Source organism: Andrographis paniculata, unplaced genomic scaffold (genome assembly GCF_009805555.1).
Source record: "Andrographis paniculata isolate CXL003 unplaced genomic scaffold, ASM980555v1 Contig86END, whole genome shotgun sequence".
Lineage (NCBI taxonomy): Eukaryota > Viridiplantae > Streptophyta > Magnoliopsida > Lamiales > Acanthaceae > Andrographis > Andrographis paniculata.
In genome coordinates, this window is record NW_026137624.1 from 794171 (window position 1) to 866259 (window position 72089).

General features: G+C 36.2%; 2 protein-coding genes and 1 long non-coding RNA gene across 4 annotated transcripts; 1 reads left to right on the top strand and 2 right to left on the bottom strand.

The window, feature by feature from the left end:
• Window positions 1-1090: 1090 nt before the first annotated feature.
• On the bottom strand, window positions 1091-6776 carry LOC127242315 (ankyrin repeat domain-containing protein, chloroplastic). Of its 2 annotated transcripts, none has more exons than XM_051261804.1 (7): window positions 5995-6776; window positions 5101-5177; window positions 4400-4498; window positions 4125-4223; window positions 3076-3174; window positions 2896-2994; window positions 1091-1581 (listed from the first exon to the last, which is right to left on the bottom strand). In XM_051261804.1, exons 1-7 carry the CDS (start codon window positions 6737-6739, stop codon window positions 1486-1488), a joined length of 1314 nt encoding a protein of 437 aa, XP_051117761.1. In that variant the 5' UTR covers window positions 6740-6776; the 3' UTR covers window positions 1091-1485. The 2 variants fall into 2 exon arrangements, with proteins under 2 accessions (XP_051117761.1, XP_051117760.1); XM_051261803.1 differs by having other exon boundaries at window positions 5101-5180.
• Window positions 6777-39749: 32973 nt separating this feature from the next.
• On the bottom strand, window positions 39750-42422 carry LOC127242297 (uncharacterized). The gene is made up of 3 exons (XR_007836764.1): window positions 42251-42422; window positions 40463-41468; window positions 39750-40105 (listed from the first exon to the last, which is right to left on the bottom strand). It is a non-coding gene; the product is annotated as an uncharacterized LOC127242297 (long non-coding RNA).
• Window positions 42423-64998: 22576 nt separating this feature from the next.
• Window positions 64999-66765, top strand: LOC127242468 (phosphoserine aminotransferase 2, chloroplastic-like). The gene has a single exon (XM_051262021.1). It carries the CDS (start codon window positions 65132-65134, stop codon window positions 66428-66430), a length of 1299 nt encoding a protein of 432 aa, XP_051117978.1. The 5' UTR covers window positions 64999-65131; the 3' UTR covers window positions 66431-66765.
• Window positions 66766-72089: the final 5324 nt, after the last annotated feature.

Genomic DNA, 72089 nt, shown 5'->3' on the forward strand with positions numbered 1-72089 from the left:
CCCATGTCGCTTTTATTTTTTGGAAAATAATTACACTATTTTTAAATTTAATTTTTTAATTTTAATTAAAATAATGAGTTATCTTAATCTTAATTTATAATTATTTATATTATATGATAATTATTTTTACTAATACATTCTTAATTATCTACTAATTATACTTATCCTAAATTCTCGTGGAAAAGAAGAGTATTATTTTAAAATATTATTTTGAATAATAAATTTAATTTATAATTTATAGAAATAATTAATTTAAAATAATACTTTAAAATTTTTACTATAAATTTTTAAAAATATATATATTAATATATTATTTTTTAATATATTTTTAAATATTAAAAATTGATTATTTTTTATATTATGAAATAATTGTAAAAAATATTTTTGTTAAATTATAAATATATATATCAAATAATTTTAACCAATAATTAAATAATAATAAATATGACCTACAATATGATTATATTGAAAACAGTGAACATAGCTGAGAACGTTGATAACATGGACAGTAACATGGCTGTGTTCAGAACACGGGCAAGAACACGACCGTGTTCAAAAGTGCAAGGTAATCAACACGGCCATATTAGCTGTCTGGGACGTCCAGTCACCTTCTGAGTGATCCAATACGGCCGTGTTCAGTCCAGTCAACCATCTTGAACTAAAATTTATAAATTTTCATTTGAGTAGAATCAAAATTTGATAATTATTTTTTTAATGGGACCAAAATTGATAATTATGATATTGAACGAGACCAAAAATGAAAATTTCCTCTCGTTGTCACGCGGCAACATGCTCGATTGAGCTCCTTAAGCAAATCTTATTTTATTAAAACCTACATTCAGTTAATTAATTAATTAAAATATTGTTATTCATTCTATTACTACATTTTGTATATAAATTAGAATAGAGTATAATATTATAAATAAATATATAATTTATATATATATATATATAAAGTTTAAATTTTAACATATACTATTATTAGATTAAAAATTTAACAAATACTATCAAATTAAAGCTTAAGTTCGTTCATGCATATTTTTTGGTTCATTTAGCTTAGCTAACAAACTTTTAATAAATTCAAACAAACTTTTAATAAATTCAAACAAGCCAAATTGAGTCAAGTTTGCGTGCTATGCTGTCTAGATATGTATACAAGAATATGCCAATACCAGGCAAGAGCCACTTATGCTGTCTATGTACAAGAATGCATATAACCAGAGAAGATCAAATAGAGAGTAATCTTAACACTAACCAAACCCCTGAACCTACTGCACTTAAATTTGGTGCCATACTTCATTTTCAGAATAAGTAGGCACCCAGTCTGTATCCAAGTTCTTAGCGCAATTATGTATAAATGAAGCATACCTTGAGCTGAATTCAAGAAATGCAGTTGATAATAGGCTACAGCGGAACAAGGCAGCAGCAGCAGCATTGCACGATTTGTCACCCATTGGATATCTCTCAACATTAGAGGATTAGTTTCTAAGTCTGGGGAATTCGCTTTAGTAGCTTGATAAGTTCATAGGTTCTTATGTCCCGACCAGCATATAGGCAAAGATCTAGTGCTGTCAATCCATCCTGGGGAGAATAAGGGTCAGAAAAATTCAGAAATTCTTAATTGGGGAGGGATTTACCTAGAATGTCTAAGCAATAACAAGCAATGATCATATGCAAGTTTTGATCAACCAGCAAAAATTTATTAGTGAAGAAGAAACCAAATTTTGCATATGATTCGGCATCTTGTTTGAACTAAGATGTAAATGTTACACCCACATCATTTAGTTTGTAAAATTTCAAACTACAATATTGTTGAACAAGAGAACAACTAATCTGTTAAGTACAAATGCACATTCCATGACAACAGCTACAAGACTCTTTGAGTAACAGTTTAAAAAAAGTCCCAAAGCACCGTTCGGCATCTGTGAAATTATAATTATTGATAACACTGAAGCAAGGACATAGAAAATGAAATAAACATAAAATGGTTTGGACATTCAGATAAATCATGGTTATGCTCTCTTTATTTTACATTACTAAATGCTTATAGAAAAATAAATATGAGAAGAATTATTCACAATAACAAATTAAAAAAATAACACGTAAGTTTCTAATCTAACAGAGAATCAACTCCAAATTTTCAGGATGCCACCCAGATTTCATAAAATGTAGAAATCTAAAGTTGGACCATTTTGACTTGGAAATCCAAACCAAAACCCAGACAAATTCCATAGTTGCCACAAAGTCAATAAAAATGTAATAATACAAAGTCAAGCTTTCTCTGTGAAGAAAAAATTAACAGGAATGTATGGAAGTACTTTGAAGTCATCTTAGAGTAACAATAAGATCAATAAAAGCCAATGGTTTGATGCTATAGTTGCATATATGATAAATTCAATTCACATATAATAGTTTTATCTATACAACATAGGGCAAAGTAAAATAGAATGAAAGTTGAATCTCCAGTAAAGTAGAGGCGAAGCAGAAAGATAAAAAATCGTGCAATATTAAAATTTATAAATCTTAGAATTTACATAGGGAATCAAGAAACAAGAAATAAGGGCAGGACAAAACGACTATTTATTCAAAAGTACATGAAAGATATATATATATATATATATATACATATATTCAATTACTTATTAGACAAAACATTATTGTATAAAAAAATACAGTAATGAATTAACTCTTAATTTTTAAAAATAGCAATCAACACATTATTTATGTGCATGCTTTGCTATTGTTAAAGCACCACGTGAAACAATCAATCTTTATAGATGAAATGGGAACTAAAATAATGAATGCCAGCTAAGACCTTGGAGATTTAAACAACTAAGTTCACGAAGCATTAAGACAAATATATATAGGCTTGCAAGCATATTTGCGACAATTTACCCGGTTCTTTAGATTCTTGTCAGCTCCCTTGATCAACAAAAGCCTCACTATATCTGTTCTACGGGATTGCACAGCCAAATGCAATGGAGTCCACCCATCCTATGGGTGATATGAAAAAGAGCCAAATCAATGTTAGATCTAAGAAAAGTATGAAGATTATAGTCCAGATTTAAAGCTTACCTTATCTTGGAGATTTATGTCTACATTATACAGTAACAGAATTTTTATCATCTGACTTGAAGCAGTTAACACAGCATAGTGCATTAAGGTAGCTCCACCCTGATATAGAAGAATACAAACATAAACATAATGAGATATAGCAAGCCAATTACAATATAGGAAAAATACATGTGCTTTAACAAAATGGAGAGTCACGATGGTCATTGTAGTTATAAAGGTGCCACATTGATCACACTATATCACTTACATCCAACCAATATTCATAAATTTTAAAAATGACCGATAGTAAAAAATGTAATATATTAGAATTTTCAAATTAAATTTATTAAATGTCTGTATTTTTACATATAGTTAGTTAATGATATAAAAAAGATTTTGCCATATTTTTATTTTGCAAAAAAAATAAAAATAAAAATAAAAATGGGCTTGTTTGCTTGTGATTTTTACTCACTTATATTTAACCTACCACTTTCCCTTCAAAAACATCCTATCTAACACCAAATTTTGATTCAAAATATTACATTCAACATTATTTCACCTCAAAAATATCAAAAGGCTCTGTTTACTTGAAGTTTTTGGTTTCAAATTTATCTCAGAATTGATTTACAAAAATATTGGCCGAGTTTTTCAATCTCACCAGTTCTTCAGAGTTGACTTATACTGGCAGAGTTAGATCGTTAGATAAACAAAACAGTTAAAACTTTTATTAGTCTCAGGATCATATTGGCCACTGCCTTTTCAACTACAATTAACCAAGACTATTTGGAATCAGATGATATGACAAACCATGAGGGGCACCACCCATAAAGAGCTATTCAATAGAGCAAATAATAGAAGTAGTTCCAGAGTCCATAGGAAGAAAATGGTAAAAGAATTATGAATTTTCATGGTTGATAATTTTCATGATTAAGTTTCATTTTCTTACTTACAAGTATGTTATGACATATAGAACTGTAACAAGATACATTGCAATAAAATAACATAATGGACAAGATCTGCAGTCAAATTCACGCATGCAAGAAGCATCAAGAGATTTGGGATTAACATACCGTATCACGTGTAAAAGGATTTGCAGACTCTCTCAAAAGAAAGTTAAATACAGCCTGCTTTTTGGCAAGTATTGCTTTGTGGATTGCTGCCAATCCATCCTGTAGGAAAATCACAAATTTCCAAAACAGAATCAGTTACAAAAATTAAATAACTTCTTCAGGAAATGGCCGAAATGCATTGATTCAGGTGAAGAAGTATATTTTCAACATACTTGTATAGCAAAAAATGGAATTCACAAGTAACAAATAAATAGGAGAATACTATTATCATTTACCTTATCAGGGGCATTGATATCAATACACTGCTTTAATAAAGAATTCACTAGGTAAAACTCCCCAGAGGCAGCAAGAGTATGTAGAGGATGCCATTTCCCCTGAGAAGATGTTTGATTCCCCGGATTAGCATTATTAATCAATTGAGAAGAAAAAGATAAGAGGAAAGCACAATATAACCTTACAAAACAAACTCTGCTTAAAATGCCATTGAAATTGTGAATTGGACAAATAAAGTAGGTTGAATAGAGTTACAAGATTATAGACGCTGTAATTTGGTACATATCAGAAATTCAAAATGAGATCCGAAAATACTAACTATTTCAAGTTAGTATGGATAGAAATAAGGAATGTTAAACAGGATAATGAAAGCAACAATTTTACTATTTCTTCCTATAGCCCCAAAATACTTCAGGATGTTAGCTCAGAGTTACCTCAAAAGAATATAGATTTATTGGTTCTTCATTACATAAAGGCACCAAAATTTTTAAATCAGAGATATATGTGTTATCTAACTACTCTTCTATAGAATTTGGATTCTGGTGATGTATTGGGTGGCAGAAGTATATGCTTCTCCCCAGGTCTTAAAAAGACTCCTATTCGTCTTTACCACCTAATAAAATCAAAAGTTCACATGGAGCCGATAAGTAGTCAAGCAGCAGACAGAAAACAAAAGATCAAAATTAGATGTCAAGGTACTGACCGACGTGGAAACACCAAGATCAGGAACCCGCCTATTCATCAATGCCCTTTCTTCCTTTGAGAATAACCTGCGACTGCCTGCTGAACAAGAAATATCATAAATTGTTAAACTAACCAGCACACAGTGAAATGGATATACATACCAGAAACATTAAAAAATAGCCAGTAGACCATCTTTAATCTAGCATACAATTTTCTTCCCTTTCCTTCATCTCGGGCAGGGCAATATTTCTTACTTGGGAGTTGCATACTGATGTAATTTTAAAAAATGCATTTCAATTTTCACCTGGGCGTGCTAAACAAACAACAGTAGTTTTACTATGTGAGACTGTCACACTTACTTAAAACATCAGTATTCATGAACCATTAGGCAATTTCTTCTAAAATGTTTGCGTGTGTGTATGCAAATTGGACGAGTACCAAAATATATCAATTAAAATGACTTAAAACATTTATAGAACCTCTAAAAAGTCCACAAAATTCTAGCAGAAAGTCATGCATAACCATCGAAGTTTTAATCCCAACTCATTTCTCAATAACATCTGCGAAGTCTGGAATGCTGGAGATGTTAATGCATAAGCAAATATACACGTCTTAAAGTTTTATAGAATGTGGTTACTTAACATGGAACAGATTTGTGAAAAAAGATTTCTCATGTGCAAAGGCTTCTCTCTTTGCTTGCTATAAAGGAGGTGTGATTGATGACTTAAACTTTCAGATGAAGTTTAAGCACTCGATTAAAATCCATTACGAATCAAAGGCAAGCATGAAAGACCATTTAAGAACAAACACAGTCCTGGAGAAGTCTCATCAGATGCTATCATGGATTAAAAATTGGACCAAAAAAGGGCAACCATTAGCATAAGACCTAACAAATCAATGGCAGCAAACATACCTTGTGGTTTATCAGCTGTACCAGGGGCATAGCTGCCACTAGTGAAAAATGCGGAGATGTCGTCCAAACCTCCCCCGTACACAGCCAATCTCGGATTCCTGGGCGCCACTCTTTCTGCAACCACTTGTCTATCCCCATCCTCGTGCTTCTTACTCTCCTCCGCATAATCCAGCTTCGGATTGTCGAGAACCACGGGCTTCAGCTGTTTAAGCTTTTCGAGCTTAATGGCCTCATACTCGACGGGATTGATAGGCCTCAACGCTTGCCTTTTCTTCTCCACCCTCCTGCCGTACTCCAGCTGCCGCGACAGGATTCTCTTTTCCTTTTTCGTCATGTTCAGCTCCCTCTGAACATCCAGCCACTTCTCGGGAATCAAATTTTCCGGCGAGATAGCGGCATCTTTGCCCCTCTCCTTCGTTCGTCTGCTGACTCGGTGGCCGTCGTTACTAGACTCCCTTGGCGTTTGAAGAAATGGGTCGTCGAAAACACCTTCTTCGAAGACTAGGCAATCGCCAATTGCGGTATCCTCTTCATCCTCCTCCTCTGGGCGCGCTTGTGAAGCGGCGCCGTATAGACGCGGGAAAGAGGAACGACGATACTTGCGGGATCCGACGATGACAACTAGGGGCTGCGGAGGAAAATGAAGAAAGGTGGAGGTGGAGGTGGAGGTGGACGGAAGAGAGAAGATTGGCAGAGTTTGGGTTTTGCGGAGAATTGTCGAAGGTGAAAATGCAGCAGAGGTCATTTCTGAGCTCTAACCTTTTCTATTTCGATTTTGGAATTGGACATGTTTATACTTGACACCAAAATTCGATCCCTACGGGATCAGGATATTTCACAACCTTGCTGAATAACTAAAATTTATAAATTCTAATTAATTCATGTTTAGTTCACGGATTTGACCGTATTTAATGTTGTTACAAAATAAATAATAAAATTTAAAATGTTGGAAATTTTGAAAGAGGATCTAAAATCTTGAAGGACTTTTTTAATAATTGGATATTTGTCTTACTTCAAAATCTCATTCTAATTGAATTTTAATTTTTACTTTTATATACTCTTTTATCCAATAAAAAAAACTCTATTCATTTTTCATTTTAGCGTCGAATTCTTTTTTTTTTTTTTTTTCATTGTGCCTCTCACCGCTATTTCGCTTCTCCGGACAAAGAACTTCTGACTATATTTATAAATTCATTATCTTATCTCTATTTCTCTTTTTTGTTACATTTACATGACCTTTTTTTTTTTTTTTTTTCGCGGCCAGTAATACATTTCTTTTGTATTTTTTTCTCTATTTCAATCGACGCGTTTTTTTCTTGGATTTAATCGGTGCCACAACAAGTATGAATGTTGAATGTTAGAATCTATTCTTATTTCAATTTTGCAGGTTTGTTTTTTTTAAACTGTATTTTCTTCTTTTGCTTGATTGTCCATATTAAAAAATATATGTTTTCCTTGCAACTAACAATTGCTTCAATCTACAGACAATACTTTTTTGTAATTTTTTTGGTACATTTTTGTGGTATCTTATTATATATATTTTTATTTTTATTACAAGATATAACTCGACTAAATTTAAGCACACGCTAATGTAAAGAGAAAAGAATAAAAGATTACATGAAATCATGTTATGCAGTTTTCATAATTGTAGTATCCTTCATTTTATCGAGTTGGGTATTAATAGTTTGAAGGAAAAAAATATAAATTTAGAATTAGAAACCCTCCTCGAAAGATTGATCGGTATGCGACATTGCATAGGCTTGTTTATGAGAGCGATACACTAGCCAGAGATTAAAATGAACCGGAGGTGCTTTTCAAAATTATGTGGGATGCTAGAAGCATTGGAAAGGTTACGAGAAAGTAGGAATGTTAGTATTGATGAACTTGTTGCTATTTTTCTTCATATTATTGTGTTGGAAAGTATGGGTATTGCGAGAATAAACGTGAAATCGAGCGAGGATGGATCCTCTTTCCGAAAATTAGATACGCCTCGGTAGTGCCTCCGGTGGATGATGTTCTAACCCATAGATGAAACGGTTTCCGTCTCCAATGAGAGTGACACCTCTAATCGTTGGAGCTCCGACGAACAAAAATGAGAGAGGAACTGAGCTGGGGAGGCTGCCGGAAAGCTAGAAGAGAGGAGAGAAGGACGAGAGGATTGTTTGTTATTGGTGATTAGAATGAAGAGAGAGGCACTTTATATAGGCGTCTCCACTCCGCCAAAATGGCAGGGGATCAATTACGATCATAATTACGACCTTAATTATCGATGTAATTAATTATAAATTCAAACCTTCCGTTTCAAGCAGTCGTAATTGATTCTAATTACAAACCTTCCGTTTGTGACGATCGTAATTTATTCTAATTTCAAATCTTCCGTTTGAAACGATTGTAATTTATTCTAATTTCAAACCTTCCGTTTGAGATTATAATAAATTTATCCAACAGATAATATTTTATCCAAATAATATTGCGACTTAGGCCATATACCCGATTTTAATTTGGGGTTGCACAATTTGGTTTGTCTCGAGACAGGCAAAATAGCCAAAATATTAACCAAACCCCATACACAATAAATAAATAATATTTATTTATTTCTTCCAAATTAATTATATTAATTTGGTACACCGGTCCATCGCATTTTCACTCACAAAATAATCGATTGCAAAATAACCGATTATCCAACAATCCCCCACATGAGTGGAAATGCCCATAAAGGACAGAAACCCAGCTCAATCCCTGTGAGACATTGACACATCAGGACAGGTAGTTTTTGGCTTTGAACCTTCCATAGTCAACATTACAGAGTGTACTAGTGGCCCAGTTGACGTGATGCATTGAACTGTTCCGCCTCCGCGTGCACTTAGTCAATAATATTGACATGTCGCTGTCTCAATCTCAACTTTGTTCTCACGTTTTGATCCATTTCAGCCATGGATCTCGTCTTTGGATTCATAAGTGTTTCATTTGAAGCGGTCCACACTTCACACTTATATAGGTAATCCTATGTCAAGGTATCTAACTCACACCTTTAGGATCATTAAGAGTCATTGACTCAACCTCACCACTTTTGCACATTATAACACTCATTGCTTTTCAGGGAATTGTATTGAGTGTTCGTGCCGGACTCTTACAGTTTAGTTTTCCCATTGAACAAGGGCTTGGGATTTTCAAGTGATTTGGTTGGGTTATCACTGTAATTGTCTCTATCTTATAGATTTCAAACCCTTTCTGTTTAGCAGTTTGTACATTTGATCTCTCTGCAACCCTTTGGTTAGCGGATTCGCTAGGTTTTCTATTGACTTTACATATTCAATAGTCAAAACCCCACTGGTGATCAAATGTCTTACAGTGTTATGTCTACGTCGGATATATCGGTATTTACCGTTGTAAATTCCATCTTAGCCCTTGCTATTGCAACTTGGCTATCGCAGTGAATCATTACTGGAGGTACTGGTTTAGTCCAGTATGGAATATCGTCCATGAAGTTCCTCAGCCATTCGGCTTCTTCGCTAGCTTTGTCCAAGGTGATGAACTCTGATTCCATTGTGGACCATGCAATGCATGTCAGTTTTGTGGATTTCCACGAGACAGCTCCTCCTCCAATTGTAAATACATATCCACTTGTAGACAATGAGTCTTTTGCATCGGATATCCAATTGTCATCGCAGTACCCTTCGAGTTTGTCTGTAGCCTTTTACTACGAGACGGGCTTTGTATTTGTTAATAAACCCATCAGCCTTGAGTTTCTTTTTCAAAACCCATTTACACCCTAGTGGTTTGCAACCTTCGGGTAGGTCAGATAACACCCAAGTGTTATTTTGCATTATTGAGTCTATTTCACTATCCATTGCTTCCTACCAAAAGGAGCATCATGACTAGATAGTGGTTCCTTGATCGTTGTTGGATCATTGTCTAACATATATGTAACAAAATCCGGACCAAAGGTTTTCTCGACCCTTGTCCTTTTGCTACGCCTAAGCTTTGAAGTCTCTTGATCAGGGCTATTGGTCATTTGTCTATATACGCCCCGTAGTTCTTCATCTACGGATTTTGGGTTTGACTGCATCCGTTCCTTACAAGGGTAGATATTTTCAAAGAATGTGGTATTCCTTGATTCCATCGTAGTTTCCTCGGTCATCCCAGAGATTTTCGATTTGTGAACTATGAAATGATACGCACTACTGTTTAGTGCATATCCGATAAATATACAGTCTACCATTTTTGGGCCGATAGCGACTTGCTTTGGAGGCGGAACTTCCACTTTTGCTAGGCAACCCCCACACTTTGAAGTATTTGTATGTGGGTTTCTTGCATATCCATAGTTCGTAAGGGGTGGCATCCTTACCCTTAAGTGAAATCTTGTTCAGGATATAATTTGCAGTCAGTACCGCCTCCCCCCACAGGTTTTGGGGAAGTCCTGAACTTATCAACAAGGCATTCATCATTTCCTTAAGTGTTCGATTTTTGCGTTCTGCAACGCCGTTCGATTGAGGTGAATATGGAGCCGTTGTCTGATGAATTATGCCACTTTTGTTACATTATTCTTCAAACGGGGCCACATATTTGCCACCTCTATCACTTCGAGCTGTCTTGATTTTACAGTCAAGTTGATTTTCTGTCTCGGTTTTGAAGTTCTTGAAGGCCTCGATTTTTTTGCTTTTTTCCCTTAATAGGTAAATATAGGAATACTTTGTGCAGTCATCGATAAAGGTGATGAAATATTTCTTTCCACCTCTAGTTTGCACAAATTTTAAATCACATACATCAGTGTGAATTAACTCTAATGGCTTAGTCTTCCTTTCGACAGACGGGAAAGGTAATTTTGCCATTTTGGCCTCCACGCAAACTTCACATTTGTTTTGAGTGTTCACCTCTTTTATATTTAGTAAGTTCATATTTACTAATCATTTTATAGCATTTAGGTTTACATGACCTAGTCTGCAATGCCATAAATCAGAACACTCAATCAAGTACGAAGAAGAAACAACATTTTTATTATCAGTAGGTGGTGCTCGGCGCACGGCCATTACATTCAATTTGAACAACTCATTTGTAAGATAACCCCTAGTTAGGAACATCTGGTTTTTCGAAAATATAAATTTATCTGCTACAAAGACAAGTTTAAAACCATGCCTAACTAGTAGCGATCCTGAGACGAGATTTTTCCGAATGTCTGGCACATGCAGGACATCTTTCAGGGTTAGTTCTTTACCAGAGGTCATCTTTAGCACCACATTCCTTACGCCTTGGACCTCAGAAGTTGCATGATTTCCCATGTGCAGCTTCCTCCCTTCGGTCTCCTTGTAGGTCGAGAAGTTGGTTTTGTTGGAGCAAACATGGCAGGTTGCTCCGGTGTCAATATACCAAGCTCTCGGACTATCCACATTATTTGTTTCGTACACAACAACGACAAGGTCGTCACTATTGAGATCACGATCAGTCCGGTGGCTCGTCTCGACCAGTTGGGAACTCGACTTCTTCTTTTTCAGTGTCTTGCAGTCCTTAACCTGGTGTCCTCTTTTACCACAGTTAAAACAATTACCTATAAATTTGGACTGTTTGGCTTTGCCCTTGTCCGTTTGAGTTGGGCGTGCACGTTTTTTGGCGGGATCTCCGACCAAGTTGACTTTAGCAATATCTCCACTTTTAGTCTTGTGCTGCTTTCTGTTGTCTTCCTCTATCCAGATTCGGACAATCAGATCTTCAAGCCCCACTTGCTTTAGCTCATACTTCAGCCCGTGCTTGAAGTTGCTCCAACTCCGGGGTAATTTCTCGATCATCACACTCGTGATGAACTTTTTTGGCCGTGGCATTTCCTCGTCGATAATGAAGTGAACAATATGTTGAAATTCTTCCACTTGTTCGACAACATACTTGCCATCTACCATCTTATAGTCCATAAACCGGGCCACAACAAACATTTTAGACCCGGCATTCTCGGACTTATATTTTTTCACAAGGGCATCCCACAACCCTTTCGCACTCTTTATTTTGCAATATACATTATAAAGAGAGTTAGAGACACTACCTAATATAGTATTTCCTGTCATATAGTCTCCGTGTGCCCACGATGCATAATTCGCATGCGTCTGCTGATCCGCACCGGGCTCTGGGGTGATTGGGCCATCGTGCAACACGAACATGGCAAACCCAATCACAGTCAAGTAGAAGAGCATCTTCTTCTACCACCTTTTAAAGTCCACTCTCGTGAATGGTTGTGGAACTTGTACATGGGGCATCATCCATGGGCCAAGCCCAGGACCAACAGTTTGGGCTGCGAATGAAGCAGAGGGTGCGGCCACAAACCCAGGAAATCCCCCATATCCCTCAGGGGCAAATCCATAAAACAAAGGGCTGCCCATAAAGGGAACTGGCCCAAGTGAAGGAGCGACTACCTTGTCTGCGGTTCCGGCGACTTCTCCGGAGATTCCTCCGGTGGCAGCTCCGGTGACTCCTTTGGCGACTTTTCCGGCGACATCTCCGGTAGCAATTCCGGCAGAGGCTCCGGCGGAGATTCTGGCAACTTTCTGGCGACTTTTCCGGCGACACCTCCGGTGGAGGCTCCGGCGACTCCTCCGGCGAATTTCCGGTGGAGATTCCGGCGCAGATTCCGGAAACTCCTCCGACAACTTTTCCAGCAACACCTCCGGTGGCGGCTCCGGCGGAGATTCCGGCAAATTTTCCGGCTGCGGCTCTGGCGACTTCTTCGGCGGCGGTTCCGGCAGGGGTTGACATTCTCGCAAAGTACTATCTAATTTTCGATTGTTGGAAAGTATGGGTATTGCGAGAATAAACGTGAAATCGAGTCGAGGATGGATCCTCTTTCCGAAAATTAGATACGCCTCGGTAGTGCCTCCGGTGGATGACTTTTAACCCAAAGATGAAACGGTTTCCGTCTCCAATGAGAGTGACACCTCTAATCGTTGGAGCTCCGACGAACAAAAACGAGAGAGTAATTGAGCTGGGGAGGCTGCTGGAAAGCTAGAAGAGATGAGAGAAGGACGAGAGGATTGTTTGTTGTTGGTGATTAGAATGAAGGGGGAGGCCCTTTATATAGGCGTCTCCACTCCGCCAAAATGGTAGGGGATCAATTACGATCATAATTACGACCTTAATTATCGATGTAATTAATTATAAATTCAAACCTTCCGTTGGAAGCAGTCGTAATTGATTCTAATTACAAACCTTCCGTTTGTGACGATCGTAATTTATTCTAATTTCAAACCTTCCGTTTGAAACAATTGTAATTTATTCTAATTTCAAACATTCCGTTTGAGATTATAATAAAGTTATCCAACGGATAATATTTTATCCAAATAACATTGCGACTTAGGCCATATACCCGGGTTTAATTTGGAGTTGCACAATTTGGTTTGTCTCGAGACAGGAAAAATAGCCAAAATATTAACCAAACCCCATATACAATAAATAAATAATATTTATTTATTTCTTCCGAATCAATTATATTAATTTGGTACACCGGCCCGTCGCATTTTCACTTACAAAATAATCGATTATCCAACATATTGCACATAATGTGAATAACCAAAAAATAATTAGTTGTTTCTATTGTTCCGGTGAAACAATTAGGAGGTACTCTACTCGTATTTGTAACGCGCTGTTACGATTACATTCACATTTTCTTTAAACAAATAATAAAATAAACAAGCATATGTAAGAAATTCTCGTCAATGTATGTATCTATCAATTTGTTCATTCTAAAGCAACTCTGATTTCTTCTTATTTATTAGTATATTGCTCTACTGTCTTATCCCAAGGCCCTACCAAAATGAACAAAGCTTGCCTTATGGTTTATTGTTATATGTCGCTAACTAAGATAAGAACGTTCAAATTAAAACCACTACAAGAATATGCAAAGGCATATATCTATCTATCTATCGACTAAACCATCACTTGAGATTTGCAATAACCGCATCTACAACCTCTTCAGTGGTGCTATCTTCACCAACATCTCCGGTTTGATATTAACTTTGTGCTATCACACGCTTCACTGCAGCATCCAACCAATCAAAAAATGATGAAAACTGCAGGCACCTAAGCATCATAGCTAATGAAAGAAGCAATGCCACTAGATTTGACGTTCAACTATTTTCTCATTCCCTACACTCATTGCCAAAGCACTTTGCTCAAAAATCGTGTAATCAAACACCTTGCTAAAAAATTACAGACTACAAAAACTCCATGTTAAATTGGTAGATAAGTTATTACGTCTATGAACTGCAAGAATGAAAATTTTAATATAAAGATCCAAAAGTAATTAAAAAAAAAAGTATGGACTTCAAACAAAAATAAATATCAGGATAACAAAAAATAATTCATACACTAATAGCCATCATCATGAAAAGAGTGCTTATTGTATCCGGATTTATAATATCCCACATTGTTCTCTCTGGTTCAACAAAAGCCCTCACAAATGGACTAAGGGCAAGAGCCACAACAAATCTGGCAATATTTGAAGACTAAAAACCAAAGACACAAATCATTTAGAAAATCATAGAAGAAAGAACAATGAGAGTGAATGTGTGGATGTTTTCCAAATTATGAAAAATCTCCCATTTTATGCCGAAGAGTTGCAAGTAGCAAAATGAAGATAGTAAATATTTGTTGCAAACAACAGAATTGTTCCAGTTCAATATCAAAAGAAGGTATCCTTGATGAACTTCTTTTTTTTTTAAAGATAGGATTGTTTTCTATCACACCAAAACCCAATATATATTCTAAAATTCTCTGGCAAGGATCAATGAAATAGGGGAAAAAAAAGCAATAAGTCTCTCTACTGCAGCAATCTATCAGTCGATCAGTCCACCATCAACACTGGAAACTAACAATTTTACGAAGAAAATTACTGTTAAAGTGCTTAATTTTAATGCCCAACCCTTAAAGCGGAAGCGTACCTGAAAATGAAGCCATATACGAATCTTGAGTGATTAAAGGATTGGTCTTCTAAGATCAAAAGTCGGCTTCTTTTTTATCCTTGACGGGTGAAGAGTAGAAACTGCAGGGAGAGTCAAATCTCTATACGGCACTCTGTCCCGAGGACCTAACCCTAGCCTATTTATAGCAGACAATTGTAATTACATTCATGCCCTTAATTAGTATTATTAGTTTGTTATATCACCAAAATAATAATATTATACGTGGGTAGCTACACTTTCATTCCATAACAATCAAGTCCATCAGTCAATAATTAATTGTATTATTAGACCACTTAAAATAATATGACTAAATAATATAATGACTTTTAACAATATATTCGATACACATATTTGATCCCAAATCCAACAATCTTCTACTAGATCTAGTATGTGTCCGAATTAAAATATTGTTCTTTATAAGCTCAATTTACAGTCATTATAAGACAAGACTTGCAATAATTTGGTCTATCAATCACAACAATATAGGATTAAATAAGCATTCGCAGTATCAACAGCTAAACTCATAGTAATCATATATATCACTGTAATCAAATGACATAGATCAATCATGGAACGTGTAGAGAGAAAATTGCATAAGTGTGATCTGAGCATGTCAATTTTCTACTGGTCCAAACTGAATGAGATCTTGAATTGCTTAAAAATAATGTCCAAAACATCATAATATGAAATAAGGATCAAAAGAGTATTAAACAAATATCAAGTAAATGACAAAATAACATAAATGCATACTCCAACTAGAATGAAGCTTCTCTGATTTGTAACACACCCATATGAGCAATATGCTCGTGGAAGACCGGAGGTGTTACACTTTTAGTTAGGGGCTCTACTAACATAGATTTTGTCCCTAAGTGCTCGATCGAAATATGATGATCTTCCATCCTCTCTTTCAGAACTAGAAACTTAATGTCAATATGCTTTGACTTGGACGATCTCCTATTGTTATTGGAGTACTCAACAGCTGAATTGTTGTCACATAAAATCTTGATGGATTTTTTAACCATCAGAATGATTTGCAACCCAGTGACAAGGTTCTTTAGCCAAATTGCTTGTTGTGATGCCTCAAAACACGCCATGAACTCAGCTTCCATTGTGGAACTTGTAACGAGTGTCTGTTTGGCACTACACCAAGCGATGACCCCACCAGCCACCATATAAACATAGGCCGATATAGATTTCCTGCTATTTTGGCATCCGAAAAAATTGGAGTCAGAGTATCCAACGATCTCCAAATGGTCTGATCTTCTATATATGAGGTATCTGCCTAACACACTGACTATGTTTGCAATATCTGGACGCGTACATACTTGTGCATACATGAGACTCCCAACTGCCGAGGCATATGGGATCTTTTTCATTTCCTAAATTTCCAAATTTACTTTAGGGCACTAGTTGAGACTTAATTTCTCTCATCTATAACCTTTAGCTGTAGAAGTATATTCTGGCTTGCATTTTTGCATGATGAATTGCTTGAGTACCTTTTCGATATATCTCTTTTGAGATAAAAATACGCCGAGATCTATCACGGTATATCCTCTAATACGAAAGATGTTTCACCAAGATCTTTTATTTCAAAGTTACTCGTAGAGAAATTTTTTAGTTTCTTGCAATATGCACACATTGTTTGTGGCAAGTATAATGTCGTCCACATACAAAACTAAGAAATAAACTTGCTCCCACTGAATTTGTGATAAACACAATCATCAACAACATTCATCTCAAAACCATATGAGAGTATTACTTGATGAAATTTGAGATACCATTGTCGAGACGCTTGTTTGAGCCCATAGATGGATTTTCTTAATTTAAAAACCATTTGCTTTGCGTCACCGACCTCAAAAGTTTCTAGTTGTACCATATAGATCGTTTCATCAATATCACCATTTAGAAACACCTTCTTGAGATCCATTTGATGGAGCTCTAAATCAAAGTATGCCACTAGAGCCATAATTGTTCTAAAAGAGTCATTTGAGGAAACCGAAGATTAAAGTCTCTTTATAGTCAATCCTCCTTTTTTCCGAGTATAGCCTTTACCTACAAGATGTGTCTTATACCTCTCCACATTACCATTTGCATCCCGTTTGGTTTTAAAGATCCATTTGCAACCTACGAGTTTTGCACCTTCTGGCAATGGGATAAGTTCCGAAACTTTATTGTCTTGCATTTACTTGTACTCATCACACATTGCATCGGCCCATTTATCTGAATAAGGACCTTTCATGGCATGATGAATATTAATTGGATTATCCTCATTCATGCCATCATTGTCCTCACTTTCTTGAAGAAATGTCACATAATCATCCGGAATGACATTTTTTCGCTCTCTAGGGGATTCACGCAATTGCGTTGGCTCTTGAACTCTATGTTCTTGAGTTTGTTGAGTTTGTTCCATAGGCATAGGTTCCTGTTCTATATGAATGGGTTCCTCAGTCGCGCTTTGAAACTCTATGGGGGCTGGAATGACTGCTCACTCATGAGGTGTTTGCTCAATCACATCAGTGATTTCTTGATCCTAAAAAATGAAGTTTAAAATTGTATTTCTCCCTCCAAACTCAACATCCTCACAGAACTTGCAAGTAGCCGTCTCAAAAATAATTCTTGATATGGGATCATAAAATTTATACCCCTACCGTTCTGAATAGCCAATAAAATAACTGCTCACTATATGAGGTGCTAGCTTTGGTTCATTTGGCCTATAGGCCTTCGCCTCAGCTGGACAATCCTACACCCTAAGATGATTTAAGCTAGGCTTGCGCCCAATTCAGAGTTCATATGGTGTTTTGTCAATCACCTTAGTTTGCACTCGATTAAGGATGTAGACTGATGTGTTTAGAGTGCTTCTCCCCATAATGATGGTGGCAAAGTAGATTGACTAATTTTACTTTGAACTATATCATTTTATGTGCGATTTTGTCGCTCAGCAAGACCGTTCATCCTAAGTAAACCGGGCATGGTGTATTGAGGGACGATTCCTCACCCCTTAAGGAAGTTAACAAAAGGACCTGGACATTTTTCACCCAAACCATCATTTCTGCCGTAATATTCTCCTCAATGGTTAGATCTGACGGTCTTAACGCATTTGCTGAGTTGATTTTCAACTTCAGCTGTAAATGCTTTAAACATGTCTAGTGTCTCGGATTTTTCTTTAATAAGGTACAAATAACCATATCGAGAATTATCATCTATGAATGATATGAAATATTTTTGACCATTCTACGAAAGAGTGGGAAAAGCCCACAAATGTTTGTTTGTATCAATTCCAAGACATCCATAGCTCGATGAACACCTGTCCTTTTAACCTTGGTTTGTTTACCCTTAATGCAATCAACACAAACGTCAAAGTTTGAAAAATTTATGCAATCAAGGATTCCAGCTTTAATGAGTCTTTCGACTTTGTTTCTTAAAATATGACATAAACATTTGTGCCACAATAAACTAGAGTCATACAATTTTTGCTTAGTACCTTTTGATTCCACATTTAGGGCCTCATTATAGGAAGTTAGAATGTTGAGAATATATAAATTATCATTCACCACAAAAATACTAAAATAAACCAAACATGAATTCAAAGACAACTCAACTTTATTGTTTCCAAAAGAACAATGATAATTGAATTTGTCCAAATAAGAAATAAAAACCAAATTCTGTCTAAATGACGGTACAATAAAAGTGTCTCGCAATTCAAGAAAATATTCAGTACTCAATAACAACTTGAAAATGCCCATGGCTTCCACATCTACTGAATCTTTATTTCCAAAGTAAATGCGTCTTTCAACATCAGTTGGGTTTCGATAGTTCAGACAACCCTGCATTGAAACACTAATGTTAGTAGTTGATCCAGAGTCTAACCACCAAGTGTTTCGAGGTACTAAAACTAAATTAACTCCAAAACAAACCAAAGTAAGAAGCGTACCCTTTTTCACGCGCCAATCGTGAAACTTAGTATAATTCTTCTTCTCATGTCCAGTTTTCTTTAAAAAAAAAAAAAACAAGTTTTCTCAAGACAAACCTGAGGAACTGGAGCTGGAACATGAGCCTTAGTAATCTCAACCTTAATGGCCATATATTTTCCCTTATTGCCGCTTGCATCTTTTGACGTACCAATCACATGTACCTCTCCAATCTTATTACGCTTCAACCTTTTCTCCCCCTCAACACAGTGAGAGATGAACTCATTAAGAGTCCACTTCTCCTTTTAACAGTTATAACTGAATTTAAATTAATCGTATTGAGTAGGAAGTGAGAGCAAAACCAATAGAACTAACATGTCCTCTGAAAGGTCTAACTAAAGTGCCCTCAACTTAAAAGCAGTATTAGACATATTCAGGATGTACTCCCTTATGTTCCATTTGTCGTTATACTTCACAGTAATGAGACTATTGAAAAAATTACTCATTTCCGCCTTATTCTTTTGATAAAATGTTTCTCAATTTCAACAAGGATCTCATTGGCAGTAGTGATATCATCAGATATCATGCCCCGAAAGATTTCTGGAATGCTTTTCTTTATGATCATTAGACTAAGGTGATTATACCTATTCCACTTCTCAAACATTTGCTTTTAATTTTCAGTGTTTTCTGTTGTAGGAGAAGTGGATTAGTCTCTCCTTAATGCCAAGTCTAGATCCATACAACTCAAATAAATCAATACTGATTCTTTCCGTGCTGAAAGTTGTTCCCAGACAGTATTGAGACCGAATAGTTAGAAAATACCATAAGATTTTATCCCAAATATAACAGTGAATAAATATACACATAAGTACTCGCGCAACATAATGAAACTCAAAATAAAATAATGCAATCCCATCTCAGGACACTAAACGCAAAAATCAATGATTAATCTTTAGATCAATAACATTAACTGCAAGTAGTCTTGTTGCAATAATAATGTACAGACAATAAGTAATGTCAAACAATGAATCACTTTTTGGACTAACTCACTATTCACATAATTTAAATCCATATAATTGTCTCATACATATTATCGCAGATGTATATTTTATTCTGTCAATTACCGACTGCTTTTGGGCCGAAGAATAATCACATGAATTAAAAACAAATATAAACACTTACTTTATCATGTAAAATTTTCATATAAGAGAGGTTACTTTAGCAACTTAAAATACTTGATTTTCACCGTCAAAACGCAGCAAGCATTATTAACGACTTTCCGACTCTTGAAATTATGCAATATAAGCAAAATTAATGTATGAAGAAATTAATGTATGTCGATATATATATACATATGTATATTAAATTTCATAAATGGATTCCAACATATGCATAATTAATTAAATAAACATGATTTCACACACGTCTGCGCACATATACAATTATATATATTACCAAATTGCAACTTGTTGAAATATGCTTAAATAAATAAAATAAATTAAATGTGTGTACTTTCATTAATCATGAGCATATAAATATATCCATGAAAGATACTGCATATATGCATGCTTTCAATATATTTCTAATAATTAAATACTCCCTATGTCCCGCAAGAAGATTGTCATTGAATTTTTGCGTATTGATATTTAAATATTAATTATGATATCAATGCGTAGTACAAATCATGAAAAAAAAACAAAAATATGTTTATTAGTTTCTTATAATACATATACAATGATATTTGTCGAGTAAATTATTCAAATATAAGGATATTTTAATGTTAAGTACAATGACGTAAAAACCAAATGGCAACCTTCTTGCGGGACGGAGGGAGTATATAAATATATATAAATAAATGTATGAATATGCATGTCTGCACCCATTAACACTAATAGGTAATGAACTCTGCTGAATTAAGTCTTCAAGATTTACAAGAAAAATTGCGACATACAATCCAAAAATTAATAATAATTCATTGGATTCAATCATATTCAATTAATTAAATTTATTTAACAATTAATTCATCTAATGAAGAAACCGATTAATCCTACAGAACATCCAAATAATTCAACTTGGCTCTGATACCAATCGTTGAATTATAATGCCCGATTTCTAAAAACGGAAGCGTACTTGAATATAAAGTCATATGCGAATTTTGGGTGATTAAAATATTGGTTTTCCAAGATCAGAGCGTTAACTTCTTTTCTATCTTATACGGGTGATGAGTAGAAACTACAGGAGAATCAAATCTCTATACGGTGCTCTGTCCCGAGACCTAACCCTAACCTATTCATAATAAGGCAAATATAATTTTAATTACAATTATGCTCTTAATTAATATTATTAATTTGTCATGTCATCAAAATAATAATATTATACATGGTTACCTACACTTTTATTCTATAACAATCAAGCTCATCAGTCAATAATTAATTATATTAATTAGACCACTTAAAATAATATGATTAAATAATATAATGATTTTAACAATATATTCCATACACATATTTGGTCCCAAATCTAACACAAGGCTCATGTCAAAGACGTTGGAATCCAAATCACTCCTAGTTGCGAAGCTTCTTCGATTCCAGCTGAAGTCATTGGAGACATGGCGGTTGCGAATTTGCCTCCGCTCAGGAAAATGAAGAAGGCTTTGAAGCCGCAACACCAAAAGCAACAATAGTAGTAACAGCCATGGCCTCCTTCGGGGTGAAAGGAAATCAAGAGTGAAAAACGACCAAAAATTGTAATGCAAAAATCCAAAATTTCTATTGGAATTGAAATTGAAGGTAGCAAAGTAGGTTTACATCAGATAAAAAAAAAGATGTATAGTTTAATTTATCAAAATAAATAAAACCCTTTGAGGACATTTACGTCATTTAACATATAAAAATTCTAAATCTTTCCATTAATCTCCAAAACAAACAAGATTTGAAAAATATAAATTTTTCTTAGTATTACCAAGCAAACATAGTATAAGATTCCAAATCTTATTAAATTTAAATTCTATCATGTATGTTATTTTAAAAGTATAAACGGATCTAAAGTTTTATTAACGAAATCGAGTAAGAACAAAAATATTGAACTCCACAAGATTACAAGAGGAAAGGCACCACCGTGAACCGCCGTGAAAAGTCGCCGGAGAGGATGAACAGAGAGGTCGAAGGAGAGAGGCTAAAGAGTGGGTGTGTTAGAGCGAGAGAGTGTGAGAGAGTGAATGAGAGCTGCGCCTCTCTCTCCTCTTTATATAGGTAGGATTAAAAGGAATGGACGGCCAAGATCAAAGACCTAGAATGGACGGTCCAGATCGCGTTTAGCAAAGGGACGCGCATCCTAAGCGGGTCACGGGCACGGGTCAGGTAAGTCGATACGGGTTGTAGCCAAGAGTGTGTAAGCGGTTCATAGATTAGAGCAGACGGGTGCGGGTCGTGGATCACAAGTTAGGACCAGATTTAATGGGCTGCATAGATTTGGTGTGTAGTGTATTATATTGGGGTGGATCCAAAGGATAAAAAAATCCAACAAATCCTCCACCTGATTTTCGTCCGAGTGGATGGGGTACATCATCGCCCATATATTTACTTGCAAAAAGAATAGACATAATGTTAGTAAAAAAGAATTACTTAGCCTACCTACTACTTCAAGTAGTACAAGGCTAATCAAAGGTATCACAATGTATGTATTTCATACAAGATACAAATTTGTTTGCAGGCAAAACTTTAGTACCCATATCAAATGGGTTATACCAAGAAGGAATCTTTTCTAACTTTAATATTCCTTTAGATAAAATATCACGTATGAAATGAAAATTCATGTCAATATGTTTGGTTCTATCATGAAATACAGGGTTTTTACATAATTGGATTCCCGACTGACTATCCAAAAAAACAGTAACAACATACTGTAAATAACCTAATTCACTGATTAATCCTTTTAACCACAATGCTTCTTTTAAAGCTTCAGTTATTGCAATATATTCAGATTCTGTAGTGGATAGTGCTACAATGTGTTGCAATCGCGATTTCCAACTTATACAAGTTCGACACAAAGTAAAAACATAAGAAGTAGTACTTTTCCTACTATCTCTATCATTTGCATAATTTGAATCCACAAACCCTCTAGTTTAACATTTTCAGTATGTTTACCAAACACAAGACCAACATTTATTGTACCAACTAAGTATCTAAAAACCCATTTCAATGCATGCCAATGTTCTAAACCAAGGTTCGACATATACCTACTTAAACAACTAATAGCATAGGCTAAATCTGGCATAGTTCTAACCATTAAGTACATTATGGAACATATTGCATTAGAATATAGTAGATGTTTCATATATTAAAATCAGATTTCGACTTGGGACATTGATCCTTACTTAACACAAAATTAGAAGTCATAGGAACAAAAATAGATTTAGCATCACTCATAGAAAACTTCTTAAGAATTTTCGAAATATAAGTAGACTGATTCAAAAATAGTCTCGAATTCTTTCTATCCCTAGTGATACACATGCCTAAAATCACTTTGGCATCACCCAACAGTTTCATGTCAAAATTATCATATAAACACTTAGTCACGTGATCAGTGAGCTTTAAATATGGACTAATACTCAACATATCATCAACAAAATGAGAAGAAAAACAGGTTAGTTTTTAACAGTCTTAAAATATAAACAATAACCAAATTTGTTTTTAATAAAGTCAAGATTTTTCATACAATTGTCAAATTTGATATTCCATTGTCTAGGTGACTGTTTTTAAACCATACAAAGATTTATTTAACAAGCAAACATGATTCATTTTGTTTTTATTAACAAAACATTCAGGTTGTTTCATATAAATCTTCTCATTTAATTCACCATGCAAAAAAGCTTTTTTAACATCCAATTGTTTAAGCTCTCAATCATAAAATGCAACTAGAGTTAACATGACTCTAACAATGGTAAATTTGACAACAGGGGCAAAAATTTCATTATAATCTATTCCTTTCTTTTGGGTAAAACCCTTAGCTACTTATATAGCCTTAAACCTAATTCCATTATCTTCTTGTTTAACTTTATAAATCCATTTACAATCAACAATAGAACAATTAGGAGGTTTAGGAACCAAACTCCAAGTTTTATTATCATATAATGAATCCATTTCTTCTTTCATTGCTTTTAACCACTAATTTTTATTTTCAGAATTTATGGCCTCCCTAAATGTCTTAAGTCCATTACCATCTAAATTCTCAAATACACTAAAAGCCAAAGAAGACAAATCAAAATCACTAAGCCTAGTAGGCAACCTAGGGATTCTTCAACCCCCTATCTCTGGTCAATTGGTAATTTTCTAAATCATTTTGATTACTATTATCAAAATCAGATTCATTTTGACTAGTATGATCAAAATAAGATTCATTTTGATTTTCATAAATGCTATTTATCATTTTCAATAACAGTTTCCTCTCACAGTAGATTCTACACGAATTTCAGCATTACTTTCTATATTTTCTGCCCCACCTATACTAACAATATTATACTCCACCTCATTTGGAATATTACTAGAGTCTAGATTTTCAATATTAATTTTAGATTTATCCAAAACAGATTTTTCAATATTTAAACAGGGCATCTCATTTTCATTGAAAACAACATCTTTACTAATAATAGTTTTAAAATCAGGCGTAGATCTTAACCATAATCTATAACCCTTAACTCCTTCCGGATAACCCAAGAAAACACATTTTTCAGCTCTAGGGTCTAATTTGTCATTATTAACACATATAAAAGCATAACACCCAAACACCCGAATATTTGAAAAATCAATTTTCTTAACAGTCCACTTAAATTCAGGACAAGCACCATTCAAAAGAATTGAGGGTGATCTATTGACTATATAAATTGTTGTCATAACAGCTTCCCCCAAATTTTTTTAGACAAACCGGATGAAACCAAAAGGCTTCGAACTCTCTTCAAGAGAGTCCGATTCATCCTTTCAGCCATCCCATTCTGCTGGGGTGTGTAGGGGATAGTCCTATGTCTATTTATACCATTTTTTTGACAAAAATCATCAAACTAGGAGTTGCAAAATTCTAAACCATTATGAGTTCTTAGATATTCAGTTTTCTTTCCAGTTTGATTTTCAATTTTAATTTTCCAATTTTTGAAAATATTAAACACATCAGATTTATTCTTCATAAGAAATACCCATGTTTTTATAGAAAAATCATCAATAATGGATAAAAAATATCTAGACCCACCATATGTGGGCTCACTAGCTGGGCCCCACACATCAACATGTAAATAATCCAACACAGATTTAGATAATTCATGTTTTTCACTAGAGGGATGGAAAAATTGGACCCTGTGGTGTTTATTATACACACAATTATCACAAAAAAACACTGAATTAAATTTTACATTTCCTAAGGATCCATTTTTATGTAAAATTTCTAATCATTTATTACTTAAGTGTCCTAATCTCTTACGCCATAAATCACTATTCTCTTTAATAGAATTTATTGTGTTTACAGACATATTAATTGGTTCAGCACAAGTAACGTACAGATTATTACGTTTTACAGCTTTAAACACAACTAAAGATCCCTTAGTAATTTTAATACAATCATTTCCCTATTTTCTCTCTAATTCTAAATATGATAAAACAACACAAGACAACAGATTATTTGATAAACCAGGAACATGCCTCACATTGTTTAATTTTAGCACAAAACCTGTGTTAAATTTAAATTTACACTACCAATTCCAAGCACATTAGAAACATTATTATCAGCCATGGAAACAGTGCAATTTTCTAAAGTTTTGTATTCACAAAAAATCGATTTTAATGGAGTCATATGGTAAGTGCATCCATAATCAATAAGCCATTCATTCATACATACATTGTTCACATTCAAACAGTCGATAGTAATAGCAAATACATCACCACAATTTTGATAAAGTAATATCATATTTGCTAACTCATTAACATGCTGTTGGCTACCATTATTATTACTGTTTGTAGTGTTATTATTCTTCCTTATAGGACACTCACGTATAAATTGGTTAGGATCACCACAATTATAACATCTTTTACCCCTTTTATTTGGAGTTCTAGATCTATTGTTTCATCTACTTTTAGATCTATATTTATTTCTATTATTCTGATTTTTATTACTATTATTAATATTTCCAGAATTACCATTTTTATTTGATCTAAAAGGAGACATCCCTTTAGTATACATGACTTCACCTTTATTGGACTTATGAATTTGTAAGTCTAATTCTTTAGATTTTAACCCATTAATGACTACATCTAATGTCACAAAATCACGCCCATATTTAATAACAGATTTCACATCCATGTATGAGTTAGGTATTGCATTTAACAAAACTATAGCACTATAATCATCAGTATTTTTATCACCAGTAAGTTCTATATCTTGTATTAGTTTGAAAAATTATCCATATTTTCATCAATTGATTTTGACAAATCAAGTTTAAAACTAAAAAAAAAAAATTCTAGCAAATACAACCTACTATGAGTGAAGTTTCAATGTATAGTTCATCCAATTGTTTCATAATTCCAAAGCAGATTCTTGTTTACTTACTTTTCTAATTACATGATCTTAGTTAAGTATTATAATAGAGTAAGTCATTTCATCTAACTCAGCCTTCCTCTTTAGAGGAACTTGAGCTACATGATCCGACTCAATTGCTCTCATTATTCTTTGAGTGACTAAAATACTTCTCATTTTTTGTTTCCAAATCGCAAAGTCCATTTTCCTATCAAAAGGCAGAATATTAAAAATAAAATTACCAGCCATTTTGGTGTTTTAAAAAAAAATAGATTTTAATTTAAAAAAAAAAACAATTCTGTTTTTAATTTCAGAAAATTATTTATTTTAACTTTCACACAAAAACATAATATATGACACGCAAGTTACACGAAACAAAAACAAACACAGATTATCACACACAGCAGATAATCACAACAAGCAATTAGGCAATCAAAGAAATATATCACCTAACTATTACAACATACATTCGTGACTATTCAACCGAGGTACTCGAGAATCACTCACAAAGTGAGGATCGGAGTTTAGTAACCTTGGTTTCACAATAGCCTTTACAATTTATTTTTGGACGCAAAAAAATGCAGAAATTAATTCAAAAATAAAAAAATAATAAACAATGTGAGTGAAGGGGTTACCCTTGTAGCACAACAACAAAAATTTTATATTCATACAAAACAGTAGGGAAAACACAAAAAACAAACCTATTCTCTTTTTGTAGAAAATAGGGGTTAGCCAAATATAGTTTCACACACACACAAAAAAAAAAAAAAAGAAACTACAGAAATATGTTTCTCTTCTAACAGATTGTTAAAATCCCCGAAACAAATAGAATATTACACAATGCCGACTAAAAAAATGAACACAAACAAAGCAAGGCTTAAAGATTTTGAAGATTTCAAACGAGATTTAGTTTGAAAATACAAAGATCTTCAAAGATATTTACCAAAATTTTAAGATTTAAAACATCTTTTAGATTTTGACTCCCCAATTATAGATCCGCAAGGATCTTTAACAAAACTTTACAAAACAGAGGCAACTTAACCCGATTTACACTTATTATTAAAGAAAGTTTGAAAAAAAATTCGTTTATAAAAAATAAAACGATTTTGTAGCAAACTAATCAAATCTAGACTCAAACTTAACCAAACTACACAATTAGTAGCGATTAAGTCACGATTAACACAAATCGCACTCGACTGAGGCTAGAGAGCAAGGATCGAATGAGATTTCGGCCAATTTTGAGCAGATCTACAAGGAAAAGAATCGAAACACTTTAAAACAGTTCGATTCAACCAGATCCTTGATAGATCTAATGATTTACAACCAATATTAGATAGATCTACAAGGAAAAGAATCAAAAACACTTAAAATAGTTCGATTCAACTAGATCCTTTTTGTAGATCTAAATATTTACAACCGAAAAACCCCAAAAACAAAAAGAAAACTCGATTTCGAAAGCAAAAATACACCAAAATACTCTTATACCACTTGTTATTTTAAAAGTATAAACGGATCTGAAGTTTTATTAACGAAATCGAGTAAAAACAAAAATATTGAACTAGTTTTGGTTAGGCTCAGCCCCAACCAACTTGAAAAAACCAAAATCGAAACAAAACACACCTAATCTAGCGACTACACATGGGAACAACCCTTGACAACAATTCTATAAGTTTTGAGGTTTTGCTATTGTTAGTTCATGTCCATTTTAATCTTATTTCATACATATGGCTTTTGGTAAAAGATTACATATACACGACTTCAATGATGCCTATATGTCATTGTGGTAGAGAATGTGTCGTTAAGGTGTCAAGGAGTGAAAAAAAACCAGGAAAAAGGTATTTCAAGTGCGACTTTTGTGGCAACTGGTTAGCTTGGGCAGACAATGAGGCTCGAAACCCAAACTGCAATTTTATACGAATAATGAACAATACTCTTACATTGGCGAGGGCAATGCAACTTCATCACATCTATGTACAAGTAATGAAATTCGGTGTTCATGTTCGTGCAACAAGATGAAACATCGAATGGAGAAAATCTCCATGTTATATTACATGATGGTCTGCAAGAATGAAATATATATGTTAATCCTTGTGTATTTGTTCTTAGTTTGCCAAGACTAAGATCTTGCAAGAATGATTTATATTGTAGAAAAATACTCTAGTTAGAGTTAGCAAAATTTAGCACGGCCTGAAAGTCCGTTCAAAGTACAACACTGAAATTTCAGATTTAGGCTTAAAAAATTAGCCCGAAAGAAATTTGGACCGGGCTTGGCCAGCCTAATTGAAAATTTATACCAGCCTCAGGCCCTAGGTTTCGGGCCGTGGCAGACCCGGTTTGAAAATTATAAATTAAATATATTTATATATAATTAGAGATAAACTTTGCAGTCTTTTCCAGCTGCCCTGGAACCCTATCCAGGCTTATGCAATATGCCATAATATATATATATATAGATTATATAAAAATTATATAGAGTTAGCAAAATTTAGCACGGCCTGAAAGTCAGTTCAAAGCACAACAATAAAATTTCAGATTTAGGCTTAAAAAACTAGCCCGAAAGAAATTTGGACCGGGCCGGGCCAGCCTAATTGAAAATTTATACCAGCCTCAGGCCTTAGGTTTCGGGCCGTGCCAGATCCGGTTTGAAAATTATAAATTAAAAAAATATATATATCTAGAGACTAAACTTTGCAGTCTTTTTTAGCTGCCCTGGAGCCCTTTCCAGGCTTATGCAATATGCAATATTCTATATATATAGGTTATATAATAAAAAATTATACTTTTTAAAGAACCAAAATTAACAATCCCTAATGTTTATCCAATTTGAATTCGTTCAGACTTCAGACTCTACTCGTTCTTTCATTTTTTTTTCTTTCTCACTCTTCACCGTTTTTGTCTATGTTTCATCCTTCGCGACCGTGCCTTCAATTTATTTGTTTGTTGACTTCGACATTTGCACCATCCTGAAATCTTGCCAAAATCGGTTGGTTTCTTCGTCCAAAATAGGTTAGATTATATATATATGATAACTCTTGATTTTGCCATATTTTATAGCTTATATTTATTTAATTATTTATTTATTTATGTCAAATTTTGATATCATTTATGTTAATTTATTCTAATAATTGTATTAATTTCATATTGTTTGTATAATATTAATTTATTAGTTTTTAAGTGCAATTTATAATTATTTTGGTGTATAAATTAAATTAATTGATGTGTTTCTTGAATTATATTTTTTGGCATTATTTATGTGCTATTTAAGTATTTAATTTTAACTAAATTAATTTTATTTAATAAGTATTATTTATTTAAAGAAATATTTATAAGATGTTCATTATTTATATAGGTGAAATAATGCTTGAAAACTGATGTGGGAGCCCAAAACTGGCCTTAAAAAGTGAAAAAATGGCTTCAGAAGCGAAAAAACAGTCACCGGCGTGAAAGTCAACAAAAGTCAACGGTCAACGCCAGAAAGTCAACGCGCGAAAGTCAAAGTCAACCGAGCACGGAAGACAAGCGACGGCCGCGCGGAAGACAAGCGACGGCCGCGCGGAAGGCGAGCGGCGGCTGTATTTATGAGCGCGGAAGACAAGCGACGGCCGCACGGAAGGCAAGCGACGGCCGCACGGAAGACAAGCGGCGGCTACATAGGAGTGCGCAAGCGCGGAAGGCAAGCGAGCGCGGAAGACGAGCGGCAGCTGTATTTATGAGCGCGGAAGGCAAGCGAGCGCGGAAAGCGAAGCGGCGGCTAACACAGAATTCAAACGGCGGCTGACACGAAAATATGAGCGGAGCGGAAAGCCATACGTGGAAGTGAGCGAAGCGGCGACTGCATTAATTCTCGCTGCATTTATTGCCGCTGGTCAGCAGTGCATTTACTGCGCCGCCACAATAATTCCTGCACAGAATTCTGCTGCATTTATGTCTCCTGCACCCTCAGCTCCTGCATTTACTACACTCTCCCAGCTCCCTTAATTAAATTCCTGCACTACTTTTTAGCCAATTTTTGGCTATTTTTGTGTAATTTTTATTCTAAAACCTTCTAGAAAATAGGTAGTTATTAGTAGTTATATTAGTAGCTATTTTTAGAGTTAGTTATTTATGGTTATTTTTAGAGATAGTTAGTAGTTATTTTTAGAATTAGTTATTTATCGGCGGTTGTAACCGTCAAGCTTCTAGAAGCTTTTCCCCCTATAAATATCCCCTCTAATTGTACCATATATATATATATATATAGACCATAGATAGATAAAGATACACCATAGATATACATACACACCATATATACACAATAACATACATTGCATTTTCTTCATTTTCTTTTCTTCCGTATTTTTATCTAGTTTAATAATACGAGATTTTCATTTTCTCCCCCTTTTTCTTTTAATTCCAGCATAGTATTTTAGCTAGTAAAATTCCTATCATATTTCTCCACCTCACCTTCACCCAAAAATTCCATGTTCGATTTGAATTGTTCAAGTTGGATTTCGACAAGGTTGCGGAAGGGCGACAGAAGAATCGACTATTTCAGCCCTGTTATGCGCCAAAAGCGGTTTCCGGGTAGTTCAACGTAGCTAAGTACGCGGGAGCCTTGTCGACCTGCTTAGTTGCTGTTCTAAATTCGATTTTGATTAAAGAGAGGTAATAAAAGGGGTAGAGCCACTAGCGGAACGGTTGGAAGAATAATTCATGGGGCATAGGCGGGGGTCTATTGGGTCATAGAGATTCCTAGTGACAGTAGGGTTTCTTGCTTATAATGTTCTTCGCCGGGTGTCGCTGAAGCCTCGTTGTAAATCCCCCAAGATCAAGTACCAACCGAGTCGATAATCAGCTTAAGCGAGCAAATGCGATCACATTCATTTCTCCGAGCCGCCCCGCAATTATACATATATTTTCCGCTATCACGCTATCGTCATCCCGCTCATTTCATCCATGGAAATCTAGTCATTAAGGAACGCAAAAGTCAGACACAAACGCCTCGCTTCATCCCTTTCGAGATACGTATATTTTATCTTTTTTTAGTTAGATTTAATTCCTGCAATTGATCTTTTCAGTTTCTTCGATTGCATTAACTCATTGCACTTTTTCTAATTAAATATAGGATATTCGCATATTCCCTGAGTTCGACCCGGACACTCACCGGTTAAAGAGATTTTTTTATTTTTGACGAACTTTTTGGAGTTACTACACGAACACGCACGACACTATTTTCATATATCATTTTTTTTGTATCTTAAAAGATATTTTAAAAACTCTCCAAAAATCTTCGATCAATATATATATGTTAATTTTTAGTTTTTAAATTTAACATTTGAGTTTGATTAAGTCTTATCTTTAAGTTTTAGTTTTTTTATCGATGTGTGATTTCTGTAGGATGTATTTCTCCTTTTTTTTTTTTTTTTAGTTTATAGTTCTCCTTTTTTGGTAGATGTTTGATTCCTATACCGTAAAATATGATAATTGGAATCTTGCATTTTTTTTTATCTTACCATTAATTTATTGATTTGGTTATTATTCCTTTCATTTGTTGATTTAGTTATTTTGTCCTTAATTTGTTTATTATTTTTGTTACATAGGTGTAGTTTTTTTATATTTATTTGTATTATCAAGTGCACTATTGACTAATTTGTATTTTGTTCATGTAGGTAATGAAAAATATTTATATTGTACACTCTAATGATTCTAATACCAATTTTGATGATGATAACATGAATAATATAGAAGAAGATATTGATGGATTTTGAAGGTGGGGATTCAACAAATGACGATTCTATTGCAGCATCATAAAAAAATAAATCATACAGAAACAATAACAAAAAAGAGAAAAGGAAGATAAAAATGTTGATATCATTTTGATAAGCTTCATTGTAAAGACAAGACGAAACCATGAGCAAAATGTAAGTAGCCACAATACTTTCATTTCTTCTTCTAGTGAGAGAACGAGACATTTACTTTGGCATATGAATAAATGTGCTGCAAAAAATACAATAGATGTAGGTCAGATGTTGCTATTATCCAATCAAGATACCATGTCTTTTTCTGATAGTACATTTGATCATGAAAAATTTAGAAAATTAGTTGTGGTTGCCATGGCCATGCATAACTTGCCATTCCGATTTGTTAAATATGAAGGTATTAGAGCATGTTTTCAATATCTTCGTCTTGATGTGCAGTTAATCACTAGAAATACGACAAAGAATAATATTTTAAAATTATACAACATGGAGAGGAACAACATTATGTCTCTATTGACAACTAGTACTGGTAGAACTAGTTTGACTTTAGATTTTTGGACAACGATTAATAGTGATAACTATTTTGCAATAACTAGTCATTTTGTTGACAGTGATTGGCTCTTATGAAAATTTATTTTGTGTTTGAGTTACATATCTTATCCTCACACTAGTGCATTATTAGCTTATAAAAATTATGTATCCTTTCTCAGTGGGGTATTCTTTAAAGATTGTCAACATTTATATTGGATAATGCTTCTGCAAATGATAGTTGTGTGAGATGGTTGAAAGATAAGTTGAATAGTAGGAAAGCACTCATTTTGAATGGTGATTTATTTCATATTCGTTATTGTGAACATATTTTGAATTTGATTGTGCAATATGGTTTAAAGGTTGTCGATACAATAGTTGAAAAGGTTTGAAAAAATGTTAAATTATTGCGGGGATCTCAAAGCAAAAAAAGAAAAAAAATTCTTGAATGTGTCAAAAGTCTATCTTTGGATAGTAAACAAGGGTTGAGACAAGATGTGCCTACAATATGGAATTCAATATTTTTCGAGCATGCTTTATTGCAAAACTACATTCCAATATATTGAGATGAGTGATTCTACTTATATTTTTTGCCTGGATGAATTAGAATGGACAAAGATTGAAAGGTTATGCAAGTTCTTGAGATCTCTTTATCATTTGACTTCTTTATTTTCTGGAAAAAAATATCCCACTTCAAACTTATTTTTTTCCATTGGTGACTTTGATTTATCATAGTTTGAAAGTAAAAGTGGAAGTGATGTTGAAGATTTCATAATAAGTATGACAAATAAAATGTTGGGGAAGTTCGAGATGTATTGGTCTAATTTTAATAAGGCATTGGCAATAGTTGTTATTCTATATCCTCGGTACATGCTTCAGTTTGAAGAATGGGCGTATAGAAAACTTTATGGTGATCGAGAAGTAATTGAGGTTATGAAAATTCATCAAAGGTTGTTTAACCTTTTTGATAAATATTCTCAAGTTTCATCTTCTTCATCATCTCATTCTTTAAGAAAGAGACTTAATCCCACATCTTAAGAAAATAACTTGTAAGTGGAATTAAAGAAAGAAAATGAAAGCTTTTTCTCGGTACGATTCATCTCTTTTATATTAAATTATATTTCATGATTAAATGCTATATGTTAACTTGTTAAAAAAAAGATGCTTGAATTATATTCAATATTATTCTCAAATTAAATATATTATTTCACTTGTTTGTTTGTTTGTAGGAATTTGATTCGAATAGCGAATTTGATTCAAAAGTACAAAAATCGGAGCTGGAAGTTTATTTAGAAGAAAAAAGATTAATAGGACTGAGAAGGTAGATATTCTTCAATATTTATGGAAGCATCATCCACTTTATTCAGCTATTTCTTTTATGTCTCAAGATTTTCTCTACATTCCTATATCTATTGTTGCTTCCGAATCTGGATTTAGTTGTAGTGGTTGTAAAGGCAAGAACAATTGCAATTCTCTCACTTTCTCTTATGATGTTGAGGTATATTTCAAACATATGCTTCGTGTCAATAAACTGCAATAATTTTTTTTCAACCATTTGCTTGGTGTTAATATATTGAGGGTAAGTTTCAAATATATGCTTCGTTTTGAAAGTTTTTGTCCAATAGAATATTATCGGCTGCCTCATTGATGGAGAGTGGCGACGATGTTAGTCTCTGTGATAAGGAGGCTTACTTTTGGCCAGTCAATAGGCGTAAAAAGAGTGAAAGACTCATGAGGCAACAATGGTTATTTCAAATAACAGATGAACATTCAAAGGCTACTGAGATTTACTCCCTTAAATATCTCAGTATGAAATAAAAAATACAACATCACGAAGGAACTATATTTATCAAGATAGGAAAAGGAGACATGAGAAGCTCTAGACATACTAGTTGTGAGATACGCCTCGTTTCCCAGAATCTTACTTCAGACGGCATTTTTGCATGCGTCGGGGCATTTTCTCCAGAATTCTATCGGCTGTGTGTAATAATAATTCATATATTTCACAATTTAGTGATTGTACGAGTAGGATTGGTCTTTCACCTCTCAAAAAGGTTATGGCGGCACTACATATTCTTGCATATGGCTTGAATTTTTACAGTGTTAATGACGTGATAAAAATAAGAGCGTCAAAAATTAAGAATACAACAATAGACTTTTTCAATACGATGATTACCCTTTCTAAACAACAATATTTACGAGATCCCGCTCCTGACGATATATCCCAATTATTGGCTGAAAGTTCGCAACGTGGTTTTCTTGGTATGATAGGTTCATTAGATTGTATGAATTGGCGGTAGGATGCGTGTCCTATTACTTGGAGAGGACAATACAATGGCCGATATGGATATCCAACGCTTATCGTGGAGGTTGCTGCTTTCCAGGACTTATGTATTTGGCATGCATTTTTTGGTATGCCGGGTACAAACAACGATGTAACAATTTTAGATTTTTTCCCTTTGTTCAATAAATACATGGATTGCACAACACCTCTAGTGGAATACGAGGTGAATGGAACATGCTATAACCTCTCATACTACTTGATAGATGAGATATATCCTAGGCATGCGATATTCATGCAAGCGGTGAGAAATCTTGTAACCGCCAAGGAGCGAGCTTTTACGATATTGCAGGAAGCATGTTGTGAAGATATTGAACAGAATTTTGGTGTTTTACAAAAGAAATGATGCATTTTGCAGATGCCGGCTAGGCAAAGGAATATATCCGACTTACTTCACATAATAACTACGTGTATTATAATACTGCACAACATGGTTGTCTAAAATGAACGTAGCCAAGATTTACCAAAATGGACATCACCCACGGAAGAAGATCAGGGCATGCCGATGCGTGATACAATCGTCAACGAAGTCTTTTTTTGTATCGGGTTCAAATAGAAAGAATTCGGAACATGGACGTAACTGATTGGTTGCGGGAAAATCTCATGAATCATCAATGGATGATTTACGGTGGCGAACATGTATGAGGTGCATATAATTATGTTAATTATGTAATGCAAAACTATGCATTTGTTTTTAACAATCTTGTAATAGTTGTTTGACAGTATGTCTCTTTAATTAAGAAGTATTATGTAATTCTACTTCAAACTACCTACGGTTGTAATACTTTATGTATTTTGTTTATCATGCATATTGGTTTAGTGTAAAGTCGGTAGCTATAATAGTATTCACCTCGTCATACTATAATGGCTTACAATATGTACAAGAGGTTTATGAATCATCAGGGTTGAAGGAGTATTAAAACCTCAATGAATATGCACAAATGTAATCACCACAAATATGTATGGTCTGGCACAAATTATGCTCATCTGCACAATCGACAACGTCCACCAATCCAAGATGAAGATGGAGTTCAAGATGGGTACGGGTATGGTTGTGAGCATTCGAAGAGCTTAGAAATGGAGTTGAAGATGTCCAGCTGAGAATCGGAGAAATTGGTAAGGTTGTGACCATCAAAGAGCTTAGAGGTGGGGAAAAGAGAAGGGTTCAAGTGTGTGTAGGCGAGTCGGCAAGGTAAGTGTGGCCTATATATACAAGGATGATGATAGTATTAAAAACAGATAAGTTGTAGGTATTGGGAAAAAAGAGAAAAACGTAATGATTGGAATGAATATATGATGGGGGGAAGAATCAAAAGTGTTGAGAATTGGAGTATAATACCTCAGGAGTTGAATAGTGATATGAGTCAGAGATGATGTGAAACCCCGAGGTTGAATAAAGAGCTCAAAAACTTCTTGTCCTCCTTTACCAAAACAAAAGCACATTAGTGAAAGGAGCCCACTTACCCACTCCCCTTTCGGTTAGGTGGGCCAACCGACCTAGTTGAGCGAGCTATCCCGTAATAAATCGGGTGTTTTGCCTTTATTTACAACAACAAATTCCAACCATTTGGGCTGATCTTTTACGATATACCAATATAACTCGAACTTGAAGACCGTCTTGTGTTGTTTGAAGATATGCATGTTGACTATAACTCTCCGGTTACTATTAATATAAAGAATTCAATCGGAGTAAAAAACTAAAAATTGTAATAGAAATAGAAAAATGACTTACGAAGTCTGTTGGGTTCTAACATCTATGATACTGTGGTTGTGCTTGGACACATATAGCAATCTATTTGGTACATTGCGATCGGATCTCCATCCCCCAGCTCTCACATCCACCAGGAATTCTCTTATTTTTAAGTCTACTTACTCTATGTTTTCTTCCATTAAAACAACGAAAGTCTCACATATATGTCCACAAAATCTCTATTTCTTTTGGCCAACACCAACTCGAGCATCAGTTGTCACGTTGCACCATGTGTTGGTCTATTCCACATCCCCATCCATGTTCCAATTATTATTTGCACATTGGTTGGTCTCTAACGACCTACAAAGATTATTGACTTGTAAAGGACTTTGATTGTGGATCGGTGGATGGAAAGGACAAAATGGTGATGCAACGGCTTATGATGATTGAGTTTCATGGTATGATAGCTGAGATGAAGCACTAGGTGAGATGAAACTCCACATGTTTGAGTAGAATAGAGGATTACTAGTTTGGGGGTACCACTGCATTAATGAAAATGGGTGGCTGAAACTCATATACGAGGTGATTGGGGACGGCATGTGCTTGTTGGCTCAAGTTGGGATTAAATTACGGGAAGGCGGTTGTATTGGGAGGTTTTTGAGAAAAATTGTTATTTGACTTGGATAAATTATTAATCTCGTGTACCTCATTATCTCCATGGCTTTCGTCTTCATCCGCCATTGCTCATACCTAAAGAAGAAATAATTGAATTTAATTTCGAATTATGTATAACCAAGAATGTACATAAAAAAAGACACTAGTATCAATTATAGTAACTACGAAAACTTGATTACGCTATTAATACAGTTTTGATTGCATTATTCAAATGGAACATTGAAGTTGAAAATTGAAAAACACATCCAAACAAATTGAGGCCGGGAAATGCATTTTTCATTGTACTCAAAATTCATCAAACCAACAATAACAATTAGGGAATTGTTGTTTTGCTCATATATGTTCGAACTAGATGGAACCATAATCTTAAAATTGTAAATTTTGCAAGTAATATAGACAATATATCCATCAAAATCAATAGCAACCGATCTATCTTAACCTTAATTTCATCAGAGAATTTGCAATTTCTTACACCAAATCGTCAATATTTGTAAACCCTCAAATAATTTCATTAAAAAACAAACTCAATCGAGGAATCGCTCAAAACCAATATCGCATCAACAGAAAAGTTCGACCAAACAAATATTCAACAATAAATCGCCACAAAAAATATCGAAAAATCAAATTAATAAAACTAGTTCTTGCTGATACACCTCTTAGCTAGTAGAATAATGCTTTCTTTCTAGAGTGTATGCTCTAGTTAGAAAGTTAGAAAAGAAAATTGTCCCTTCTAAAAAGATTATTCCAAAATAAGAACTTGGTGAAGGAAGAAAGAGTAGAGCAGCGTCTTGACACCATTTTCTTTCTTAGAAATATTTTCAAAAAGTTGAATAGTCAGTTACTCATGTCAACAATGTACACATTCTTTTTCAGGAGCCATATTGAAAGAACTCTAGAGTTAAGTGTGTTTTTCCTATAGTAATTTGAGGATGGGGGACCTCTTGAAAAGTCTCTCAGGGTGCACGTAAGTGAGGACAAAAGCGCGCTGGAAAGACTCATGTTGACTTATGAGGTTATTCTAACCTGACACGCCCGAATTTGCGTGGCTTGTAGGTCGGGGTGTCACATTTGGTATCAGAGTCGACCTGCGACAACTCATAGTTGTTGACCTGACTGTTGAAGGAACTAGCAGTTGACAGATCCTTGAGGCGCAACGTGGACCTTGAATTCATAAGTAGGGGGAGGATGTAATACCTCCAGAGTTGGGGCCAGTGCTAGGCCTACTCCCGCGGATGACCTGGTGCCAGGCCATCTGAGATTGAATAGTAAGTATATTGATTGAATAGATTACTCATATCAACAATCTGCACATTCTTTTTTAGGAGCTCTACTAAAAGAACTCTAGAGTTTAACGTGGTTGCTCTAGAGAAATTTTACGATGAGTGACCCCGGGAAGTCTCTCAGGGTGCGCATGAGTGAGAACAAAATATATTGGAAGGACTCGTGTTGACTTATGTGGCCAGTCTAATCCTGACACGCCTAGTTTTGTGTGTTTTAGGGGCCGGGTTGTCACATGGAGCTACCATGGCTCGAAGATGGGCTAACATTTGCACGACTACAAGGTATACCCATAGTGTATATATTGATACATATATGTATTTATGTCATACATGTGATTTTGTATTTTTATATTGGAAATACAATTTTTCGAGAGTTCAATAATTTTTCATAATCTATTACACGGTTTTAAATTATTCAGTTAAAATACAATTGTGAAGAATGATATGATTGTAGGAATGAAGTAGAATATGGAAAAAATTGTTACATCTTTTGGTTGAATGATAACGTCTTTCAGAGGTTTGTGTATGTTGTTGCTCGGTATGGTGGTGCCAACAGTAAGTGTTCGTTTCATCCCCCATTTGATTTATTCATTGATATATTTGTCTTGTTTGAAATTACTAAATAAATTAAAGTGTAAGCAGATGTTGTGATCTTCAATCTATGTTTTTGGCTAGTGTAAGCATATTTCTTTTGTCATTTAAATTAAAGGCTGGGGCAATATCCTTTATCGTATGAAAAAGAAATGTAGAACTGCATGGATGTGGAACCTAACAAATTTTAGTATAGATAAGGAATTGGATGGTTATATTCGATTTGATATACACTACTACTAATACTTCAAATTCTAATAATATATTTTTCATTATATATGATAGTTTATAAAAAATATACAATATTTATATGATATTTTTTTTCCAAAAATTGGATTGTCCGTAAATATTAATTAAACAAAGCCATACACTTTGAAAGCATACATTATCATCGTCTACCACCCTATACACTTTAAATAAACATATGCAAGATCCTTATACACTCTAAATAAACAAAGCCATATTCTTCAAATATATATATGCACATTAAGATTAATAGTAGCAAACTATCTTTAGTTGACTGCTCAATGGTCCAACAATTATCTTTAACATTAACAGCAATAAACAAATCTACACTAAATTGTTAAAACTTCAACGCAATTCTCCACACAAGGATACCTACAACCGATATGCACATTCCAAAAACGAGAATCTAACCTTCAACATTGTAAACAAACAACAAAGAATCAACACAATTCCCAGTCTCAGTTTCAACGGTCCAACTGTACTATTATTAAATGCCTTCAGTAGTGTTGTCTTCATTGAGAAGGAATTTTCTACTTTCACCTTGCCCGACTCTTAGGCCAACTTCCACCGTGTCTTTCAAATCCGCCACTCGACTTGCAATCAAGGTTTCAAGCATCGCTATAAAAATAAAATCGATATTAGCCACATATAACATACAAAATAATATTGTAGAGATACATACACACTTCCAAAAGTGGCTTCGTAATTATCCACCAGTTGTTTTCTAATTGTATGGCATCTTATGTCTACCTCTGTCACCAAATTATTAGGATCCAGCTCTTAAAATTTTTTCCCATGCAACGATCACCTTTTTGTCAATATCCTTGAACTCTTTGGTCAATAAACCAGTTTCTCAAGTCATTTTCATTGTATGCTAATAGAAGAATAGTAAATATTTTTCATTAGATTCATTGTGGGCTCTTAGTAAAAGTTAACAAAAATAATTGCCTTAAAACAAAAAAAAAACAAAATTACCTCATTCTCAGCTCTTATAGACAAGCGTTCTTCATTCTTTCGTTTCTTTTTGCATTCAAAAGCCTCCGATGCTGACCACCTTTCACAGCTCTCGGAGTCCATAGTCATTAAACCAGCAATGATAATTTTTGTTACCGAAGCTTGAGACTCATCAAGCCTTTTCAATCTACGCTTCTTCTGATTGTTTAGTTTATCACTTGTCTTGGCCTATTTAACACCAATTGGACGTTCTAAATCAATTGTAGAAGATCTGCCTAAATCTGACAAAAGATGAACATCTTGTCCTTGCATCTTAACCATTTGTAATGCTCCAGTAGTTGAATCAACATAGGTCTTTGGGGAGAGTTTATCAACATTATCACTTGCAGACCTTTTCTCAAGATGTTCTTTTTAACCTCAGAACATCAATCGGGTGTTTTGCCTTTATTTCCAACAACAAATTCCAACCATTTGGGCTGATCTTTTACGATATACCAATATAACTCGAACTTGAAGACCGTCTTGTGTTTTTCAAGATATGCATGTTGACTATCACTCTCCGGTTACTATTAATATAAAGAATTCAATCGGAGTAAAAAACTAAAAATTGTAATAGAAATAGAAAAATGACTTACGAAGTCTGCTGGATTCTAACATCTACGATACTATGGTTGTGCTTGGACACGTATAGCAATCTATTTGGTACATTGCGATCGGATCTCCATCCGCCAGCTCTCACATCCACCAGGAATTCTCTTATTTTCAAGTCTACTTATTCTATGTTTTCTTCCATTAAAACAACGAAAGTCTCACATATACGTCCAAAAAATCTCTATTTCTTTTGGCCAACACCAACTCGAGCATCAGTTGTCACGTTGCACTATGTGTTGGTCTATTCCACATCCTCATCCATGTTTCAATTATTGAGAGGTTTTTGAGAAAACTTGTTATTTGACTTGGATAGATTATTAATCTCGTGTACCTCATTATCTCCATGGCTTTCGTCTTCATCCGCCATTGCTCATACCTAAAGAAGAAATAATTGAATTTAATTTCGAATTATGTATAACCAATAATGTACATAAAAAAAGACACTAGTATCAATTACAGTAGCTACGAAAACTTGATTAAGCTATTAATAAAGTTTTGATTGCATTATTCAAATGGAACATTGAAGTTGAAAATTGAAAAACACATCCAAACAAATTGAGGCCGGGAAATGCATTTGTCATTGTACTCAAAATTCATCAAACCAACAATAACAATTAGGGAATTGTTGTTTTGCTCATAAATGTTCGAACTAGATGGAACCATAATCTCAAAATTGTAAATTTTGCAAGTAATATAGACAATATATCCATCAAAATCAATAGCAACCGATCTATCTTAACCTTAATTTCATCATAGAATTTGCAATTTATTACACCAAATCGTCAATATTTGTAAACCCTCAAATAATTTCATTAAAAAACAAACTCAATCGAGGAATTATTCAAAACCAATATCGCATCAACAGAAAAGTTCGACCAAACAACAAATATTCAACAATAAATCGCCACAAAAAATATCGAAAAACCAAATTAATAAAACGAGGAATACAAAAAACAATCTGAGCTAGTTCACATTCCAAAAATAAAAAGAAAGGCAAGAACGAGTGCTGGTCGGAATAAATTTCAAACGGGTTGAATTGGGTTTATGGAAATTGGAATATTTCGTGCACAAAAGAGCTTAAATACAATTGAGAGCGAGCACAGAAAATCCATAAACCCTCAACATTAAGTTTGAGTTCTTGGAGTGTAAAGAACATACATATTTTACTTTCAACTGACGACGATGATGAGGACGATTGCTGATCCAACGGAGACGTCGACACCGAGGGTTGGCGTGCACAGCGATGAAGACAACCAAAATTGTCCTTCCAAAAATTGCATTTGGGGGAGAAGGAAGGAGAAAGAAAAAAGGACGGTCGATAGGGCCTCTACTGGTCCAGGCCGGGTCGAAGAAGCTGTTCAAAAATGGCCTTGCTTTAATACTTATTGTGTAATTTGTATTTTTGGCTTTGCAAAAACTATTTGGTGACAGGTGGAGAAGATTTCAAAAAAATATTTGTTGTTATTGCTCTTAGAAAAGTCATTTATAATTTCTATTTTTCAAAAAGTTTTGGATAATATTCTAATTTGTATTATAAATAAAATATATACTAAAATATATCTAAGCCATTAATCTTATATTCATAATTTTTAAATCAAAGATTATAATCAAAATTAAAAATTAGGAATAAAATTCAATTTCGTTAAATTAATAATTCCATCGTTTGATCCGCTTTATATTTTTTTAAAATCCTTATGTTTAAATTAAAAAACAAAAAAACTTTTGTAATCTAATAAACATGTCCGTTTATTATTATTATTTTATAAAAATATTATTTTATTGTCATTTGTTAAGAATAATCTTATATCCTAGTATTAGTAATAATGTATATATATAAAAAAAAACAATACTAAATAATATTAATTAGAAATGTATTATTAAAGATAAAAAAAAAAAAACTTTTATCTCATTATTGTATATACTTAATCACTGTTGCACATCTTTTTTTTTTTTTTTTTTTTTCTACTCATCCCGTTCTTTACCTTATTCTATATTCAACTGTTTATTTTCCTTCTATTTCTTCTTCATCATACTATGTTAATGTCTCTCCCTATTTTTCCTTTATTTCTATTTTTTTCTTCTTTTTACCTTCTTTTTTCTTAATTTGTGGTTCTTCTTTTACTATTTTTCTTCTTCTTTCTATTATATTTAGCATACAATATTTCATACATAAAAGAATCTATATCAATTCCACTTACTAATTCATTTATTATATAGTTTGTTGTCTACGAGTAATTAAGGATGTATGATATTAGCATCTGACCTAATATGCTCATTTTTATCCCAAATTTGTAAGAAATGCTTACATTTTTTTTTTTTTTTGTACATTGATCCAATCTCTCAAAGTTTACCGGGTCAAAATTTTTTTTTTCAACATGCCGTGACCATACTATTTTCTAAAAAAACAATAGATTTATTATTGCTAATTTTAATATTAGTTGCCCTCTATATGCTAGAATTGTAAGCCTTGAGATGTTTAGCATTTTCTCAAAGTCGATGATTCTCTGTCGTTCAAGCTTTCCACATATTGGTTGTGCTCGAAAAAATATTGTGTTAATATCTTTCTGTCGATTGTAGGACTGGTAATTTTCCTTCCTTTGAAGACCACACTGTTTTTGGGCAAAGGGTTATTAACTACGGATGTGTTGGAAAAATGTATTTAACGTCAAAATCGGGTGATTTTGTAATGTGTGTTTGGCTCTTAATTTCGTTGTTATTTTTTTATTTTTTATTTGTAACTGGGTGCTATCATTTGTTCTTGTTAGCTATTACCAAGTAGTTTATTTCTAAAAAAAAATAAAATTTATGTATTGAGTTTGATTAACTATATATATATATTTTTAACAATTCTTAACATGTTTAGATTAATGCAAAAAAATAATTTTAATTTTACTAACATCTTTTGTTTGTACTAAAAAAGTATTATTTTTGTCTATTAAAATTACATCATGATTTTATTTTTGTCATTCATTAAACTTAGGCATGTTGTGAATTTATCCCCAAATCTTTTAAATTTATATCGAATAATACCTCGTAAACAAAATCACGACCATGAAAAGCGAATTTCGAGTAAAACCCAAAATACTATAATACTAAAACCAAATTAAACACAATTGATCAAAAGGCTTAAATTCTGGAAAATCAAATGAAAGCCAAACAAACAGCCCCTAAAATTAATGAAAGCAATTAGGAACAAAATCATTTTAACTGAAACCTCCCTGTTGGTGTCCTTTTGGAATTCAACCGAGAGATTAATCTCTTCAATCCTTTCTACGCCAACAAATCGATTATTCCTTTATCTATTCATCCAACAAAGACCGACACGAACGACGACGGCTTCGATCCTTGGACAAATCCTCATCCGACATCAGCTCCAGTTTCCTCCGGAACACAGCGTCGACACCGGAGGACAGCAACTCCAGGCAGCAGCACGGCCGTCTTCTCCGATGTTCTCCGAACTGCTTCGATCTTCTTTGTCCCGAACAGACCCGGCTGCTTTCCGATTGACTTTCTCAGATCTTCTTCCTTATTTCAACACCGGCGAAAGAGACGATTGAATTTCGGCTGAGTCTATGGTGCGAATAGCCCAAGGTAACCATGTCGCAAGATGAAAGTCGGCTCTACATTTTAAACCTCGATATCCACCGGAATCGACATTTGAAAAGGACTTCTAAATCTCACTAGAACTCACCAGAAAAACTTTCGGAACACTCGGAATCTCACCGGTTCACTTTCCTTATCTCCTTCTTCTCACGGATCGGTTTCTACAATGTGACAACTTCCACACTCACCAAGCCCCCTGTCACGGTCGGACTTTCAAGCGGACATATGGCGGTGGTTTTCCCATACTTAACACTTTTCATTATGCCAAAGACTTCACTCAAACTCACTAACATCTTCTAGAAGGTTCCGGAAGGTGGTAGAACTTGGCATTAATGAGGTAGTTGGGAGTTGATGGTTGATTGTTGGTAGATTGTATTTAATTCGGTAGTTAGGAAGATAGCATTTACTTATTTGGCTTGTATAAATAGGTGTTTGCACCTCACTTGTAAGTATCCAAGTCTTTAGCAATCAAAAGTATTTCTCTCAACACTTTCTCTCTCTAGTTTCTCTCTCTAGAAAGCCTTTGGCTTTTGTGGTGCTTGGCCGAGTCGGGAAGCCTGCCTTAGTAGCCGACGGGAGTGAATTGCTAAGGGGCGCACGGTTACTTCGAGTGAAGGAAGTTAACCCGTGACACGTGGTATCAGAGCAACGATCTTGGCAAGCAGTGGGAATGTCGGGAGAAAACGACGGGAACGTGTCGGATGGAAATGCTGCGGGATTGGACGGACGCAAGGAGAGACGGAGTAGGTCTCGGGAATTCATTGCGGAGTTGAAGACACGGGCGGTCAAGCTGGAGCTTGCCGTGGGGGAGTCCATAGAGCGGTTGGACACCTTGGAGACGAACATGGGCGAAGTCGAGAACAACGCCTTGGCGGGACTCCACGAGTTGAGGAGTTTTGTGTTGGAAACTATCAATGCGTTTAAGGGTACCATGACGACGTCCCTTAACGAATTGAGGGTGGAATTCAAAGCTATGACCGCGGTGGAGTTAGGCGAGTTGCGGGAACACACGACTTTGAGGTTGGAACGCCTTGAGGAGGAACGAGCCTTGTTCAAGGCGGCCTTGGAGAATGGAGGCGGCACCAAGGTGCGAGAAGGTTCGCGGGTTAGAGCTCCGGAACCTCCGAAATGTTCGGGTAAGCGTATTCCTAAGGAAATCGATAATTTCTTTTGGTCCATCGAAAATTATATGGATGCAGAAAGAATACGCGATGATGAGGACAAAATCAAGACGGCGGTCTTGTATTTGTCGGATGATGCAGGTTTGTGGTGGAGGAGGCGCCACAATGATATTGCCCGAGGGGTAGCCCGAATCGATACATGGGAAGAGTTTAAGTCCGACTTGAAGGATCAATTCTACCCGAAGAATGCCGAGGATATGGCCAAAAAGAAGTTGCGGGACCTCAAACATACGAGAAGTATTAGGGAGTACATCAATGAATACACACCGTTGATGCTTGAACTCCCCGAGATGGTCGAGAAGGATCGGTTGTTCAACTTCATGGAGGGGTTGCAATCATGGGCGGCAATCGAGTTGAGATGCGAAAGGGTCCAAATATTACAAGAAGCTATATCGGCGGCCGAGGATCTTTTGGAGATCCGACGGGACTTTGTGCCCAAGAAGGTGATCAAGGACAAAGGTGGGGGAGTGAAGCCCTACAAGCCGACGAACAAACCTTTCTTTAAGGGTCGGGAAAGAGCACCCGAGGCCGGTGCGAAAGACCGGAGTTGTTTCACGTGTGGAGGGCCACATTTTGTTAGGGATTGTCCGAAGAGGAAGGCTCTCAATGCTACCACCGTAGTCCAAGTGGAGCGGGAGGAGCCCGAAGAGGCGAGGTTGGGAGCAATGAGAGTCCTCAATGCCGTAAAGGCAAGCGACGAAATGTTCACGGTGCCTACGGAGGAGGGACCCGAGGATGAACTCATATATTGCGAGGCCAAGGTAAACGGGGTACCTACGAAGGTCTTGATGGATTCGGGAGCATCTCGAAACTTCTTGTCCGAAGACAAGGCGACGGAAATGGGTGTAAAGGTGACGAAGGGAATTGGGTGGATGAAACCGGCGGATTCGGCGTCAAAACCAATCACCGGCATGGCCAAACAAGTCCCGGTCCAAATTGGTGGATGGCACGGCAAATTGGACTTCATGGTGCTACCGATGAGTGATTACAAAGTCATATATGGCGTGAAATTCATGAGAGAAATGACGGTGATCTTCCACAAGACCAAGTCAATGAGATTCACGGAAGGTGACGTAAGTGTTCATGTTCCTTTACACGTTGAGAAAGTTAAATCGCATGTTTTTTCGGCTATGCAAGTTTCGAAGGGATTCAAGCGAGGGCACGAGACGTATTTCGTGGCTCTCAAGGAGGATGACCCGTCAAAGGGCCAAGTTGTCCCGACGGAGATCAAAGGCGTGCTAGACGAGTTCAAGGACGTGATGCCCCCCGAATTACCAAAGAAGTTGCCCCCGAGACGAGAAGTCGATCACGAGATCGAATTGGAGAAAGGGGCGAGACCTCCGGCAATGGGTCCATACCGGATGGCCCCGCCCGAATTGGAGGAACTTCGAAGACAACTAAAGGAGTTGTTGGATGCCGGCTACATCCGACCGTCGAAAGCTCCTTATGGCGCACCGGTGCTTTTCCAAAAGAAGCAAGACGGGAGCCTTCGGATGTGCATTGACTACCGGGCGCTCAACAAGGTGACAATCAAGAACAAGTACCCGATACCGTTGGTGGCGGACTTGTTCGACCGCTTGGGGAGGGCCAAGTGGTTTTCGAAGTTGGACTTGCGGTCGGGATATTGGCAAGTTCGGATTGCGGAAGGCGACGAGCCAAAGACCACTTGCGTAACGAGGTACGGCTCCTACGAGTTTTTGGTTATGCCCTTCGGCTTAACTAACGCCCCCGCTACCTTTTGCACTTTGATGAATACGATATTTCACCCATTTTTGGACAAGTTTGTTGTGGTGTACTTGGATGACATAGTCATCTATAGCGAGTCTCTAGACGAGCACGCGGAGCACTTGCGATTGGTGTTCCGGGCCTTACGGGAGAACAAGTTGTATGTGAAATTGGAGAAGTGCTCGTTCGCTCAATCGGAGGTGATGTTCCTCGGACACAAGGCGAAGCAAGGCGAGATTTTGATGGACACAAAGAAAGTGCGGGCAATTGTCGAGTGGGAACCGCCTTAGAATGTTTCCGAACTTCGGTCGTTCCTTGGGTTGGTGAACTATTACCGGCGATTCATTGCGGGATACTCGGCGAGGGCGACGCCATTGACGAACTTGTTGAAAAAGAAAGTTGCTTGGGAGTGGGGTGATGAGTGCCAAGCATCCTTCGAGAACTTGAAGGCGGCGGTCGTGGAGGACCCGGTACTTAGCCTCCCGGATTATTCGAAGCCGTTCGAGCTTCACACGGATGCCTCGGACTATGCCATTGGAGGAGTGGTGATGCAAGATGGGCATCCCGTGGCGTACGAGTCTCGGAAACTCAACGACACGGAGCGGAGGTACCCGGTCCACGACAAGGAAATGTTGGCAATCGTCCAATTCCTTCGGACGTGGAGGCACTACTTGCTCGGGAGTCACTTTGTGATCAAAACGGATAATGTGGCGACGAGTTACTTTCAAAACCAAAAGAAGATCACCCCGAAGCAAGCACGGTGGCAAGGATTTTTGGTGGAGTTCGACTACACATTGGTGTACAAGCCGGGCAAAGCCAATGTCGTGGCAGATGCGCTTAGTCGGAAGGCTTCCTTTGCGGCGATTACTCAAGTGCAAGGGGACCTTGCCGACCGAATCAAGGAGGGATTAGCCGAGGATTCCTTAGCCACGAACTTGATAGAAATGGCTAAGAAGGGCACGACAAGGAAGTTTTGGGAAGAGAATGGCCTACTCTTCACGGTCGGGGATCGACTATTTGTGCCACGGTGGGATAATCTTCGGCGGGATATCCTTAAGGAGTGCCACGACTCCAAATGGGCGGGACACCGAGGTATCCATCGTACAAAGGCGTTGGTCGAGCAACCGTTTTATTGGCCTAACATGCAGGATGATATTAATGCCTACGTGCGGACGTGCTTGGTTTGCCAACAAGACAAGGTTGAGCAAGCCAAACCGGCGGGACTTTTGGAGCCATTGCCGATTGCCGAGCGGCCGTGGGATATTGTGACGATGGATTTCATCTCGGCGCTACCAAAGTCGGACGGATGCGGATTGATCATGGTGGTGGTCGATAGATTTTCCAAGTATAGGACGTTCATACCGGCGACAAAAGATTGCAAAGCCGAGGAAGCCGCCCGACTATTCTTGAAGCATGTGGTCAAGTATTGGGGAGTGCCGAGATATATCATTAGCGACCGTGACCCACGCTTCACCGGGAAGTTTTGGAGGGAGCTTTTCAAGCTCTTGGGGTCGAGTCTCCACTTCTCGACGAGCTTTCACCCGTAAACCGACGGCCAAACCGAGCGGGCGAATCACTTATTGGAGATATACCTCCGACACTTTGTAAGTGCCAACCAAACCGATTGGGCTCGTTTACTTGATGTTGCACAATTTTCGTATAACTTGCAGCGTAGCGAGTCTACCAATCGGAGTCCTTTCGAGTTGGTGACGGGGCAACAACCGACGACGCCCCACGAGTTGGCACGGGGATACGAGGGAGCGAGTCCAGCGGCGTACAAACTTGCTAAGGGATGGAACGAGGAGCACGACATAGCAAGGGCGTACTTGGCAAAGGCCGCGAAACGGATGAAGAAGTGGGCGGACGACAAGCGACGTCCACGGGACTTCGAGGTCGGGGACCAAGTGTTGGTCCGAATGTTGGGGAGGAATGTAAAGGCGATCCGTCAAGTGCACAAAGGCTTGACACGGAAGTACGAAGGACCGTTCGAGGTGGTGAAGAAGGTCGGAACCCGATCGTACCGACTCAACCTACCCCACAACTTCAAGATCCACCCGGTCTTTCACGTAAGCTTATTGAAGCCATATCACAAGGATGAGGAGGATCCGTCCCGGAACGAGTCACATCGCGCTCCACCGACGACGACGGTATCCTACGAGAAAGACATTGCGGAGATCATGGCGGATCGTGTGATGGGCAAACGGGGGACACCCCGTTGGACCGAATACTTAGTCCGGTGGAAGGGCGAGCCGGATAGTGAGGCGTCATGGGAGAAAGAATAAGACCTATGGCAATTCAAGAACCACATCGAGGCGTACCGAGCAAGCACTTGACGAGGACGTCAAGGTTTAGGTGGGGGAGAATTGTCACGGTCGGACTTTCAAGCGGACAAATGGCGGTGGTTTTCCCATACTTAACACTTTTCATTATGCCAAAGACTTCACTCAAACTCACTAGCATCTTCTAGAAGGTTCCGGAAGGTGGTAGAACTTGGCATTAATGAGGTAGTTGGGAGTTGATGGTTGATTGTTGGTAGATTGTATTTAATTCGGTAGTTAGGAAGATAGCATTTACTCATTTGGCTTGTATAAATAGGTGCTTGCACCTCACTTGTAAGTATCCAAGTCTTTAGCAATCAAAAGCATTTCTCTCCACACTTTCTCTCTCTAGTTTCTTTCTCTAGAAAGCCTTTGGCTTTTGTGGTGCTTGGCCGAGTCGGGAAGCCTGCCTTAGTAGCCGACGGGAGTGAGTTGCTAAGGGGCGCACGGTTACTTCGAGTGAAGGAAGTTAACCCGTGACACCCCAATCTCTAAGGTCGTATTTGATAAAGAGAAATGGATAGAGAGAAATAGAAATATTGTCAATTCTCCTTTTTGTTTGAAATAGAGAATTTATTGTTGAGAAATAATTGATTTTCTATTCTCCAATTTTATTTCTCTCTTATTGCCGAGAAATAGCAAGAAATATAAATCTGGAAATCAAATATTTTTATCCCAAATCTTGCGCTCCTAACCGATCTAGTGGCTAACTTCTTTCCGGCAAATTTTTTTTTGTTTTGTTTTATTTTATTTAATCTAATGCTTTATTTATTTAATTTTTTGCGCTTGAGATTGATGTTCATATTGGTTGTATAAATGTAGTTGAAATTGATAGTTTTATAAAATGTATGTATAAGATGAGGATTTTATATTTCTTTTTTAATTTTTCTTACTAGAAACAAACAAACCAATTTTATTGAAGCATAAGTTGTGTACTTTGCTTGGATCATATTATATATAAAAAAAAAAATTAATGAGTTTAGTTTTTAGCACTCACTCACTCAATCACTAAATACTAGATGATTTTGATTTGGATTGAATTAGATTGTGTTGACATATTTTAAATATTAAGTTTTATATTTATATTTAGATTTGGTCTTATCCATAAATTAGATTACTTAGATTTGAGTCTATCGAGTCCATTTTGATGATTGTATTACTTTGGACAGTCAACTACTTTTGGCTCCGGTGGAGAGTCAACTGCTTTCGGCTCTGATGGAGAGTCATGTTGTTTTCGGCTCTGGTGGAGAGTCATGTGTTTTCGGCTCTGGTGGATAATCATGTTGTTTTCGGCTCCGGTGGAGAGTCAACAACTTTCAGCTCCGGTGGAGAGTCAATTCTTATTTTTATTTGCATTTTTTTGCGTATATATTCAATCTTCTTATCAAACTCAAGTTGGTTTCTGTTATACCACTTGAGTTTAAGGGTGGATGTTGAAATATTTTAGATATTCGGTTTTAAATTTAGTATATTTATATTTAGATTTGGTCTTATCCATAGATTAGATTACTTAGATTTGAGTCTATCGAGTCCATTTTGTATTGCCTATATATAGACCACTTTATTTTGATGATCAATAAGACAATCTCATTATTTAGATATTTCTTTGATGATCAATAAGACAATCTGTCCGCTGTCCGATTTTTGTTCTATGATATGTCCGGTGTCTGCGATATGTTTTGCAATCTGTCCGATATTTGCGATCTGCTTTGCAATATGTCCGATGTCTACGATATGTTCTGCAATATGTCCGATGTTTGCGAGTTGTTTGTTGTTTGTGTTGTTTGTGATTTGTCTGATGCCTGCGATCTATTTTGTGTGCTATCTGTCTACGTTTGACTCTGATTCCATTCAGAGTCATGTCATTTTCGGCTTCGGTGGAGAGTCCTGTTGTTTTCGACTCCGGTGGAGAGTCATGTTGTTTTCGGCTCCGGTAGAGAGTCATGTCGTTTTTTACTCCGGTGGAGAGTCAACTATTTTCGCTCTGGTGGAGAGTCAATTATTTTCTGCTCCGGTGAAGAGTCATGTCGTTTTCGGCTCCGGTAGAGAGCTATGTCATTTTCGACTCCGGTGGAGAGTCAACTGTTTTCGGCTTCGGTAGAGAGTCAACTGTTATTTTATTTGCATTTTTTTTTTGCGTCTATATTCAACTTTCTTATCAAACTCAAGTTGGTTTCTGTTATCCCACTTGAGTTTGAGGGGGGATGTTAAGATATTTTAGATAGTTAGTTTTAGATTTATATTTAAATTTGGTCTTATTCATAGATTAGATTACTTAAATTTGAGTCTATCGAATCTGTTTTGTATTGTCTATATATAAGTCCTCTTATTTTAATGATCAATAATACTGTTAAGCACAAAAAATAATAATAATAAATAATGGCAGTGGGATTCTGGACGGGTCTGGATATAAGTTAAATGACCCAGAAGTAGGGTGCAATCGGACAGATGCAAGGATCGAGAAGGAAGAAAGGTCGGGCGGAGTCTGAAAAAAGGTGTACCCAAGTCGGGTAAACCGTAGATCGGGTGAAAGACGAAGTCGGGCAGACGCGAAGATTTGTCAAGAGAAAGGTCGGGCAAGGAAGAGGTACGGACAGATGCGGAAGTCTGTCCAGAGGACAGTCTGTCCTTCTAAAGAGATAAGGCAAATAGAGCCGGTCGGTTGGTCCGTGGTCGGGACCACATTTGGTTGGTCCATGGTCGGACCAATTAAAGTCGGTCAAAGACGGAGGGCGGCTGATGCGGAGGTCGGCCCAAATGATGTCGGGCGAAGAAGCAGGTCGGGCATTGAGGTCAGGACGTGATACGAAGTTCGGACCAAGTGAAGTAGCATGTGCAGGTCGGGTGAGAGAGCAGTTCTGGGGCGGTTAGAGGAAGTTGCAACTGGCGAACGGTTTTTTGAAGGTCCGACGTAGTAGAATGGTTGACACACGTGTCAATAGAAGAGAACTTTTGGGGCGGTTAACAACGGTTATGGTAACTGACCAGACGACGGTTCTGAACGTTTTCTTCAAAGAATATTTAAGGATTTGGATCATCATTTGGCAAGGCATCTTCAATCAACTTCAACAAAGCAAAGTCAGATTTGGGGATCACCACTTTAAATTTCAGTCTTTTATTTTCCAGTTTATTTTCTGTACCATACAGTGTTTAGAGATTCCTAATCTCAGGCACTAATTAATCAAGTTTAAGGATATTTTCTATATCTTTGAATTTTACTTTATTTTTGTTGAAAAATTACATCAACAAATTGGCGACCACAGTGGGAGAAAGGCAAGATTGCTGATCCTACATCAACACAAAATGTCATACAATTGAGGTCTGGCCGAATCATCAGAAAAATCAATATGGTAGGCACACAACCTCAAATATCATCAGCACCGGTGGGAGAAAATGTTTCACCACCAGTCATGCCAAATCCATGGGAGATTCCCCCACCACCTACCGATTGGTTGTCTTATGTTCAACAAATGAACAACCAGCAAACTTTGGTTATGCAGAACATGTTGCGTGAGCAACAAACGAACATGTTGCGTGAACAACAAAATCTAATACAGAACATGGTGGATCAGGCATTCTCCAGATTCACCCTGTATCCAAACATGCTTCCAGCCGTGTCACCTGCTCGTTTTCAGGCGATTTTTCCAGGATCAACGTTTGCAGGGCCAACGTACGTTGACAGTACGTTTCCAAGCGTCACAACTTTCAACCGAACAGATATGGGGAAGATTCCTCTAACTTTCCCAGATAATGTTCCTTTGGGACCGAGGGTTGATAATACCCAGCCGAATGAGAGATTAGGAGGACAGACTCATAATCCCATTCCAACCGAACCAGCCTTCTCTAGAGAAGAAAGGTTGGAGGGACAGACTCATAATCCCATCCCAGCCGAACCAGCCTTCTCCAGAGAAGAAAGATTGGGAGGTCAGACTCACGATCACATTCCAGTGTTCGACCATATTCCACCCAGAGTAGATCCGGAGGATATTGCTCAAGTTCTGCGGGTGCATTTCGGAATGAATCCGCAAACGGTGAACAGGCCGGTTTACCAGAGGCCATTTCCAGAAAGGATCATTAACGATCATCCTCTCCCGAGAAATTATAGGCCACCAGACTTCTATTCTTTTTCGGGAGAAGACGGAGCCTCTACCATTGAGCATGTGGGTCGCTTCACGGCTCAATTGGGAGAAGTAGGCAACAATCCGTTTCACAAGTTACAATTGTTTGGGTTGTCGCTCACAAGAACAGCTTTTTCTTGGTATGCCAGTCTGCCGCCTGGACAGTTGCAAACTTGGGAAGATTTAGAGGCAGATTTTCATGCAAGGTTCTTTAATCCTCTGCCGACAGTCTCACTGATAGACCTTCTGGAGATCACGCAGATGCCGGAAGAGACCGGCTACCAATTCATAGAGAGGATGCGATTGATGAAGGGACGATGTCCTACGATGATCAATGAAAGCGAAATGACCAATTTGGTGGTCAGGAACATGCATACCAGACTTCGCGAGGCCCTGACAGCCCACGACTTTCAAGATCTGGCCAGTTTAGCATCCACGGCAAGAAGGTTAGAATCCTTTTTTACAGAAAATAATCATGACTTCCGTCAGGGGGGAGATGCTGAAGCAATGTTAGTGCAAGATCGATCAATGTGCAGACCACCACCAGTCCGCGATAAATGGAGGTCGGGTCCAACGTAGCCTCAGAAGATGGAGGTCGGATCTGAGGCTTATGTAGCCTCAGATGCTGACCTGCAAACTCCTAAAACATCACTGAAAGTGATGTTTAGGAGTCTTGAGGAGGAGGCTTATTGTTAAGCACAAAAAATAATAATAATAAATAATGGCAGTGGGATTCTGGACGGGTCTGGATATAAGTTAAATGACCCAGAAGTAGGGTGCAATCGGACAGATGCAAGGATCGGGAAGGAAGAAAGGTCGGGCGGAGTCTGAAAAAAGGTGTACCCAAGTCGGGTAAACCGTAGATCGGGTGAAAGACGAAGTCGGGCAGACGCGAAGATTTGTCAAGAGAAAGGTCGGGCAAGGAAGAGGTACGGACAGATGCGGAAGTCTGTCCAGAGGACAGTCTGTCCTTCTAAAGAGATAAGGCAAATAGAGCCGGTCGGTTGGTCCGTGGTCGGGACCACATTTGGTTGGTCCATGGTCGGACCAATTAAAGTCGGTCAAAGACGGAGGGCGGCTGATGCGGAGGTCGGCCCAAATGATGTCGGGCGAAGAAGCAGGTCGGGCATTGAGGTCAGGACGTGATACGAAGTTCGGACCAAGTGAAGTAGCATGTGCAGGTCGGGTGAGAGAGCAGTTCTGGGGCGGTTAGAGGAAGTTGCAACTGGCGAACGGTTTTTTGAAGGTCCGACGTAGTAGAACGGTTGACACACGTGTCAATAGAAGAGAACTTTTGGGGCGGTTAACAACGGTTATGGTAACTGACCAGACGACGGTTCTGAACGTTTTCTTCAAAGAATATTTAAGGATTTGGATCATCATTTGGCAAGGCATCTTCAATCAACTTCAACAAAGCAAAGTCAGATTTGGGGATCACCACTTTAAATTTCAGTCTTTTATTTTCCAGTTTATTTTCTGTACCATACAGTGTTTAGAGATTCCTAATCTCAGGCACTAATTAATCAAGTTTAAGGATATTTTCTATATCTTTGAATTTTACTTTATTTTTGTTGAAAAATTACATCAACAAATTGGCGACCACAGTGGGAGAAAGGCAAGATTGCTGATCCTACATCAACACAAAATGTCATACAATTGAGGTCTGGCCGAATCATCAGAAAAATCAATATGGTAGGCACACAACCTCAAATATCATCAGCACCGGTGGGAGAAAATGTTTCACCACCAGTCATGCCAAATCCATGGGAGATTCCCCCACCACCTACCGATTGGTTGTCTTATGTTCAACAAATGAACAACCAGCAAACTTTGGTTATGCAGAACATGTTGCGTGAGCAACAAACGAACATGTTGCGTGAACAACAAAATCTAATACAGAACATGGTGGATCAGGCATTCTCCAGATTCACCCTGTATCCAAACATGCTTCCAGCCGTGTCACCTGCTCGTTTTCAGGCGATTTTTCCAGGATCAACGTTTGCAGGGCCAACGTACGTTGACAGTACGTTTCCAAGCGTCACAACTTTCAACCGAACAGATATGGGGAAGATTCCTCTAACTTTCCCAGATAATGTTCCTTTGGGACCGAGGGTTGATAATACCCAGCCGAATGAGAGATTAGGAGGACAGACTCATAATCCCATTCCAACCGAACCAGCCTTCTCTAGAGAAGAAAGGTTGGAGGGACAGACTCATAATCCCATCCCAGCCGAACCAGCCTTCTCCAGAGAAGAAAGATTGGGAGGTCAGACTCACGATCACATTCCAGTGTTCGACCATATTCCACCCAGAGTAGATCCGGAGGATATTGCTCAAGTTCTGCGGGTGCATTTCGGAATGAATCCGCAAACGGTGAACAGGCCGGTTTACTAGAGGCCATTTCCAGAAAGGATCATTAACGATCATCCTCTCCCGAGAAATTATAGGCCACCAGACTTCTATTCTTTTTCGGGAGAAGACGGAGCCTCTACCATTGAGCATGTGGGTCGCTTCACGGCTCAATTGGGAGAAGTAGGCAACAATCCGTTTCACAAGTTACAATTGTTTGGGTTGTCGCTCACAAGAACAGCTTTTTCTTGGTATGCCAGTCTGCCGCCTGGACAGTTGCAAACTTGGGAAGATTTAGAGGCAGATTTTCATGCAAGGTTCTTTAATCCTCTGCCGACAGTCTCACTGATAGACCTTCTGGAGATCACGCAGATGCCGGAAGAGACCGGCTACCAATTCATAGAGAGGATGCGATTGATGAAGGGACGATGTCCTACGATGATCAATGAAAGCGAAATGACCAATTTGGTGGTCAGGAACATGCATACCAGACTTCGCGAGGCCCTGACAGCCCACGACTTTCAAGATCTGGCCAGTTTAGCATCCACGGCAAGAAGGTTAGAATCCTTTTTTACAGAAAATAATCATGACTTCCGTCAGGGGGGAGATGCTGAAGCAATGTTAGTGCAAGATCGATCAATGTGCAGACCACCACCAGTCCGCGATAAATGGAGGTCGGGTCCAACGTAGCCTCAGAAGATGGAGGTCGGATCTGAGGCTTATGTAGCCTCAGATGCTGACCTGCAAACTCCTAAAACATCACTGAAAGTGATGTTTAGGAGTCTTGAGGAGGAGGCTTATTGTTAAGCACAAAAAATAATAATAATAAATAATGGCAGTGGGATTCTGGACGGGTCTGGATATAAGTTAAATGACCCAGAAGTAGGGTGCAATCGGACAGATGCAAGGATCGGGAAGGAAGAAAGGTCGGGCGGAGTCTGAAAAAAGGTGTACCCAAGTCGGGTAAACCGTAGATCGGGTGAAAGACGAAGTCGGGCAGACGCGAAGATTTGTCAAGAGAAAGGTCGGGCAAGGAAGAGGTACGGACAGATGCGGAAGTCTGTCCAGAGGACAGTCTGTCCTTCTAAAGAGATAAGGCAAATAGAGCCGGTCGGTTGGTCCGTGGTCGGGACCACATTTGGTTGGTCCATGGTCGGACCAATTAAAGTCGGTCAAAGACGGAGGGCGGCTGATGCGGAGGTCGGCCCAAATGATGTCGGGCGAAGAAGCAGGTCGGGCATTGAGGTCAGGACGTGATACGAAGTTCGGACCAAGTGAAATAGCATGTGCAGGTCGGGTGAGAGAGCAGTTCTGGGGCGGTTAGAGGAAGTTGCAACTGGCGAACGGTTTTTTGAAGGTCCGACGTAGTAGAACGGTTGACACACGTGTCAATAGAAGAGAACTTTTGGGGCGGTTAACAACGGTTATGGTAACTGACCAGACGACGGTTCTGAACGTTTTCTTCAAAGAATATTTAAGGATTTGGATCATCATTTGGCAAGGCATCTTCAATCAACTTCAACAAAGCAAAGTCAGATTTGGGGATCACCACTTTAAATTTCAGTCTTTTATTTTCCAGTTTATTTTCTGTACCATACAGTGTTTAGAGATTCCTAATCTCAGGCACTAATTAATCAAGTTTAAGGATATTTTCTATATCTTTGAATTTTACTTTATTTTTGTTGAAAAATTACATCAACAAATACAATTTTATTATTTCTCTCCAAAATTCTAACATATTGAATTGGATATAATAGGTGCATTGTATATATATGTATATGTTGTATTCTTACTTTTTAAAACATGTAGAGTTCAATAGATAGCAAATAAATATTGACTCACTATTTTACATCAAATTGCAAACACTAGTAGTTTTATGTATTGAAGTAAAGGTGATGCAACCAATATCATTTTTAATTCTTGATATATATATATATATATTTTATGTTTTAATTGAGTTTGAAATATTGGTATTTTATTTTATTTTCTTGCATTAATGAGTATTTTTATGAATTTATTTATGTGATTCATTTAGCAAAAATCTTTTTAATTTTATCATTATCTTTTAGTGGATTGCTATATCCAAGTGTTGTTATATGGTGAATAGTTCATATCGTTGATTTTTATTTTTTTTAATCATTATATGTTGTCATTAGATTGACTCTATTAGTTAGTAAGAATATTTGCGTGTAGTTTATTAGACAGTTGTGTTGTGTAGATCTTAATAAATTTGACTATTTTATTGAATGGAATATTTTTATGTGTAGATGGCAAGATCACCACCGAGAGTAAGAATAAATCGCAATAAGCGAGTTGCTAATTTGGTTGCGATAAGTGCATTCTATGTCATAAATGCGGTGATTCGTTGGTAGATGATGTCTAGTTTTTATTTGTATCGTTCAATTGAATCAAGAACGTTACGTAGAAACTATTTAATGAGTTACCATAACAGATGAAAAAATATGATGAGGATGGTTTATGAAAGTGTGGTTAACATAAAAATGAATATACAGGCATTTTCAACACTTTGTCATATCTAGAAATCAAATGATGATTTAGGGATGGCAATGGGTAAGATATGGGTCGGGTATAGATGGATCCAAAACCCTACCCATATGTATATTAATGGACCCAACACCCTACCCAAACCCTAATGTACTCACACCTATATGTACCTAGACCCTACCCGTGATGTATCCGCCGGACCCGCCAAATTCAAAAAATTTCAATATAATCTTGACTCAACCGACTTATCTTAAAAAATATCTATTTATTTAAAAAAAATAAAAATATATATACAATAAATATAAATCTTCACAAATACTGGCTTGATGCCTTCGCCGCCGCCGCCGCCACCACCAACACTAAAAGTAAAAGTGAAAATAAAAATAAAAATAGAAAAAAATAATAAATTTATTATTTTAATTAATCAGGTTTGGGTAGGGTAGGGTCTGCTATTAAACCCTGGATCCGACCCGACCTTCAAAAATTTATTAAAGACCCGACTTATACCCGACCCAATACCCAAATAATTAAACCTGACCCCAAATAAATGGGTAGGGTCCGGGTCGGGTCTCGGGTCTAGCCCTACCCATTGTCATCCCTATAAGGATTAAATAGTAGTAAAAACATGTTAGTCAATGAGCAGGTTGCGATGTTTTTACATAGTCTTGCTCATAATACAAAAAATAAGATACTAGTCAATATATTTAATCGATCTGGGGAAACTATAAGTTGGCATTTCAAGTTAGTCTTGAATGTTGTATGTCAATTACACAGAATTCTATAAAACACCAGTGTCAGTGCCAGATAATGAAATGGACGAAAGATGGAAATGGTTTAAGGTTAGTCAAACATATTTTTAGATTAACAATATTAACTTATAATCAAATTTATTAAGTAATATTTTCTTTTTATGAAGGATTACCTAGGAGCATTAGAAGGAACATATGTGAAAGTTAAGGTTCTTTTTGTTGATAGAAAACCTTATCGAACATGAAAAAGAGAGATTTGTACCAATGTCCTCGGAGTATGTACGAGAGACCTTTTATTCATGTATGTATTAGTGGAATGGGAGGGCTCTGCAACTGATAGTAGAGTTATACGAGATGCAATTAGTAGACTTAATGGTCTTAAAATAACTCAGGTAATGTGATCTCTTTAAATAATATACATATATATATATAATTGTATATTAATTAACATAGAGGCTATGATTAATTGTAGGAACATACTACCTTTGTGGTTTATACGAATGGTGAAGGATTTTGAACTCCTTATCGAGGTCAACGTTACCATCTCAATGAGTGGTCTCGTCTACCTATGAGTGCCAAAGAGTTATTCAATATGAGACATTCATCGGCAAGGAATATTGTAGAAAGGTGTTTTGGATTAATTATAGCTAGATAGACTATTTTGTGTGATAACGCATATCATCCCATAGAGTCCATGCCACGGATCATCATTGTTTTTTTCTTGTTACAGAATTTTATATGAACAACAATGAGTGAAGATCCCATTGATAATGAAGTCTCAACAAATCACACGCAACTTACAAACGATCATGACAATATTATTTTTACAATTGAGACTTCACAAGAATAGACTAATCGTAGAGATATTTTAGCTAATGAAATATTTAACAATTTAAACGCTAGATGTACCAATAATTAATTTTCCTTAGAGATAGTTTTATTATTATTTTTTTTCATACATTTTGCATTTTTCATTTGTCCTCGTGCAAAAGATAGTGTTGCTACAATACATACTATATTATATTTGTACTTTGTGTATGTAAATGTGCATTATAATAATGCTCAATTGTATTAGTAATTTGTATATGTAAATGTGCTTATTATGTTTATATATTTTTAAATAGATATGGCAAATTCAAGTGTAATGAGAAATATCAGAAGAAGCAAACATGCTTAGACAAATAAGGAAAATACTAAGTTGATTGATGCATTGATAGATTTACATGCATCTTGAAAGTATGCGGGTGCTGACAATGGTTTTAAACCGGGTTATTTAAATGAAGTTCAACAATTACTAGATATAAATCTTCGTAACTCTAGTTTGAAAATACAACCACATATAAAATCTAGGATGAAAACATGGAAGACCCACTTTAGTATTGTGTACGATATGGATGAAGAAAAAAGGTGCATTATTGCTGAGGACAATGTTTGGGACGAATACATAAATGTATTTTCTAAACACTTATATATATATATATATTAAATGATATTTATTTTAAATTTATTTATAATTTTTATGTAGTCTTACAAAGGTGCTGCAAGTTTTTGAGGCAAACCGTTCTATGATAAATTGTGTTCTATTTTGGTAAGGATTGGGCAACAGGTAGTTAAGCAACTGATCTTGAAGAAGAAAATCTTATCCAAAAGACCCAAAGAAATTTTTCAAACTATATTGATAATTTTGATTTCGTTGAAGAGGTTGATCAGGATGTTCGTCGATTTGATGAACCGACCGGTAGTTGCAAGAAAATGTAAGAGACGTAAAAGCACATACGGATTTGAAAAATATCGGGAATCGTGCAAAGAGATGAAAAAAATATTAGTTAAATTTAGAGATATTGTTGGTGAATTTTGAATGTCAATCTCAAAGAAAATTTAGAAGCTCGTGAACTGTATGAAAAAGTTGGTTAAGAGATAAGAGCTTTACCGACATTGATATCATACAAAGTTTTAAAGCAACTGATGTAATCGGAAAAGATGTATTGCGTGCACGGGCATTTCTTACCTTGAGCCAAAATGATAAAATTAGCATGATTAAAACATTTGTCGATGGTTCCATGGGATAGTTGTTTGTATTTTTATAATTACTTCGCTTATTTAAAATGTTGGAGTATTTTATTTTATTTGATAATTTTATAATACTTTATTTAGGATTTTTTGGATTAATAAATTATTTTTTCATTATTAATATATATACTCCTTCCGTTCCAAACGAAATGGGCCCTTTGAAGTTTTGTAATAGATTAAGAAATAATGATATTTTATTGGTTAGTGGAAATGTGTAAAAAATTTTGACATTTTTGCCATTTGGCTTTTTGTATAAAGTAATTGTATATGTAATAGTATGTATGTAATTTAACTAAAAGTTAAAGGGTACTTTTGTATTAGTATATAATTATTTTTTCTAAAATAGGAAATTGATACTTTGGAGTAGGACATACGAAAATGGTAAAAGTTATGACGGATGGAGTATTTTTAAGCATGATTTTTATTTTATTTGAATAAAAAAAATTCTTTGAAAAAATCATAATTATGCATATAGCAATCAAACAAGAGAATTGATTCTCTATTAGGATTCTCTATTTTACCAAACAGAATAATGAATTATCATTCTCTTTTTCATTTTGATTTTTCGACAATTCTTTTCTCTATTTCATTTCTTTGCAATTTTGTTTTTTGTACTAAACATACCTTAAAGAAGTACTCATTTCTCTTGTTTGGTTTAGCAAGAGAATTAAAAGTTGAGAAATAAATCATTTTTCATTATCTGATTTCGCAAATAATTGATGCAATATATTTATTTTTATTTTTTATTTTTTGTATTATTTAATTTTTATATTTATTCAATTACTCCCTCCGTCCAGCTAGAAAGTATACATGTTTCTATTTTGGGACGTCCAATTACAAAGTAAACATTTCATTAAATATCTTACTTTTTTCCACAAATACCCCTACTTTACATCACATCATTAGTTTTACACCAAAGCAAAGGCAAAAATGTCATTACACTACTTTTAACTACCCACTATAATTAAAATACTATTATTTCTTAAATACCGCGCCAAAAGTAACTGTATACTTTTTTTGTGGACGGATGGAGTATATTATTATAATCTTATAAAATATCACGTTTAATTTATTATTCAAATATTTATTTTTTTACTATTTTTTTAAAAAATTATACTAAAATTTGATCTTATAAAACATTACTAATTTATTATTAAAAAAAATCACAAAAAACAATAATTTTTGTATGAATTCTCACTAGTTAAATTTTTTTATTGTCCGATTAATAATTTATTCTTGATATATTCATTTAAATACCTGTATTTTTTATATTTATCAACTGAATTATAGAATTAATTGTCATTATTTTCTACTAAATTCACTCTCATTGGTATTCTTTGCTGCAATTTTATTTTCTGTATCAAATGCCACTAAATCTAATTAACTATCCAAAATTAATCTAATCAATTAATGGGCTTAAGGTTAAAGATTTAAACTTGGTGTTTGGATTTAAAGGGAATGGGCTGATTTGGTGGACCGAGCTAAGAAGTGAATCAACATATTTTATATATGGAGGACTCATTGGATTTAAAGCTTTATTGAACAGCTTTTAGCTGTTTGACAAGTCAAAAAGCTAATTTAGGTGTTTGGTAAATTAGCTTTTTAGAATAGCTTTTTGGACCCAAAAAAAGCTAATTTCTGAAAAGCTAACTTACCTAGCGTTTTGAAATAGTTTTTTTTCTGAAAAATTTTTTTATTTCTTGTATGCCCTTAAAAATTTATTATGCATTTTACACAAATAAATATATTTTGATTATATTAAAATATTTTATTATAATATAGTTTTATTTTTATAAATTTAAAATAAATAATTTTTATATAAAAATTATTTTAATTGTAAAATATATAAATTTATTAAAATCAACATAAAATATAAAATATAAATATTAATAATTTATTTTTATATGAAAATTATATTATACAAATTTTATACTAAAAATAAATTAAATAAATTAATTTATTGAAAATTATAAATATAATAAACTAATCGATAACTAACATAATAAATATATATACGAAAAAATTATTATTTTATATTTTAAAAGTATTAATATATTTTAATAAAAATATATTATTTTTTTAAATTTAACTGTAATAAAAATAAATATTTTTATAACACTTTTACAATTTTCAATAACTAATAACAAAAAATTTTAAACATTCTAAACTCAAAAGAATATAATTGAATATATTAGAGACAAAAATAAAATAGAAATATCCTCCATTATCATTTTACGTATAAACAGCTAATATCAAACAGTTGTTTTACCAAACATTTTAATACAAATAGCTAATCGAATAAGCTAGTCAAATCATCTAATTGAATCAGCTAACAGCTATCAGCTAATTGAATCAGCTAACAGCTAACAGCTATCGGCTAATTGTCAAACACACCCACAATCTAAGTAAACATTTTTATCTACTCACAATTTTATTACTTTACTTTAATAAATAATAAAAAGTTTGTCATTATTTTTTTTTTATAATTCCTCATTTAAATATTAAAATACCATTATTTATTAGTTTTCATGTCTAATAAAATATATATAATTTTAGCGGACAAATGGAAAAAAATAATTTTGTCTTTGTATTTTCTTTGTATTGAAATTGAAATGAGTATAAAATTTTAAAATAAATTGAAATGTTATTTTTGATTTAAATTTTTATTTTAATATAATATTTTATAAAAAATAATATTTTTGTATCACTACAAATTGAATAATTTTGATTTATGTTTGGAATTGTAATCAAACAAACACTTGAACATACTACTCCCTCCGTCCCAGAAAATATGGAACTATTATTGTAGACACGAGAATTTAGGAATTATAATTAGTAAGTAATTAAGAAGTATATTACTAAAAATAATTATTATTTAGTAAAAATAATTATAGATTAAGATTAAAATAAGTAAATAATTTAATTAAAATTAAAAAAATTATAAAATTTAAAATTTAAAATACGATTAAAGTGCATAATTATATTCCAAAAATAAAAATGACAAATTAAGTGGACAAATGAAAATAGAAAATAGGGACAAATTACGTGGAACGGAGGGAGTATTTTTTAATAACAAAAGAAGTAAAATGATAAGAATTAATTAATCTTATTTTTAATCCGATCAAACTTAATTTAAAATTTTAAATGAAATAAAAATTAATGAAAATAATTATAATTAGACTAAAATTAATATTGTTCTTAAAAAGTATTAACATAATTTTAAGGAATAAATAAATATACTGTCAAATATATATATGTAAAAGGACCTTTCTTTATAAATGGCGAGAAACAGGCACTCTGTTTTTTGTACAGATCTGAAGGAAAGCGTGCGTTTGTTCCACTGCTCTCACCAACCACATTTTGCCGCCGCCGCCGCCGCCGCCGCCGACGTGCTCCCACACTTTGCTTCATTAAGGCCAAAATGGTCGCCGCAGCCATGTCTGCCGCTACCTGCAACCCCGGCAGCCACCTGAAACGAACCATTTCCGTCACCAGGACCTCTCAAACGAAGCCATTTTTCACAAACGTCTCCTTTCCGTCGAACTCCGCCGCCGGGAGGCCACTAACCGTCACGTGCTCATCCACTACTCTCCATACTTCCTCCACCACCTCCGCCGCCGCCGCCTCCTCAGATCGCGTCTTCAACTTCGCCGCTGGCCCCGCCACGCTCCCCGAGAACGTCCTCCTCAAAGCCCAATCGGAGCTCTACAACTGGAACGGCTCCGGCATGTCCGTCATGGAGATGAGCCACCGCGGGAAGGAGTTCATGTCCATCATCCAGAAAGCCGAATCGGATCTCCGATCGCTCCTCAACATCCCGCCGGATTACTCCGTCCTCTTCCTCCAGGGCGGCGCCACCACCCAATTCGCCGCCGTCCCTCTCAATCTCTGCAGCCCCGACGACGCCGTCGATTACGTCGTCACCGGATCCTGGGGCGACAAGGCCTTCAAAGAAGCCTCCAAGTTCTGCAACCCTAAAACCATCTGGAGCGGCAAGTCCGACAAGTACACAACAATTCCCAAATTCGAAACCCTAGATCACAACCCAAACGCCAAATATCTCCACATTTGCGCCAACGAAACAATCCACGGCGTCGAATTCAAGGACTACCCCACCCCCGCCGGCGACGCCCTCCTCGTCGCCGACATGTCGTCCAATTTCTGCTCCAAACCCGTCGACGTCACTAAATTCGGTCTGATCTACGCCGGCGCACAGAAAAACGTCGGCCCCTCCGGCGTCACAATCGTGATCGTCCGATCTGATCTGGTCGGGAACGCGCAGCCAGCAACGCCAGTCTATCTGGACTACAAGATCCACGTGGACAACAGTTCCCTGTACAACACCCCCCCATGCTTCGGCATTTACATGTGCGGGCTGGTCTTCGATGACCTGCTCGCACAGGGCGGCCTGGCGGAGGTGGAGAAGAAGAACGAGAAGAAGGCTGGGATTCTGTACGACGCCATTGATGGGAGCAAAGGGTTCTACAGGTGCCCTGTGGGGAAGACGGTGAGGTCACTGATGAATGTGCCCTTTACCCTGTTGAAGCCGGACCTGGAGGCGGAGTTCATTAAGGAGGCCGCTAAGGAGAAAATGGTGCAGCTGAAGGGACACCGATCGGTCGGCGGAATGAGGGCTTCAATTTACAACGCAATGCCGCTGGCCGGAGTGGAGAAGCTAGTGAGTTTCATGAAGGATTTCCAGGCGAGGCACGATCACTGAATTGAGGTTTCAGAATATGGTATACTTTCTTGCTTCTCGATGTGCTGTTTTGTTTCTTGAATTGAGTTGAGTTTAGTTTAGTTTTGTTTTTTCTTGTGGCATTGTTCTTGGTTGGTTTTGCAAGAGTACTTGCTGTATGTATGCATGCATTGTTGGTTTTGATCGAGGGATGTTTAGCTGAGTGGTAGGAGGCGATGGTTTGGTCTTTTTGGCCTTAATTAGTTTGAGTTTACAAATAAACGATTCAAGAGTTTTATGCTTCCCTTATACATCATTGTTCTTGAAATGCTTTTCGATGTTGCTGTGCTGTTGATATCAATAAGAGTTTTAAGTATGTGATGGTAGTTTATCTGCGCATTTGTATTATATGATGCTGATTGTTGCCCGTCAATATTAGATGTGTTGACATTGCTGCCAGCACAATTTAGCACTGTAACAATACCATTGATATGATACTGAAATGCACACTTAATGGAGCAGTAAAGGATTTTCATAATCAATTTCCAGATTTTGCTTAAATATGATAAGAGTTTACATAGAACAAGGGGGTGGTTCACGTTTTTTTATGCCCAGCCGAAGTGGACATTCGATTAAAGGAAAATATAGATATATTTTCTGGGTTTTGAATTTTAGAGAAGGAAAAGGATAATAATAAACATATTTATAGAAAAAACAACAAACACCTGCTCGAAGACTGGATAGAGAATCGCAGTATCAAAATATCTTGCTTGCTTAGGAACCTAAGTAACTTGTCTTAGACCCACTAAGTCGAAACAAAGACAACTCGAATGAATATGCAAAGCCCCTACGAAGGTTGAAAGCAACAACAACGAACCTGTGGACTTAACCAAAGACCCGATTTGATGGGTAAACCTAAGTGCAATGAATCGCTCTCAAACACTTAGTTTAAGGAAAAAACTATTGTTTAGATATATTCAAAAGAAAGATGATTCCAAATTATGTTAAATTTTTCTCTTTTATAGACAAGGAAAAATAAATGCAAAAGTTGAAAACTATTAAAACCAATCTAGGAAATAAGTGAAACAAATTAATGCAATCAACCTAGGAAACATGTTAGATTCATTGCATTCACATCTTGGGACTCCACATTCATTGATGTCATCTCGGAAATCTACTTTCATTGATGTCATCTTGGGAATCATCTTTCATTGATGTCACATTGAAAATTCATTTTTATTTATGTCTTTGGAAATTCACCACTATTTATATTTTTTTGAAATTTCAACAATATTTAGTTCTTTTTGAAATTTTCACTAGTCATATAGTAAATTCAATAGCATTAAATAAATCATTGATTGGACTCCTCTAGTGGGGCCAACGAAAATGCAAATTCCGGAAGTTTGTTTTGATCTCGACTCGGCTGGATTAAAATCAACAAGGGCGAAAGAGGCCTCCATGTCTGTGTTTTGAATTTATTTTCTTCGTCCAATTTAGTTGTCAAGGCTGAAACTTGATTTTGAAATTTCCGTGCTTTGCTCCGAGTTATTGGTTCAGGGTAGTTGAGGTATTTGTATTGCCTTGCTTGAGACAACCTCGTTATTTTCTCCCTCTTTAAGATTCGAGTCCTCTGTGATGAGATGTTTGTCTCCTGTATAAAAAAGAGATAGATAAACAACATTGAATGTTCTATGAACTTGATACTCACCAGGTAACTCAATGCGGTAAGCATTATCATTGATACGCTCAAGTACTCTAAATGGACCATCTCCTCGTGGTGTTAGCTTGGACTTTCTTTCTTTTGGAAATCTCTCCATACGCAAATGTAACCAAACCCAATCTCCAAGTTGGAACACAACCTTCTTCCGGCCTTTGTTTGCATGTTTCGCATACGTGTGAGCAGTCTGTTGTAGATTTTCCTTCACTTAGCTATGTAATTGTTGCACAAATTCAGCTATTTTCTTGCCATCGAGACTTTTGTGCTCATTGCATGGCAATGGAAAAAGATCCAAATGAGATGATGGATTAAGCCCATAAATAATTTCAAAAGGGGAACAATTAGTAGCCCTATGAATAGTTCGATTATAAGAAAATTCTGCATGAGGCAAACATTCTTCTCAAAATTTCATATTCTCACGGACTAAGGTACGTAGTAAACTCTCTAAAGTCCTATTCACAGATTTAATTTGACCATCCATTTGAGGGTGGTGTGAAGTAGAGAATAACAATTTAGTGCCCAATTTTGCCCACAAAGTTTTCCAAAAATTACTTAAAAATCTTGTGTCCCGATCAAAAACAATTGTCCTCGGCACACCATGCAATTTCAAAACATCTCTAAAAAATAAGTTAGCAACATGTGTGGCATCAGTGGTTTTCGTACATTGAAAGAAGTGTCATTTTTTAAAACCTATCAACAACAACAAATATTGAATATTTCTCTCCCCGACTTGGTTATTTTACACACAATGCATTTATTTATAAATTGTTCGACATCAGACTTCATGTGTGGCAAGTAAAAATGTTCTTGCAACTTGTTCAAAGTCTTAGATTTACCAAAATGACCATCAAACCTCCAGAATGTGTTTCATGCACAAGAATATTTCTAAGTGAGCATCTAGGAGTGCATAAACAATTTTCATACAACAAATAGCCATAATGTAAATGATACTTGTCATGACCATGCGCAGCACACGCAGTATAGATGTCATCAAAATCATAATCAAATTCGTAAAGCTCTTTCACATGAGAAAAACCCATCAATTTGAACTCAAGTAATGTAACAAGTGTGTACCTTCGAGATAGAGCATCGACGACCACATTCTCCTTACTTTTTTTTGTACTTGACAATGTATAGGAATGTGTCAATGAAGGCAATCCAACATACATGCCGTGCACTCAACTTCACTTGGGATTTGATGTGCTTTAGTGACTCGTGGTCGGTATGCACCCCAAATTCTCGGAGCTGAAGATAGTGCTACCAAGTCTGAAAGGATGGAACTAAGGAATACAACTTATTGTCGTACGTTGAGTAGTTCAATGTAGACCCTTGTAGCTTTTCGCTGAAATATGCCATCGGACGTCATTCTTGGGATAGCACAACTCCAATCCCTACGCCAAACGCATCACAATTAATCTCAAAAAGCCTTAGAAAAATTAGGACGTGCAAGTCGGGTGCATGTGTAAGTTTATGCTTCAGTGAATCAAAAGTTTGTTGTTGCTCTACTTCCCAATCGAACTTGTCATTCTTCTTGGTGATTGTTATGAGAGGTGATGCAATGGTACTGAAGTCTCATATGAAATGCCTATAAAAACTTGCAAGCCCATGGAAGCTTCGTACATCTCGAATGGTAGTAGGAGTCGGCCATTCTTGGATGGCTTTGATCTTTGCTTCATCCACAATCACTCATTCTTTGCCTACAATGAAACCAAGAAAATTTCACTTGTCGATACAAATGTCATATTTTTTCAGATTAGCATACAATTTCTCATCACGCAACACGCTCAAAACAACATGCACATGCTTGGTATGTTCATCAAATAATTTACTGTAAATTAAAATATCATCAAAAATTAACTGCCACAAATTTGAAATGAAATTTTGAAGCACATGGTTCATTAGCCGCATAAATGTACTTGGGGCATTTGTTAAACCAAATGGCATAACGAGCCATTCATAGAGAGCAAAAGTGGTCTTGAATGCCGTTTTCCATTCATCTCATTCTTTCATGTGAATTTGATGGTATCCATTCTTTAAATCAATATTGCTAAAGATAGTATAACCATTTAATTCGTCTAACATATCATCCAAGCAAGGTGTAGGGTGTCGATACTTTACCGTAATGGCGTTGACAGCTTGGTAGTCGACACACATTGACGAGGTCGTCAAAAGCGACGATGAACCTACACTACCACCAAGTCCGATTACTCAGAAATCGTGCCAAAATGTTTCAAACTAATATTATGGCATTAATTCTACACTTGGAAGAGGAGAACATGCATAAAGTTGAAGCATGGAGGCCAATGGGAAAATCGTTGTTAACATTGGAGTGCATCCACCCTTGAAGACCACAATTTATAACACCCATGGGAGTTTCTACTCACATCATTACCCATGTGGGATAAGAGGTGTTTTATTTTATTTAATAAGGTGGACCCCTTCAATTTAATTAATTGGATATCTCTTATTTACTTAATTAGTGTGATATAAATAATATTTTTTTGTCCCACATTGGTTGTAGAGTCTTTTGCCAAGTTAGTCTCCCCTATAAATAAGGCACTTGGCTTCACTTGTTAGACACCTTGAAAATTATATCAATTAAAGTTTTTCTCTTTATTCCATTATATTGGAATTAGTGTGTGAGCGAGGGTTACCATTGCATACGCGTATCATTCTCAAATCGGGTCATTGGATTGATTCCTTGGTTTCATGGCTTCCGAAACCAACCGGAGTTTCTAGCCAAATCGTTCGAGTATCCATTGGTTTAGAGGTGCTGGGTCTAGGCAACGCTTGGGTTCACATCCGATCGATTGACGAATCGGACACCGGTAATATCTTCTTCTTTTTTACTTAGTTTTTTTATTTGAATTTAGTTTTAAGTTTCGGTTAGTATAGTTTAGTTACTTGGGTCGCGTCATCAATTTGATATCAGAGCCCGTTTTTATTAGAATTCTTATTCCGGTAGTATTAGTAGTCTTTATTTCATATTGTTAAATTATGTTAAGATCTTTTAAATTTTTGTAGTAGCATTATCATTGTTGGGCAAAATATATATATACTGCAGAAAATTAAAAAAAAATACTGCAGAAAAAAATTATAAAAAAAAAGAAAGAGAAGTCCTTTTTGAAATATATTGTGCTTTTGAGTATTGTATCCACTTGTTTATTTGTGGATATCGGTTTTCTTGCGGTTGTGCTTTCATTGTTGGTTTGTTGCTATTGTTGAGTTTGGCTTCTTGGGGTATACTCGTCAATTTGTATTGGCTATATTCCGTGAAGTTTAGTTGGCTATAACTCAAGGAGCTTACCAAGGACCGTGAAAATAACTCGAGGGGCTTACCAAGGACCGTGAAATTTGAGCGTGTGTGTAAGACGGAGAGGTACACTACGTGGGTATACACGAGAGGGTGAGGAAATCATTTATCTAACAATCTATATATATATATATATTTCCACTATATTTTTCTATGGCAGGTGAGAGAAGTGACGAGGAACATGATATGGCATCCGTATCAAGCTTTGACCCCAAAATGTTCGTGAAAGATATGATGGTGGAAGTAAAAAGGGTACTTTGACATGAGGTTGAGGGACTCCATGCCCGAATAAATAAGTTGGAAACATCGAGGGTAGAAGGGAATGCAGCCCCTCCACGTCCGCACAATGATATTCCACCTTTAGGACGACGACCTCCCGGGAATGCTCCAAGGCATGAACGAGTTCGTGATCTTATCGAAGATGATCGTGACATGAATGAGTATGATGGAGAAGTAGAGGGCAATATTCCCCTTCGAGCACGACGAGGGGCACATAGGAGAGATGACAATGATCCAATTCGCTCTATGAAATTCCAAATTCCAGCTTTCTACGGGAAATATGATTCAGAAGCATATCTTGATTGGAAGCGGAAGATTGAGCCATCTTCGATTGTCAAGATTTGGATGGTCCACAAAAAGTCCGAGCTGCGGTCTCCGAGTTCAAAAATTAT

What these genes read in the sequence shown, in the direction of transcription:
- LOC127242315 (XM_051261803.1), bottom strand. Translation starts at nt 6,739, where the DNA reads ATGACCTCTGCTGCATTTTCACCTTCGACAATTCTCCGCAAAACCCAA. An exon ending in ATCTTGGTGTTTCCACGTCG is followed by an intron (nt 4,499 to 5,100) that starts GTCAGTACCTTG and finishes ACATCTTCTCAG; the next exon opens with GGGAAATGGCATCCTCTACA. An exon ending in ATATCAATGCCCCTGATAAG is followed by an intron (nt 4,224 to 4,399) that starts GTAAATGATAAT and finishes ATTTTCCTACAG; the next exon opens with GATGGATTGGCAGCAATCCA.
- LOC127242468 (XM_051262021.1), top strand. Translation starts at nt 65,132, where the DNA reads ATGGTCGCCGCAGCCATGTCTGCCGCTACCTGCAACCCCGGCAGCCAC.